Source organism: Rutidosis leptorrhynchoides, chromosome 11, assembly GCF_046630445.1.
Source record: "Rutidosis leptorrhynchoides isolate AG116_Rl617_1_P2 chromosome 11, CSIRO_AGI_Rlap_v1, whole genome shotgun sequence".
Taxonomy (NCBI): Eukaryota; Viridiplantae; Streptophyta; class Magnoliopsida; order Asterales; family Asteraceae; genus Rutidosis; species Rutidosis leptorrhynchoides.
In genome coordinates this window covers 135,842,830-135,914,918 of record NC_092343.1, presented here as the reverse complement: position 1 = coordinate 135,914,918, position 72,089 = coordinate 135,842,830, and the positions used below count along the sequence as shown (strand labels likewise).

Here is a 72,089-nt window from a genome sequence, read left to right as displayed (position 1 = left end):
TGAAAAGTGGGAAACCCCGAAAACTCCGAAACACATACGCCAGTTTTTAGGACTAGCTGGTTACTACAGAAGGTTCATCCAAGACTTTTCCAGAATAGCAAAACCCTTGACTACATTAACGCATAAAGGGAAGAAATTTGAATGGAATGATGAACAAGAGAAAGCGTTTCAGTTATTGAAGAAAAAGCTAACTACGGCACCTATATTGTCATTGCCTGAAGGGAATGATGATTTTGTGATTTATTGTGACGCATCAAAGCAAGGTCTCGGTTGTGTATTAATGCAACGAACGAAGGTGATTGCTTATGCGTCTAGACAATTGAAGATTCACGAACAAAATTATACGACGCATGATTTGGAATTAGGCGCAGTTGTTTTTGCATTAAAGACTTGGAGGCACTACTTATATGGGGCCAAAAGTATTATATATACCGACCACAAAAGTCTTCAACACATATTTAATCAGAAACAACTGAATATGAGGCAGCGTAGGTGGATTGAATTGTTGAATGATTATGACTTTGAGATTCGTTACCACCCGGGGAAGGCAAATGTGGTAGCCGATGCCTTGAGCAGGAAGGACAGAGAACCCATTCGAGTAAAATCTATGAATATAATGATTCATAATAACCTTACTACTCAAATAAAGGAGGCGCAACAAGGAGTTTTAAAAGAGGGAAATTTAAAGGATGAAATACCCAAAGGATCAGAGAAGCATCTTAATATTCGGGAAGACGGAACCCGGTATAGGGCTGAAAGGATTTGGGTACCAAAATTTGGAGATATGAGAGAAATGGTACTTAGAGAAGCTCATAAAACCAGATACTCAATACATCCTGGAACGGGGAAGATGTACAAGGATCTCAAGAAACATTTTTGGTGGCCGGGTATGAAAGCCGATGTTGCTAAATACGTAGGAGAATGTTTGACGTGTTCTAAGGTCAAAGCTGAGCATCAGAAACCATCAGGTCTACTTCAACAACCCGAAATCCCGGAATGGAAATGGGAAAACATTACCATGGATTTCATCACTAAATTGCCATGGACTGCAAGTGGTTTTGATACTATTTGGGTAATAGTTGATCGTCTCACCAAATCAGCACACTTCCTACCAATAAGAGAAGATGACAAGATGGAGAAGTTAGCACGACTGTATTTGAAGGAAGTCGTCTCCAGACATGGAATACCAATCTCTATTATCTCTGATAGGGATGGCAGATTTATTTCAAGATTCTGGCAGACATTACAGCAAGCATTAGGAACTCGTCTAGACATGAGTACTGCCTATCATCCACAAACTGATGGGCAGAGCGAAAGGACGATACAAACGCTTGAAGACATGCTACGAGCATGTGTTATTGATTTCGGAAACAGTTGGGATCGACATCTACCGTTAGCAGAATTTTCCTACAACAATAGCTACCATTCAAGCATTGAGATGGCGCCGATTGAAGCACTTTATGGTAGAAAGTGCAGGTCTCCGATTTGTTGGAGTGAAGTGGGGGATAGACAGATTACGGGTCCGGAGATTATACAAGAAACTACCGAGAAGATCATCCAAATTCAACAACGGTTGAAAACCGCCCAAAGTCGACAAAAGAGCTACGCTGACATTAAAAGAAAAGATATAGAATTTGAAATTGGAGAGATGGTCATGCTTAAAGTTGCACCTTGGAAAGGCGTTGTTCGATTTGGTAAACGAGGGAAATTAAATCCAAGGTATATTGGGCCATTCAAGATTATTGATCGTGTCGGACCAGTAGCTTACCGACTAGAGTTACCTCAACAACTCGTGACTGTACATAACACTTTCCACGTCTCGAATTTGAAGAAATGTTTTGCTAAAGAAGATCTCACTATTCCGTTAGATGAAATCCAAATCAATGAAAAACTTCAATTCATCGAAGAACCCGTCGAAATAATGGATCGTGAGGTTAAAAGACTTAAGCAAAACAAGATACCAATTGTTAAGGTTTGATGGAATGCTCGTAGAGGACCCGAGTTCACCTGGGAGCGTGAAGATCAGATGAAGAAGAAATACCCGCATCTATTTCCAGAAGATTCGTCAACACCTTCAACAGCTTAAAATTTCGGGACGAAATTTATTTAACGGGTAGGTACTGTAGTGACCCGAACTTTTCCATGTTTATATATATTAATTGAGATTGATATTTACATGATTAAATGTTTCCAACATGTTAAGCAATCAAACTTGTTAAGACTTGATTAATTGAAATATGTTTCATATAGACAATTGACCACCCAAGTTGACCGGTGATTCACGAACGTTAAAACTTGTAAAAACTATATGATGAGATATATATGGATATATATATATAGTTAACATGATACTATGATAAGTAAACATATCATTAAGTATATTTACAATGAACTACATATGTAAAAACAAGACTACTAACTTAATGATTTTTAAACGAGACATATATGTAACGATTATCGTTGTAAAGACATTTAATGTATATATATCATACTAAGAGATATTCATACATGATAATATCATGATAATATAATAATTTAAAATCTCATTTGATATTATAAACATTGGGTTAACAACATTTAACAAGATCGTTAACCTAAAGGTTTCAAAACAACACTTACATATAACGACTAACGATGACTTAACGACTCAGTTAAAATGTATATACATGTAGTGTTTTAATATGTATTTATACACTTTTGAAAGACTTCAATACACTTATCAAAATACTTCTACTTAACAAAAATGCTTACAATTACATCCTCGTTCAGTTTCATCAACAATTCTACTCGTATGCACCCGTATTCGTACTCGTACAATACACAGCTTTTAGATGTATGTACTATTGGTATATACACTCCAATGATCAGCTCTTAGCAGCCCATGTGAGTCACCTAACACATGTGGGAACCATCATTTGGCAACTAGCAAGAAATATCTCATAAAATTACAAAAATATGAGTAATCATTCATGACTTATTTACATGAAAACAAAATTACATATCCTTTATATCTAATCCATACACCAACGACCAAAAACACCTACAAACACTTTCATTCTTCAATTTTCTTCATCTAATTGATCTCTCTCAAGTTCTATCTTCAAGTTCTAAGTGTTCTTCATATATTCTACAAGTTCTAGTTACATAAAATCAAGAATACTTTCAAGTTTGCTAGCTCACTTCCAATCTTGTAAGGTGATCATCCAACCTCAAGAAATCTTTGTTTCTTACAGTAGGTTATCATTCTAATACAAGGTAATAATCATATTCAAACTTTGGTTCAATTTCTATAACTATAACAATCTTATTTCAAGTGATGATCTTACTTGAACTTGTTTTCGTGTCATGATTCTGCTTCAAGAACTTCGAGCCATCCAAGGATCCGTTGAAGCTAGATCCATTTTTCTCTTTTCTAGTAGGTTTATCCAAGGAACTTAAGGTAGTAATGATGTTCATAACATCATTCGATTCATACATATAAAGCTATCTTATTCGAAGGTTTAAACTTGTAATCACTAGAACATAGTTTAGTTAATTCTAAACTTGTTCGCAAATAAAAGTTAATCCTTCTAACTTGACTTTTAAAATCAACTAAACGCATGTTATATATCTATATGATATGCTAACTTAATGATTTAAAACCTGGAAACACGAAAAACACCGTAAAACCGGATTTACGCCGTCGTAGTAACACCGCGGGCTGTTTTGGGTTAGTTAATTAAAAACTATGATAAACTTTGATTTAAAAGTTGTTATTCTGAGAAAATGATTTTTATTATGAACATGAAACTATATCCAAAAATTATGGTTAAACTCAAAGTGGAAGTATGTTTTCTAAAATGGTCATCTAGACGTCGTTCTTTCGACTGAAATGACTACCTTTACAAAAACGACTTGTAACTTATTTTTCCGACTATAAACCTATACTTTTTCTGTTTAGATTCATAAAATAGAGTTCAATATGAAACCATAGCAATTTGATTCACTCAAAACGGATTTAAAATGAAGAAGTTATGGGTAAAACAAGATTGGATAATTTTTCTCATTTTAGCTACGTGAAAATTGGTAACAAATCTATTCCAACCATAACTTAATCAACTTGTATTGTATATTATGTAATCTTGAGATACCATGGACACGTATACAATGTTTCGACCTATCATGTCGACACATCTATATATATTTCGGAACAACCATAGACACTCTATATGTGAATGTTGGAGTTAGCTATACAGGGTTGAGGTTGATTCCAAAATATATATAGTTTGAGTTGTGATCAATACTGAGATACGTATACACTGGGTTGTGGATTGATTCAAGATAATATTTATCGATTTATTTCTGTACATCTAACTGTGGACAACTAGTTGTAGGTTACTAACAAGGACATCTGACTTAATAAACTTAAAACATCAAAATATATTAAAAGTGTTGTAAATATATTTTGAACATACTTTGATATATATGTATATATTGTTATAGGTTCGTGAATCAGCCAGTGGCCAAGTCTTACTTCCCGACGAAGTAAAAATCTGTGAAAGTGAGTTATAGTCCCACTTTTAAAATCTAATATTTTTGGGATGAGAATACATGCAGGTTTTATAAATGATTTACAAAATAGACACAAGTACGTGAAACTACATTCTATGGTTGAATTATCAAAATCTAATATGCCCCTTTTTATTAAGTCTGGTAATCTAAGAATTAGGGAACAGACACCCTAATTGACGCGAATCCTAAAAGATAGATCTATTGGGCCTAACAAACCCCATCCAAAGTACCGGATGCTTTAGTACTTCGAAATTTATATCATATCCGAAGGGTGTCCCGGAATGATGGGGATATTCTTATATATGCATCTTGTTAATGTCGGTTACCAGGTGTTCACCATATGAATGATTTTTATCTCTATGTATGGGATGTGTATTGAAATATGAAATCTTGTGGTCTATTATTATGATTTGATATATATAGGTTAAACCTATAACTCACCAACATTTTTGTTGACGTTTTAAGCATGTTTATTCTCAGGTGATTATTAAGAGCTTCCGCAGTCGCATACTTAAATAAGGACGAGATTTGGAGTCCATGCTTGTATGATATTGTGGAAAAACTGCATTTAAGAAACTTATTTTGTTGTAACATATTTGTATTGTAAACCATTATGTAATGGTCGCGTGTAAACAGGATATTTTAGATTATCATTATTTGATAATCTACGTAAAGCTTTTTAAAACCTTTATCTATGAAATAAAGGTTATGGTTTGTTTTAAAAATGAATGCAGTCTTTGAAAAATGTCTCATATAGAGGTCAAAACCTCACAACGAAATCAATTAATATGGAACGTTTTTAATCAATAAGAACGGGACATTTCACATACCCTATATTCAAAGAATCCAGATAATTCTGGATCCGTTGAAATCTTTAGAGAATATCTTGCTCCGAAGTCATGTTAAAATCTTGCGAAAAATCTTTCTCCATCAACCATCGAACTTAGAAATTCCAAAATATCATCATCAATATCTTCGATATTTCTGAGGATATTTTCATAAATATTCTCGTCCGAAATTATATACCTCTTCGTGCTTCCTGTGTATCATTATATTGGAAACATTCAAGAGAAAATTTAGTATCGAAAAGCAGATTATGCGAAACTATGAAGAAAGTCGTGGACAAATCACAAAGAATAAGTTTGACTTTAAAGAACCCAAATGATTCAATGTCTGCTAAAGTCTTTAGTGAATATCTTGCTCCTTACTCTAAACCCTTGCAGACAATAGTTTCTATCATCCGCTGATCTTAGATATTCCGAGATATTATCGTATCTTTCATTATAAATATCCTCCATATTTCTGGAGATATTTTTATAACTATTCTTATCTGAAATCATTAATCTCTTCGTGCTATCAGTATTACATCATATAGAAACTGTTAGTTTCTATATTCTGTAAAATTTTGAGCTTAAAATATGAATGTTATTGAAGTAATGTTGGGAACTGATGCATGGGTTAGTATAATATAATGACACTTGATCAACGTGATTATATTACAGTAAGTTATGCTGAGTTTCTAATGGGACGTGATGATTCACAGATACTAACGTCATCACGTGCCATGTTACATAACTCTTTCATTATGCTTAACTTCTGAACATATCAAGAAAGTATATTCTTGATAGTTCTATTCTCAGTGATTCTGGTAATTTGATAAATCAAATCGTGCTAATACATTAGTTCTTATTTAGAACACGATGTTTATTCGAAATTCCATACTTATGAATTCTGAACCGTTACTCGCTTTACTAGAGGACGGGAGGATAATAAAAAGGCAAAGAGCTTTAAAATATAAGAGAAAATATAAAGCCCAATAACAACACGGAGGTTACAAACCATGGATATCAATACGAATAGCAATATAAAGACACGGGAGAATTAAAAACATTATAATCCCAAGGGCGAAGTAGAAGAAGGCAGATTCTTCTGGTGGAAGTTGGAAAAGGAGAATGATTGTTGCGATAGTAAGAATGAGGAAAAGGATCAGAACTTGATTAAGCATTTTCATAATCTTTTGGATGTATGAAACAAGAAGGAAAGTATAGGAATGGTGAGAATAATGGAACGAAAAAAAAAGTTTATTTTATAATGGGAATATCAGACAGAGTAATCGAGGCAGATCACCGTATTTAATTATAAGAGCTCTTAATTTCCTTATTCGCCGAAGAAATCAAATCTTTTAGATTTCTAAGACTTTCTATAAATCTCTTGAATTCCGAAATTCAACCGAGATAACGTCAAAATTTAAGACGCACCTTATTTTCTAAATTCAACCCTGACTCTGTCAAAAAGTTAATACGAATCTTTAATTTGCCTATTTCAATCTTTTGCGATAGCTTCACTCATACGCTTCAAGTAACCGAATCGTTTAATCTATATTACTCAGTAAAGATAAAACTTTATTCTATCAACTCATATTCGCCATGAAAACATTTTTATTGTTAGCCATGACCACCTCGCTCAAATATCGGGACGAAATTTCTTTAACGGGTAGGTACTGTGACGACCCGAAAACTTTCGACCAAATTTAAACTTCATCGTAAGCTATAATCGACACGATAAGAAAAGTCTATTTAATTGAATCTCAAAATTTGGAACTGTGTACATGGATGCATTTGACCTTTTGACTATTTCCGATGATTCACGAACAATTGCTTGAAGATAAATATATAAGTATATATACATATATATAGTTATAAATATAATTATATATATAAATACACTTTAATCAATTGGGATTAAAGTTAAAGAAAAAAATACAGAATAATAGTTTTACAATTAAAATAAATACTATATATATACAAATACATATGATTCTAAACATAAGTAATATTAGATATATTGTAAGTCATAAATATAAATATTTAATATGTTATTATATAATATATAAGTATTAAACATGATACAATTAATAAATTGTAAAAGTAATTAAAAGTTAAAATATAGTTGTTATATTAGACTATTATTACTTTTAACATTAAATATCAATACTAGTGTTATTAATATTTTTATTTTAAAAAATATAACATATAGATGTAAAAAAAAATTGATATATAATATTATCACCAATAATAATATTATTATCAATTTCATTAAAATGTTATTATTGTAACTTATTATAATCATTACCCTTATTATTATTATTATTTTTATATAACAGTATTATTAATATTATTATTAAGATATTTATATTAGTATTATCATTAACAGTATTATTTTAGTTGTCATTAATAATATTAATAGTATTATTATTATATATTATTAATTATTAATTATTAATATTAAAGTAAATATACTGTATAAATAAGATATATATGCACGCCAGTTATCTGATATATATATCATCTGTATTTTTTTTTCCTAGCTGCTCGTGACTTTGTGTCTCCCATCCCCACTAGAAAACAACTCTCATTCAATCAATCGACTTCCATCATTTGTATTGTTTATACAATGCTAATTATCACAGCAAATCGGATTAATACAACCCAAATTTTATTGAATATCACAGCTCCAATTTTCTGTTCCCCTGTACGCGGTAATTTTTTTTTTTTTATAATATTGATTTCGAATCGTTTATCAAAATCTAAAATTGCAGAGTTGTTAGGAATCCTTTTTGCAATCTATCTACAAATTTTCAAAATCTAATTTTCGTTATCGAGTTCCAATTTCGGAGTCAAAGATTTGGGTCTTAAAAGTCAACAATCGTTCTTCAAGCAAATTCGAAATTTCTGCTGGGTTTTAAGTACAATTGTTGGATTTAGAAGTTTATAGTAAGTATTTAACAAGTATTTCATGTTTAAACAAATGTCCAAAACATTTTAGAAATTGAAATCATATTTTTTTTTTTTAACAATGCAGCGACAGTAGCAGCGTTTTTTTTTTGTTTTCTTTAATTTTTTTTGTTGTTGTTTGGTAAACCAATCAATCCTAATTACTTGTTCTGTGTTCAATATCAATCCTAAATATCGATGTAATTTGGGTTTGAATCCCTGGTTCGATTTTTATTGAGAAGAAGAAGAAGAACACGAAAATAATATGGGTTATAAGTAGACTGGTTGTGTTTAATTCAGAAAAACAAAACGGGCTGAATGGTTTGAGTGATGTGTTGGTGAGCGGGAGGTCTCGAGTTCGAGCCTGGGCAAGGGTATTCTTTTTTCTTGCTGTTTTCTTAAAGGTATAAATATAATTATTCTTGTTATTATCATTATCTATAATTATTATCATTTATTATTATTATTGTTCTTAACAGTATTTTTATTAATAATATTATTCAAGGTTATTATTATCCTTATTCTAATTATTATTATTAACCTAGTTATTATTAAGATTAAAACTATTATAACTATAAATATAATAAGTATTATTATTATTATTATTATTATTATTATTATTATTATTATTATTATTATGAATAAGATTTTTGTTATATTACCATTTATATTGATTAGTAATATTATTGTAGTATTAATATTAGTATAATTTCAAGGATATTAAACATATTAATAACATAAAAATATAATAAAACCTAATAAGATAAAGATTATAGAAATTAGATATAATTATACGAATACATGTAAAAGTTAGGATTATTGATACAAATTCATGTCATAAGAAACCATAATTGTTATCATAGAAACTTGACACGATGGTTATGATTTTCATGAATAGGAATATACAGATTTTTAAAAATATTATTACAATTATGAAAATAGAAATCTTGGATATAAAGATTAGTAGAAAAAAATTTGAATTAGAATTTTAGTTAATTTATGATTCATAAGAATTACTAAAATTATTATAATTATTATTATTATAGCATAACTTAGTATTATATTTGCTAATATCAATATTTCCAATAACATTATTATTATTATTATTATTATCACTTTTATCAATATTATTATATTATAAAATACCACTATTTTTATTAACTTTAGTATTATCAGAATTAATAATAATTTCATAAACAAATGATCTGCGTATAAAAGATATATATTTAATATACATAACTTAACTATATTGATATATCTATATATAAAATGAAAATACACATAATGAAACTTATTAATCTACTATATATATAAAACACATCATTAAGAATAATATATAAGTTCGATTACGATTATGTGTATTAATAAATATACAAATGTTATAGGTTCGTGAATCCGAGACCAACCCTGCATTGTTCAATACAGTAATATGTATTTTTACTACAAAATACATTAGGTGAGTTTCATTATTCCCTTTTACTCATTACATTTTTGGGCTGAGAATACATGCACTGTTTTAATAACTGTTTTACAATATTTATATGCGTGAGTTTCATTACTCCCTTTTTAAATGCTTTTGCAATATATATTTTTGGGACTGAGAATACGTGCGCTGTTTTTATAACTGTTTTACGAAATAGACACAAGTAATTGAAACTTCATTATATGATTGAATGATCGAAATCGAATATGCCCCTTTTTATTAAGTCTGGTAATCTAAGAATTAGGGAACAGACACCCTAATTGACGCGAACTCTAAAGATAGATCTATCGGGCCCAACAAGCCCCATCCAAAGTACCGGATGCTTTAGTACTTCGAAATTTATGTCATGTCCGAAGGAGGATCCCGGAATGATGGGGATATTCTTATATGTATATTGTGAATGTCGGTTACCAGGTGTTCAATCCATATGAATGATGTTTTTGTCTCTACGTATGTGACGTTTGTTTATGAGAAATGGAAATATGAAATCTTGTGGTCTATTAAAATTATGAAATGATTATTTATGTTAAACTAATGAACTCACCAACCTTTTGGTTGACACTTTAAAGCATGTTTATTCTCAGGTATGAAAGAAATCTTCCGCTGTGCATTTGCTCATCTTTGAGATATTACTTGGAGTCATTCATGGCATATTTCAAAAGACGTTGCATTCGAGTCGTTGAGTTCATTAAGATTATTATTAAGTCAATTATAATCAGATATATTATGAAATGGTATGCATGCCGTCAACTTTCGATGTAAATGAAAGTTTGTCTTTTCAAAAACGAATGCAATGTTTGTAAAATGTATCATATAGAGGTCAAGTACCTCGCGATGTAATCAACTGTGTGAATCGTTTATAATCGATATGGACTTCGTCCGGATGGATTAGGATGGGTCCTTTCATTATTCGCATTAAAAACTATTTTTCTTTCTTAATGTGTTGAGTTTACTTATGTTTGTCATGGATGTCAACTGTTTTCAGAATTATTTTACATTTAATGACTTTACTTTTGAAACTTAATGCGAATACTTTTCGAAAACGTCTCATATAGAGGGTGTGACCGTCAACTGTGGGACCAGAGTTAATACGTCGTTAGTGGATTCTAACGGGGTATTACACTCTAGCCTTGAACCATCAATTTGATCAAATGCAACCCTTATGAACTCAATAATCTTCCAAAAACGAGTGAAACGAGGGAGATATTGCGAGGTAAAACATGTGTAAATCGAGCAATATCAATTAGTAAGCTTGAAAAACTTGAGAAACTCCCCTCACAAAGTATTTGGGGCACACATTAAACCTTATAGATCGTTGACTCCTTTGAAGTTCCTAACGTCTCAAATACTCCCCCAAGGATTTGGAAGTCTCTTTTCGTTTTCCTTTGCTCACTCGTCAAATAAGTAACGCTTTGAAGTTCGAGTCCAATACCGTACGTGTATTGAATTCATAGTCGAATCATCACTCGCCTTGGTTAGAAAGATGGGACTTACTACTTGTGAATGTCCTTCTTCAAAGCACTCGTGGGCTTTCAATCATGATAGCAAGACTCTCACCTACTTGAACTATGCATGATATCTAAATCTCGATGGATTAAGGAATATATATGATCCTTTAGACTTTTCTCGAAGTCCCGTGAACTGGATTTCCCATGTAAAAGCATTCATCGACAAGTCTCTATTCAACCTCAGTGAAGACGGTGTTTCACTTTCGCTTTTCTTCACTTTCTTTGTCAAACCATATCATAACTCATATACGAACATCAACCATATACATATCTTCCCCACAATGATTCTTGCACAAAGAAAAAGCTTCATTGTTAAAGATGTTTGATGTAATCAGAAATCCCCAAAAGTAATTGAATAACGCATATTAGAAAAACCGAGAGAATCAGACGTGGAGATTCAGACACTTAAAAGTCTTGTGAAGTTGAAAAATGTCAACTTTCATTAGCTAAAGTTAGGTTTCGTTGGACTTTGTCAGCCTGCGTTAGTTGATTCCGACTAGTTCGTCAAAAAAATTAACTGAAAGTTAACTTTCTGTTAACTTTGCACTTCTGAAAATAGTTGCACATGAGGTCCAGATTTGAACAGGTACCACCCTTGAAAATATGAGATCTTGTCAGGGACTAATATCTTAATTAAGTCAGAATCGCACATGGACTGAAACTATGTTGGGCCTTAGTATTCAGTCAGCAAAATAAGTTGTGAGATTCGGACATGGACAGTCCACATCATTCATGTTGGGCCAAATTTGTTCGCACAAGCCCATTAAGAGAATAGTGATTCAGACACTTATTAGGCTTGAGAGAATCAGATGGCCCACTTGTGTCATGTTGGGCCAAGTACTGTTGAATCCAGTAACATTTTGAAAGTGTGCGAATAGTAACTACATCGTGTCATCCGAATTTGATTCAGTATAAGATCTGCATAACCGTTCTTCATCATCCAAATGATTGAGTGTGCAAATATCATTCATCAATTGAGCGAATCTGAGATTGAAGTGCACCATCCGAATATGAGTTTCAACACCTGTAACCGTCATTATCCGTTTATCATCATCATCCTGATAACCGTCAGTTTTAGCTTCACCCCGATGAACACCAGAAATTTTCAAACTTAAATTTCATATAAATTGATGCTAGAAATTGATTGCAATGCAATTCTGAAGCAGAGACTTATGTTTTTGTTGAGGAATCTGATCCAAAACAACTTGTAGTTCCATGAATTGATGATGAACATCGAAGAACTTCTTCATATGAGCTAGAAATTTAAACTTATGATTTAATGTGTTTCAGGTGATGAAATCTAGACGAAATTTTCTCAAAATCATGAACTGAATGCTTAAAGAAAAGAATCATATACAAATTCAACATGCAAATTTCGAATTTGATTGTTGAAGAAGAGTTTGACTTTTTACTCTGAAGTTTGACTTCGAAATTCGAAATTGTTTCTTCGAATTAGGATATGAGATCTAGCAGACAACATCAGGATAAGAATTCGAACCTCTCTGCACTTTTACTTCCCTCGAATTTGTTCTTATACAATCCTGAGGCCAAATCACCATCGTTTTTGAAAAATAAAGAACACTGATCAAATCGATATGATTCTGTTGTTGTTAATGAAATCCGTTGATGAACGAGCTTTAGGTTTTGTATGAGACTCATAATTCTGTAATAAGTTTGTATTAACATGTACTTGATGATGAACTTCAAATGTTAAGTTCATGATGAACTTGAAGATACGTACTGTAGCAGTTCATACAATCAAGAATATGAATGAATATGTAATCTGATTATGAATAATGATAAGGATAATGACCAACAAGTATTTTAGAATTGATTTTGTGTTTTTGGAATGAATTTGGTATGTTTTGGCGATGTCTGAATTAGTTTGAATCTAATTCTGACGGATGAATATTGTTCGGACAATCATCGATGTTCATGCAGATCACCTTTGATTCGTTGAAGCCTTGAAGGTCCCTCTCTGATACCACTTGTTGGATCATATGATTACATGAACATAATGAATGAAATGAATAACCACATAAGATACAAGGAAGTGTGTGAGAAATGAGAGAAGTCTATTCCACGACTTCCTTGCACACTTTACATTGCATTGGCTATTGTTGGTTTCTATGAAGCTCCTAGGTCCTTTATATATCCCTCGTCTAAAGGACCTCTTGGGAGTATGATACTCATTTCTAGCGTTCTAACAAACTCATTTTGGATGATGTTGGTGAAATGAGAGAGTGTTGTTTGATAATGATGGTGTATGAAATGTGTGTATAAACTAATGAGGATATAGATACGTATATATAGTGTAAAATAAATAAAAGAAAGAGCCGTGTTGCAACATGTTTAAAAAGCAAAAGAAAGAGGCGAAAGCAACCTCAAAAGTAGATGGTGTAAAGCCTCACTAAAGATTATAAGTAAATTAGTGACATATGTGAAGTGCCCCTATAAACTATTAATAGGGGCACATAAGTAAAAAGCCATTAAGAATGTATCCCACTAAATGTCATGTTGTTTGTAGTGGGACCAGCGTGCGATGCAGGGTGGACCGGTGCCATCAGTGCCCTGTAGGGCGGCGTGGAGGGCGGGATCCACGACACCACCGTTGGGAGCACTCTAATAAGTGTACACTAAATGTTTTTTGAAAGGCAAGTTATTGAAATCACTCAAAGTGGTATTAATCACCTTCGCGATCATATGCCACGTATGCACGCACTTTTTGCGAGGATACCCGAATCGCCTTGTTGGAACCTAATCTTTAAACCATCCAGAGGGGTAGGCAGCCCGGGTTTGAATCCTAAATAGATGTGGGAGAAAACCCCATCGAGGTTAATTTGAAGCTCCATATTCCATGCAAATTTATTAAGAGGGTGAGCTGAGCGAGCTCAAACTCACGACCTCAACCCTAGCCCCAAACACAAGGAATGTGGATACCACTCGGCTATAAGCGCGGTAATAAGTGTATGCTAATAACTAAGCACTTTCTTTAAATGATATTGTTCGTTGGTAGTGTCCCCATTCCTACCCGGTTGATCTCGAGTCAGTTACGGTGGATGGTAATTGTGGAAAGGTTTCTTCGATTGATGCTAACCTTCTGGTTTTTGACTCTGTTAGGAAATTGTGGACGTGTCTATTGATGTGGAGTCTGGTTTTGTTCTAACTCCATTGTTGAATTGTTCTGTGGCATCTATCATTGAAAATCAACAAGATGGCAGTTTAAATCGTGATAATGGGTCGTGCCCTGTTTTTGCCTCCACTTAGGGCACATCAATGATTGTTAATCCAGTTAACTGTGTTGATTCTGGCTGATATCTCACCAGCCCATGAGCTTAATTTGTTTTGATGTTGTCGCTTTTAAATTCGACAAATCAAATGGTAAAAAGCCTATTATTTCGGAGAAGTGTGAATGCACCAATGTTGATTTCTTTGAGGCCTTTAATAATGTGATTGATAATATGAAAGAGGTGCAAAAAGACAATGTCGTTAACTATAGTGCCCAGGATACCGCTTCAGTGCTTATAAAAAACTAGAAAAATGAAAGAAAAAAATCGGTCCAAGGTGCAGAAATGGAAGCTTTAGGAGTCTTCATCAAAGACGCTTGATTTCTTTACGTCGTGCGCTTTTGGTCATTCAACTTACAGTTTTGTTAATTGGGATGTATATGGGTTTTAATATAACAACCCTCACTTTTCCACTTCCGAATTGACTAATTTACCCCTAGGGTTTTTCTGCATGATTATGTGTATTAAATATCTAGGGGTGTTATACGAACATAATTAATACGATATAATTCAACGTTGACCGAATGTTTACTTTTAGTCAACAACACTTATGTTAATTAAAGTTATATTATTATATGTGACTTTAGTTAATAATATTATATAAATTAATATATATAAATTAATATATATATATATATATATATATATATATATATATATATATATATATATATATATATATATATATATATATATATATATATGCACGATCCGTGGCTAAGCTTAACACGAGTACAAACCGGATAAGCAAATGCGAACCACAAAATATCATAAAACTTCATTTTAGCTTAAAATATATGGAAGAGTAAAAAAGTCATTTTAATAATTATAATTAATACACATGAAATATACAAAAGTTAACATATTATGTACCACCTTCATCACCACGTACCACCACCACCACCCACCACCACCAACCACCACCCACCACCACTAACCACCACCACCACCAACAACCACCACCACAAACCACCACCAACACCAACCATCGCCACCCACCACCACCACCAACCACAACCACCACCACCAACACCACCACCACCGCTACCCACCACCACTGCCAACCACCACCTACCACCACCTACCACCGCCAACCACCACCTACCACCACCATCCACCACCACCACCACCACCAACGCCCACCAACCACCACACACCACCATCACCACCAACCACCACAACTAACCACCACCAACCGCCACTACCAACCACCAATCGCCACCACCACTACCAACCACCACCGCCAACCACCACCACCACCCACCACAACCACCCACCACCATCATCCTTTACCAACCACCACACCCAACCACTACCACCAACGCCCACCAACCACCACCACCCCCCATCACCACCACTACCACCACCAACCACCACCAACAACCACCCACCACCAACAATAACCCACCACCAAACACCACCATCCATCACCACCACCAACCACCACCATCCACCACCAACCACCCCCATCAACACCACCAACGCCCATCAACCACCACCAACCACCACCACCACCAACCACAACCACACACCACCACCAACCACCACCACCACTCACCACCACCACCAACCATCATCCGCCACCGCCACCCACCATCCACCATCCACCACCAATCACTACCACCACCACCACCAACACCTACCAACCACCACCGCCAATAGCCACCAACCACCACCGCTAACCGCCACCACCACCTACCACTACCACCCACCACCACCAACCACTACCACCAACACACACCACCACCAACCACTACCACCAACGCCCATCAACCACCACCAACCACCACCACCACCCATCACCACCACCAACAACGACCACCAACCACCACCAACAACCACCACAACTACCCACCACCAACCACCAAAATCCATCACCACCACCAACCACCACCATCCACCAACCACCACCACCACCAACCACCACCACCACCAACCACCACTACCACCAACGCCCACCAACCACCGCCAACCACCACCACCACCCACCACAACCACCCACCACCACCATCCTCCACCAACCACCACACCCAACCACTACGACCAACGCCCACCAACCACCACTACCACCCATCACCACCACCACCAACCACCACCAACAACCACCACCACCAACAACCACCCACCACCAAACACCACCATCCATCACCACCACCAACCACCACCATCCACCACCAACCACCACCACCAACACCATCAACGCCCATTAACAACCACCAACCACCACCACCACCAACCACAACCACACACCACCACCAACCACCACCACCACCCACCACCACCACCAACCGCCAACCATCATCCGCCACCGCCACCCACCATCCACCATCCACCACCGATCACTACCACCATCACCACCACCAACACCCACCAACCACTACCGCCAACAGCCACCAACCACCACCGCCAACCGCCACCACCACCTACCACCACCACCTACCACCACCACTAACCACTACCACCAACACCCACCACCACCAACCACTACCACCAACGCTCATCAACCACCACCAACCACCACCACCACCCATCACCACCACCAACAACCACCACCAACCACCACCAACAACCACCACAACTACCGACCACCAACCACCAAAATCCATCACCACCACCAACCACCACCATCCACCACCAACCACCAACACCACCAACCACCACCACCACCACCAACCACCACTACCACCAACTCCCACCAACCACCACCAACCACCACCACCACCAACCCTAACCACACACCACAACCAACCACCACCACTACCCACCACCAACCACCAACTGCCACCGCCAACCACCAACCGCCACCACTAACCGCCACTACCACCCTCCATCCACCACCAATCACCATCACCACCAGTAACCACCACCACCACCAACACCCACCAATCACCACCACCACCACTCATCACCACCACCAACCACCAACCACCACCACCACCACCATCAACCATCACCAACAACCACCACCACCACCACCAACCACCACAACCAACCACCACCAACCACCCACCACCAATCACGACCGCCAACCACCACCACACACCATTATCACCAACCAACACCAACCACCACCACCAACCATCTCCAACACCCACCACCACCACACACACCACACCACCAACCACTCCTAACCACCACCATCAACCACCACTACCACAACCAATCACCAAAACCAACCACCACCACCAACCACCACCACCACTAACCACCACCACCAACGACTACCACCAAACACCATCAACCATCACCAACCACCACCACCACCAACCACCACCACAACCACCACCACCACACACCACCACCAACCACCACACACCAACCACCACCACCAACCAACCACCACCGCCACCGCCACCACCACCACTAACCAACACTGCCACCACCACCACTAACCACCACCGCCCACCACTACCAACCACTACCAACCACCACCACCCATCACCAAACACCACCAACCACCACCAACAACCACAACCTACCCCCACCTACCACCGCCTACCACCATCAACCACCACCAACCACAACCACCATCCACCACCACCCGTCACCACCACCACCCACCACCACCCGCCATCAACCACCACCATCAACCAACACCACCAACCATCACCACCACCACCAACACCAACCACCACCACCATATACCACCACATACCACCACCAACCACCACCACCCACTACCACCATATATCACCACCAACCACCACCAACCACCACCATAACCACCCACCACCACCACCTGCCTCTCGCCACCTCCACCACCCACCTCCACCCGCCACCAACCACCACTACTAACCACATACCAACCACCACCACCAACCAACCACCACCGCCACCACCACCACTAACCACCACCGCTAACCACCGCCAACCACCACCAACCACCACCACCCATCACCAAACACCACCAACCACCACCAACAACCACAACCTACCCCCACCTACCACCGCCTACCACCATCAACCACCACCAATGTGACGCCCCGTACTAAATCAACATGTACGGACCATCAACAACAGGATCATTACAAGGTAAGTACTACATGCATTTTCAAAAAGAGTTTGCATTCAATAATAAAGTGATGTCTAAACCAACATCGAATGTTTTACAATCCAAAAGCATGCTTCACTAAGTAGAAGCAAATAATAAGTGTATGTGACCACAACGGTCGTTACAAGTCATAGTTCAAAGGTACGAATGTTTGAATGCAAAATAAAGTAGTTCATGCGACGACAACTCTAAGCAGCGGGTGTCTACAGCACGACTAGTACACGGCAGAAGCTAACCTCAAGCACCTGATAAAAACATGCTTTAAAACATCAACACAAAGGTTGGTGAGCTATAGTTTAAGTATAACAGTATGTAAGGTAGGCCACGAGATTTCAGTGCTACAAAGAGCGTTTCAAAACAGTATGATAAAGGGAATGTTTATGCCGTTGTATAACCCACACATATATAAGTTTAAGTACTCGTGCCTAGTATGTAAAACATAAAATCCGCATGTATTCTCAGTTCCCAAAATAAGTTAAAGTAAAAAGGGAATGCTATAACTCACAATGATAATGTAGTCGTAAAGTCGGTACGGAAAAGGTGTGCAAGTAATCGGTCCGAAGGTCCTCAACCTAAGGCAAATAGTACTAAGTCAGTAAATCATCTTAATAGGTTTAAAAGTATGTAAATAAGGTCTTAAGGGTCATCATCATTCATCATCAAACAAAAGGCGTAAAGTAAGTTTCGTTTATGAAAGTAGTTTACAACAAAGGCTGACTTCAGTCAGTCACCACGGCCTCTACCCTTACTGAATTAAGGTGAGACCAGTGGCCATGGCTCCGTATATGAGTCTTTTAAGTGTGGTAAAATTTACAGAAGCAAAATTGTCTTCGTTTGACCGTGGTGACGGTTTAAGTGCGAGTAGGTCTGAAATTTCTGCACAATGTTAAAAGGACATAGTGACGATCGGAGGGCCATAAATCCTAAACCGTAACTCGGATTAAGACGAGTCCTATATGAAAAGTTATCTACACGAACTGAGCTATCTGAAAATAATGGTTACAGTAGCCCAGGTGTATTGGTGTGTTACAGAAACCAGAAGAACAGAAACTATAAACAGAAAGCAGAAAAATAAATGGACATAGTGACGCTCGGAGGGCCATAGATTCTAAACCGTAACTCGGATTAAGACGAGTCTTATATGAAAAGTTATCTACTCGAAAATATCTATTTGAAATCATAATCAAAACAGCCCAGGTCTACTGGTCTGATACAGAGACAGTAGGTCAGTAGGGTTTGGACAGAAACAGTAAGATAATGGGTTCCGGTGCTCGATGCTTATCACGGTTCTCATCCTTGATGCATATAGCTTCAAGTGTACAACTCATTGATGTGTTTGCATCATCTTGACCAAGATTTGACCATCATAACCCAAGTGCAAGTCTAAGACATGAAGCACAACTCACTTAAGAGTTGTATGAAGTTTGATGAACCAAAGTTACATCAAAGTCTTAGATCTAACACATACATGAACTTTAAAAGAAATATTGAACTATAAACTTGAAATTTAACTAATTAATCAAGATCTTAAGATGTAGAACATAGTTCCTAGTTAGATCTTGAAGATCCAAGACTCAAAAGTCTAGATCAAGCATAAGTATACAAAGTTATATTTAAAGAAAACTTATTTACATGTTCTTGAACTTTTAAGTTAACTTTTAGTTCCAAGAGATATGAGATCAAGACTAACTTGTAGTACTTGACCATATAATCTAACTACATGAAATTAAAGTGCATAAAATGAAGAAGTAACTAAGTAAACATGTAATTTGTTCATGGTTGTTCATACTTTAAAGATTCAAACCAAAGTTTGATCTTTAGAAAGTAAACTTTAAAGTTTACTTCATGAACTTCAAGTATGTCTTTCAACCATGAACTTTATAATCTTTTGAAACAAGTAAGGTAGAACATAACTAGATAGATTATGTTCTTGTTGTTCTTGTTATAACAAGATAAAAATGAAGAATCAAACTAGTGAGTTAGATTCTTGAAAGCTAGTAAGTAAATAACAAACAACAAAGTAAGTAAGTAATAATAACAAACAAGTATTCAAGTAACAAAAGATGATGATGATTAATGGGATGTTTGAAATCGGTTTTCAAGTGAAGAAAAGAAGAACAAGTTGTTCAAAACACTTACAAGATAGAGAGAAAAATGAGAGAGAAAAGAGAGAAAAATGTATGCAAGTAAGTGTGTGTAGTGAATGAGAGAATGTGAGTGAAGTAGTAAGTAAAAAAAAAGATTTGAATCCCCTTTACTCTCATCAAAGATCACGGCTGCAGCAGCCCATCAAGGGGAAGGAAAGAGTTTGTTGGTTATTAACATGAAAAGCTTACAAAAGGTGGTTAATGCATGGGGTTTCATGGGGATCAAGGCATAACTAGATTCCAATCCTTACAACTAACTAGTTACCATTTAATTGATACTTACACTTGAAAGAGTGGGCTAAAGGGTCCATTAATAATGTAGGGTGGGCTTGTAAGCCCAAAGTCAAGTGTCCATTAACCATAAACAAGCTCAAGTCCAAAAATTCACAAGTTAAACCAAATAAAGCCCAAGTAACTAAATAATAGTCTTAGTTAATTAAAATGATTAATAAAATTAATCATGAATGTAAATAATACTTGAAAATATTATTCGTGCAAGTTCCGGGTGTCACAAAGACGTTTCGGGCATTTAAAGTCAAGTTCGGGCAATCATGGCAACATGTAAATGTAATAACGTACATTCGTTTTATCACACGTATTAATAATAATAATTATTAATAAATAAACGTTGGAAAATCCAGGGTCATTACATTACCCACCTGTTAAAGAAAATTTCGTCCCGAAATTTAAGCTGAGGTAGATGGAGGAGTCGGGAAAAGGTGAGGATACTTCCGCATCATTTGATCCTCTCGCTCCCAAATAAACTCAGGTCCTCATTTGGCATTCCATCGTACTCGTACAATCGGAATCTTGTTGCGTTTCAAAGTTTTGATCTCACGATCCATGATCTCAACTGGTTCTTCCACAAAGTGGAGTTTGTCATCAATTGTAAGTTCCTCCAGTGGTATGATAAGTTCAGGTGCAGCAAGACACTTCTTTAAGTTTGACACGTGGAAGGTAGGATGAACTGAGCTCAATTGCGCTGGTAGATCCAAACGGTAAGCAACGGGTCCAACCCGTTCCAAGATTTCAAAAGGACCAATGTATCGTGGGTTCAACTTTCCACGTTTTCCAAAACGGATCACACCTTTCCAAGGTGTAACCTTTAACATTACACGATCAGCAATGTTGAATTCAAAGTCTTTACGTTTAAGATCGGCATAACTCTTTTGACGATCACGGGCAGTCTTATGTCTAGCTTGGATCTGAGCAATCTTCTCCGTGGTTTCGTGAACTACCTCGGGTCCGGTGATTTGCTTTTCACCTACTTCGGCCCAACAAATAGGAGATCGGCACTTACGGCCATACAATGCTTCAAAAGGTGCAGCATTAATGCTTGAGTGATAACTGTTGTTGTACGAAAATTCAGCGAGTGGCAAATGCCTTTCCCAGGCCTTTCCAAAATCAATGACACATGCACGCAACATGTCTTCCAACGTCTGAATTGTTCGTTCACTTTGCCCGTCAGTCTGAGGATGATAAGCAGTACTCATGTCAAGACGAGTTCCCATGGCTTCTTGCAAAGAACGCCAAAATCTAGAGGCAAAACGGGGATCGCGATCGGAGATGATCGATAAAGGTACACCATGACGAGATACAACCTCTTTGATGTACAGCTGAGCAAGTCTTTCCATTGTATCAGTTTCCTTCATCGCTAGAAAGTGTGCAGATTTGGTAAGGCGGTCAACAATAACCCAAATAGTATCGTATCCGCCCACCGTCTTTGGTAGCTTGGTGATGAAATCCATTGTTATCCGTTCCCACTTCCATTGTGGGATTTCTAGTTGTTGAAGTAAACCAGAAGGTCTCTGATGCTCGGCTTTAACCTTCGAGCAAGTCAAACACTTACCAACATAATTCGCAACGTCCTTCTTAAGATTCGGCCACTAATACTGTTCTTTAAGGTCGTGGTACATTTTGCCCACTCCATGATGAATCGAATATCTCGATTTGTGTGCTTCATCAAGTATAAGGTTCCGTAGATCTCCATAAAGAGGTACCCAAATTCTTCCGGCATAACATCGGAGTCCAGACTCCCTAACCTCGAATCGAGAGACAAGTATGTTCAAATGTTTGTGAGATATATTCTCCTCCTTGAGAGCCTCAACTTGGGCTACTCTGATCTGGTTGTTGAGGTTCGAATGGATGGTGATGTTCAGAGCCCTAACACGAAGAGGTGCCGTCCTCTCCTTTCAGCTTAAAGCGTCAGCTACAACATTGGCCTTCCCAGGGTGATAGCGAAGTTCACAGTCGTAGTCGTTGAGCGTCTTGATCCATCAACGCTGTCTCATATTCAGTTGCTTCTGATCAAAGATGTGCTGGAGGCTCTTGTGGTCGGTGAAGATAGTGCTCTTAGTTCCATACAAATAGTGTCTCCACAATTTGAGCGTAAAGACAACGGCTCCAAGTTCAAGATCGTGTGTAGTGTAGTTCCGCTCGTGAATCTTCAATTGGCGGGAGGCATAGGCAATAACCTTTGATCGTTGCATTAGTACACAACCAAAACCACTCTTCGATGCATCACAATAAACAATAAAGTCGTCACTGCCTTCAGGAAGTGATAGGATAGGTGCGGTAGTTAACTTCTTCTTCAAAGTTTGAAAGGCTGATTCATGAGCGGGTTCCCAAATGAACTTCTTGCCCTTGTGAGTCAGTGCAGTCAAAGGACGTGCAATCAGAGAAAATCCTTCGATGAATCTTTGGTAATAACCAGCGAGACCTAGGAATTGGCGAATATGCGTCGGAGTAGTGGGGGTCTCCCACTTGCTGATGGCTTCAATCTTGGTGGGATCAACTTTGATACCCTGGTCGCTTACAACATGACCCAAAAATTGTACTTCCTTCAACCAAAATTCACACTTGGAGAATTTGGCGTAAAGTTGCTCTTGTCTTAAGAGTTCAAGCACTAATCGAAGGTGTTGCTCATGTTCTTCTTCGCTCTTAGAGTAGATGAGGATATCATCTATGAAGACGATAACCAAATTGTCCAAGTAAGGCTTGCAGACACGATTCATGAGGTCCATGAACACGGCAGGTACATTTGTCAAACCGAATGGCATCACGAGAAACTCATAATGACCATAACGGGTCCTGAATGCAGTTTTCATCATGTCACTTTTCTTCACCCTCAGTTGGTGGTACCCGGATCGTAAATCGATCTTTGAATAAACGCTCGATCCTTGTAGTTGATCAAAAAGATCATCAATTCGTGGAAGAGGATACCGATTCTTGATAGTCAATTTATTGAGTTCACGGTAGTCGATACACATACAGAAGGATCCATCCTTCTTCTTCACAAACAACCAGGTGCACCCCAAGGCGAGAAACTTGGTTGGATAAACCCACGGTCTAACAGCTCTTGTAGTTGACTCTGTAATTCTTGCATCTCGGAAGGTGCGAGTCTATAAGGTACAGGTGCAGCTCCTGGCACTAAATTAATCTGAAACTCTACTGCTCTCTGCAGCGGTAATCCAGGTAATTCCTCTGGGAAGACATCGGAAAATTCGTTCACAATTCGAACGTCATTCACGCTCTTCACCTCAATTTCTACCGCTTTCACATGTGCTAGGACAGCAAAACGTCCCGTCTTCATAATCTTTTGCGCTTTCACGCAACTAATGAGGTTCAACTTCGAGGTACATCTCTCTCCATAGATAACCAGTGGTTCTCCATCTCCTTGTGGTATGCGAAGTGCTTTATCTCCACAGATAATATCGGCCTTTATCTTGCTCAACCAATCCATACCGACGATCACGTCAAAACTTCCCAGTTTGATAGGTATCAAATCAATTTCGAATTCTGTACCAGCTATGTTGATAATAGCTCCACGACTAATATGGTCAACCTTTTCAAGTTTTCCATTGGGGACCTCGACAAGCATACTCTCTTTTAACGGGACTAATGACCAATTAATCTTATCGCAAAAATGTCTACATACATAACTTCTATCTGCACCAGTATCAAACAAGACAGAAGCTAAAAGATTGTTGATTGTGAATATACCTGTCACCAAGTCGGGGTTATCGCGTGCATCCCTTGCATTAACATTAAAAGCTCGTCCACGGGGTGGTCCGCCATCTTTTCACTTGTTGGGGCATGCGTTTCTGAAATGGCCCGTCTGCCCGCATTCGTAGCACTTCTTCGGCCCGTTGGTGTTTGGCTTCCCATTTAAAGTAGTGACCTTGCAGTCCTTCCTGATGTGCCCAGCCCGTTGGCACTTCTCACAGACAATATTGCAATACCCAGTGTGGTGTTTGTAACATCGCTTGTATTGAGGTAAGGTTCCTTTGTAGTTCGAGTTAGTGTTGGTGTTGTTGTTGGGATTAGGGTTTCCACCATTGTTGTGCCTCTTGGCGGGGGTTTGTGAAAGGACCCGTTCATATACATTATAAACGATTCACAATAGTTGATTACATCGCGAGGTATTTGACCTCTATATGATACGTTTTACAAACATTGCATTCCTTTTTAAAAGACAAGCTTTCTTTACATCAAAAATTGACGGCATGCATACCATTTCATATTACATCCAACTATAATCGACTTAATATTAATCTTGATGAACTCAACGACTCGAATGCAACGTCTTTCAAAGTATGTCTTGAATGACTCCAAGTAATATCCTTAATATGAGCTAATGCACAGCGGAAGAATTCTTTAATACCTGAGAATAAACATGCTTTAAAGTGTCGACCAAAAGGTTGGTGAGTTCATTAGTTTATCATAATCCATCATTTTCGTAATAGTAATAGACCACAAGATTTCAGTTTCTATAAATATCCGTACACTAGCAAGTGTATAAAAGTATTCTATAAGTTGTAGGCACTCGGTAACAAGCTTTAACGTTAATGTTTTACCCTCTAAAGTACACCAAATCAGGTGTGTTTAAAATAACCTCGAAGTACTAAAGCATCCCATAGTCAGGATGGGGTTTGTCAGACCCAATAGATCTATCTTTAGGATTCGCGCCTACCGTACATAGACAAGTAGTTTAATGTTGCCAAGCTAAGGGTATATTTCTGGTTTAAACCCACATAGAATTAGTTTTAGTACTTGTGCCTATTTCGTAAAACATTTATAAATCAGCGCATGTATTCTCAGCCCAAAAATATATATAAAAAGGGAGCAAATGAAACTCACAATACTATATTTTGTAGCAATTATGTATATGACGGCACTGAACAAGTGCAATGTTTGTCTCGGATTCACGAACCTATATTAAGTATATATATTTATATATTGGTCAATATCTGTCTAACAATTTAGGTCAAGTCGTAGTGTATCACAATCCTAATGCTCGAGACCGACATGCAAAAGTCAACAAAAGTCAACTTGACCCAAAATGACTTCCAAAATCTATACATGTTTATTATATAACTTATATATAGTAGTTTTATACATTTAAATATATTTATCAGATCTTATTATACTAAATAATACAAGTCATTTATTAATAAATAAAAATTTATATTAAAATTCATATATGATAAAAATATACTTTTATATATCTCAAATAATAAAATTTATAAAATTCACTTAATATCATAAAAATATAGTGGTATGTATTATTAATGTAATTACATTACGTGTGGTAAAAATATCTTTGTACGCATATTTATTTGATAAAATAATATTGATAATAATAATAATGATAAAAATAATAAAATGATAGTTTCAATAAAAATATTAATTTTTAGTAATAAAGATAATTTTAGTAATAACATCAACTGATAACAGTTATAATAATCGTTTTAATAATAATATTAAAATTAATGATAATTCAGTTGACCATATCTTTTAATCCGTTCATCGAAACCACACGATTTCTAAATGAAAAGTTATTAATTTTTTTCTTCAGATTTACAACGACATGCATATCATATAACTTATCTCAGTAGCATATGTATCAAATTCGTGATTTATCATAAACTATTTAACGACGAAACTAAGCATACAAACATGCATAATCATATATACTCGAGCACTAGTCAGGGATACACTATTAATATATAAAAGATAAGATATGAATGCTCACGTATCAATATTGTGATTCAATATTGCAGGAAAGTACGTAGACGCAACGAAAATGATAAACGTTAGGTTGATCTCACGAGCAATACCCTCGATCAACACCCATAACCTTCATAGCTATAACCCATAATTTCCTTAGCTCTATCCCATTTGAAAACTTATTTTGAAATCGTCTGAATATAACTTCGTCGTAGTATTTTATGTATACTAATAATATCTTGAAATAATACTAAGTAATATATATATATATATATATATATATATATATATATATATATATATATATATATATATATATATGTAATTCGATTGAGAGAGTTTAGAGAAATATATTTTCAAGTTTCTATGAAATAATGAAACCTATTGAATTCTATTTATAATAGATTTTTGAATTATTAAAGTGAATTATTAAAGTATGAATTATTAAAGTGAATTATTAAAGTATGAATTATTAAAGTGAATTATTAAAGCATGAATTATTAAAGTGAATTATTAAAGTATGAATTATTAAAGTGAATTATTAAAGTATGAATTATTAAAGTGAATTTTTAAAGTATGAATTATTAAAGTGAAAGTAAAGTAAAAGTAAAGTAAAGGTAAAGTTAAAGTATAGTAAAAGTATAAAATTATGTACGTATAATACGCGTATAAAAATATATATAATATTAATTTAAATCGTTATATATATATTTAATAAAATAAAATATAAATATCGTTATCTTTATCATACTGGTTAAGTAATGAGTTGTCAAAAAAAATAGATTTCTTAAATCACAGTGGACCTCATAACATAGGCCCGTAATCATATCATAATGTATCTGATAATTCAATCATTTGATATTATCTCTTAATTCTGTCGATAAATATATCGAAACAAATATGTTTATGTAAAGTATCATATATCTAATACTTTGTTAATGTTTTCAGTTAATATTATATATACATATCTATATACACATAATTGTTCGTGAATCGTCAAACACGGTCAAAGGGTAATTGATTACATGAATGTAGTTCCAAACTTTTTGAGATTCAACATTACAAATTCTGCTTATCGTGTCAGAAACATATAAAGGTTAAGTTTAAATTTGGTCGGAAATTTCCGAGTCGTCACAGTACCTACCCGTTAAAGAAATTTCGTCCCGAAATTTGATCGAGGTCGTCATGGCTAACTATAAAAATGTTTTCATGATGAATATGAGTTGATAAATAGAGTTTTATCATCATTGAGTAATATAGATAAAACAATTTGATTACGCGAAGAGTATAAGTGAAGCTATCGCAAGAGAGTGAAATGAGTAAATGTATATTCGTTTTAACCGATGACGTAGTTATGATTGATTTCCAGAATTCATGGGATTTAAAGAAAATCTTTGCAATAAGATTTGGTTCTTCGGCGATTAAGGAAATCAGGATCTTCTTTGATTAAATGCGATAATCTGTCTCGATTTCTCTGTCTGATATTTTACTATAATTCCACCCCCTTCATTTCTTTATTTTCACAGCTCACACCTTCTAGTCTTTCTCCCCAATTCATACTTTAAAGCATTCGTTAATATGCTTCATCCAGTATTGATTCTTGATATACTTTTAACTTTCATATCTGTCATTCTTCTTTTTCATCTACCACCGGAGGAAGTTATTTTCTTCTACCATTACCTTGGGGTTATTGTGTTTTTCATTCTCCCGTGTCTTTATAATGCTATACGCATTTATATACATGGTTTGTAATTTCGGGGTTGTTATCGGGCTTTATATTCTCCATTATATTTCGGAGCTTCATGCTTTCGTTTTCTCTTCCCGATCTTAAGTCAAGAGGATAATAGTCCAGAATTCGTAGATATGAATTTTTGGATGAACATAGTTAATGTTCCAAGAAGAAAATCGTAATGGCACGATCTTGATTTGGCAAATTACCAGAATATCTGAAAATATAGAGCTATCAAGATGATATGTTCTTAATATGTTTGAAAATTGGGTAGAATGTAAGAGTCGTGTAAACAGTACATGATGACGGTATGTTCTGTGAATCATCACGTTCCATTAGAAACTCAGCATGACTTACTGTAATATAATCACGTTGATCAAGTGTCATTATATTATACTAACTCATGCTTCAGTTCCCAACACTACTTCAAAAACATTCCTATTTTAAATTCAATTTTTTTTTTTAAATTTAGAAACTAACACAGTTTCTTTTTATGTTGTAACGCAGATATTGCGAATAGATAAAAGATATCGGATAAGAATAGTTGTGAAAATATCTTTAGGAATATCGAAGATATTATAATAAAAGATACGATAATATGGATGATGAAGAAGATTTATCTGTGAAGGTTTAGAATAAGAAGTAAGGTGTTTGCTAATGATTTCAGTAGACACTGAATCATTTGGATCCTTTAAAGGCAGGTTTAGTCTTTATGATTTATCCACAGCCTCCTTCATGGTCTGCTCAATCCGTTTTCCAGTTTCAAACCTTCTCTTTTTCTCAGCTTTACCACCATACTATTCTTTATCATCAAACTTTTGACTGTTAAAGTCATTTACAGTTTTTGCTGCTTCATCAGCATTTTTCCAATTTCGGAGAACTAGTTCATAGTTTGGGATGTTTTTCAGAAAATTCACATTCGAAGTATGTAAGTCTAGGAGATAGATGTTATATGTATAACTTTTGACGTAAAATTGTCGCGAAATTCAAAATACCGATTGCTAATTCCCAGTAGTTGGTGTGACAATTATTGTTACAGGATGTAGGTGAGTACATGATGGGGTTTTAATGAATAAGTATAGTGGCTTTTCGGAGAGGCTTAAGTCGAAGGTTAATGAAGTTGTTGATAAGTTTACTGCTAATGTGGCGAGATATGAAAGGTTCCCCGGTAATAATGATGAAGGGGTAATTGTTATAATAAGGTTTATTCGTATAAACAAATGAAGGTGATTTGCTGGAGCTGTGACAAAACTGTCTATTTTGGAAAGAGATTGAAAAATTATATTTGGTAATAAATATCAAAGGATCTGACACGGATACGTGTTAAACTATAACTTTGGTTTCGAGAGCTTTTCAGATGCATGACAGTGGGTAATATGTGGTTGGATCATCATCTCGCATGTCTTTAGGAATTTCGAAGTGTTTGAACATATATTGTAATTGTTAATATACATATGATGTTCTAAGATTTTGAATGATACAAATATTTTTGTGAGTTCCATGAATAGAAATGAGGTTCTAGGACAGTTTTGAAGTCAAAGTATAGTTTTGAAAGATGTAGGAATCTAAGAGTGATGATTTCGGTTATATCTTGAATCGAATTCTGAGATTTCAAAATCAGAATATGTAATTAGATTTTGAATGAGTATGGTTGTTTTGATTTCTATAAAAGAATGTATATTGTTGTGAAAGTAGGGAGTATAATGGATGATTTGCTGAATCAGATTCGAAGAATGTAACATATTAATTGTGAATTTATATATCTCTCGGGTATTACCTACCCGTTAAAAAAAATTTCACAATTAATATTTTGTACAAAAGAATTTTATTACAGTCTTTATGGAAATATATATGTGTATATTTCTTCAGATGTAATATTGATTTAATGAGTTAATATTAAATTAAACTCATTTGATTTATGGTTAAGGCTAGGATAGATAATTTCTAAACTTTAGAAATTACATAATCGCCGTAGAATGTTTCCCCAATGAAGTTATGAATCAATACTTCATCGTTGTGGTATTCCTTGGTATCTACATGGCGTATGACGTCGATGCTCGTGGGACAGATTGTGAAGTTGAGGTTTGCGATGCGGTTGTTGTTGGTGGTGGTAATAGTACTGTTGATGTTGTTGATGGTGGTACTGGTTATGCTGCTGGTGCTACTGCTCGTGTTTGTAACCTTTGCACCATATTCTCCAAAGCCACTACCCGAGCGCGAAGCTCGTTGACTTCTTCTATTACACCGGGGTGATTGTCGGTTCGGACGAGTGGATAAATAAGATCTAGAATTTGGTGTAGTATATAATCATGACGAGATACTCTAGAAATGAGAGAGAAAATGGTGTTTCGGACAGGTTCGCCGGTAAGTGCTTCAGGTTCATTGCCAAGAGGGAAATGTGGTGGATGAAAGGGATCGCCTTCTTCTTGTCTCCAATGGTTAAGTAGATTACGAACCCATCCCCAATTTATCCAGAATAGATGATGGCTAATTGGTTGATCCATTCCGGTCACGCTGCTTTCGGAGCTCATGTGGAAATCCATATCGGCATAGCTGTCGGAATCCGAGGAACTCGAACTGGTTGAGGGATCCATCTTGTATGATCAGGGAAAGAATTTTTTTGGTATGAAATAGATTGTAGAATTTAGATTTGGTATTCTTCAATATATAATTTACATATGTATATATAATACCAAAATCCCATAAATTACGGAGGAATCTTTGAAAGATGTCAGTCAAAGTTCACAGTAACAGATATGCTAAGATAAGAATTCGTCTATACACTATTATGCAATAAATGTAGGAAAACGCGTCTAGACTTAAGAATGATAAGCAGGTAATTTCCTAAGGATGGTAAGTAGATGATTTCCGACTAAAAATGATAAGCAAAACTTTTGACATGCAGACACGGTCGAAGTCCAGACTCACTAATGCATCTTAACAACTATCAGTTAGACACACTAATGCAAGACCTGGTTCGCTAAGACCACCGCTCTGATACCAACTGAAAGGACCCGTTCATATACATTATAAACGATTCACAATAGTTGATTACATCGCGAGGTATTTGACCTCTATATGATACGTTTTACAAACATTGCATTCGTTTTTAAAAGACAAACTTTCTTTACATCAAAAATTGACGGCATGCATACCATTTCATATTACATCCAACTATAATTGACTTAATATTAATCTTGATGAACTCAACGACTCGAATGCAACGTCTTTCAAAGTATGTCTTGAATGACTCCAAGTAATATCCTTAAAATGAGCTAATGCACAGCGGAAGAATTCTTTAATACCTGAGAATAAACATGCTTTAAAGTGTCAACCAAAAGGTTGGTGAGTTCATTAGTTTATCATAATCCATCATTTCCGTAATAGTAATAGACCACAAGATTTCAGTTTCTATAAATATTCGTACACTAGCAAGTGTATAAAAGTATTCTATAAGTTGTAGGCACCCGGTAACAAGCTTTAACGTTAATGTTTTACCCTCTGAAGTACACCAAATCAGGTGTGTTTAAAATAACCTCGAAGTACTAAAGCATCCCATAGTCAGGATGGGGTTTGTCAGACCCAATAGATCTATCTTTAGTATTCGCGCCTACCGTATATAGACAAGTAGTTTAATGTTACCAAGCTAAGGGTATATTTCTAGTTTAAACCCACATAGAATTAGTTTTAGTACTTGTGCCTATTTCGTAAAACATTTATAAATCAGCGCATGTATTCTCAGCCCAAAAATATATATAAAAAGGGAGCAAATGAAACTCACAATACTGTATTTCGTAGCAATTATGTATATGACGGCACTGAACAAGTGCAGTGTTTGTCTCGGATTCACGAACCTATATTAAGTATATATATTTATATATTGGTCAATATCTGTCTAACAATTTAGGTCAAGTCGTAGTGTATCACAATCCTAATGCTCGAGACCGACATGCAAAAATCAACAAAAGTCAACTTGACCCAAAATGACTTCCAAAATCTATACATGTTTATTATATAACTTATATATAGTAGTTTTATACATTTAAATATATTTATCAGATCTTATTATACTAAATAATACAAGTCATTTATTAATAAATAAAAATTTATATTAAAATTCATATATGATAAAAATATACTTTTATATATCTCAAATAATAAAATTTATAAAATTCACTTAATATCATAAAAATATAGTGGTATGTATTATTAATGTAATTACATTACGTGTGGTAAAAATATCTTTGTACGCATATTTATTTGATAAAATAATATTGATAATAATAATAATGATAAAAATAATAAAATGATAGTTTCAATAAAAATATTAATTTTTAGTAATAAAGATAATTTTAGTAATAACATCAACTGATAACAGTTATAATAATCGTTTTAATAATAATATTAAAATTAATGATAATTCAGTTGACCATATCTTTTAATCCGTTCATCGAAACCACACAATTTCTAAATGAAAAGTTATTAATTTTTTTCTTCAGATTTACAACGACATGCATATCATATAACTTATCTCAGTAGCATATGTATCAAATTCGTGATTTATCATAAACTATTTAACGACGAAACTAAGCATACAAACATGCATAATCATATATACTCGAGCACTAGTCAGGGATACACTATTTATATATAAAAGATAAGATATGAATGCTCACGTATCAATATTGTGATTCAATATTGCAGGAAAGTACGTAGACGCAACGAAAATGATAAACGTTAGGTTGATCTCACGAGCAATACCCTCGATCAACACCCATAACCTTCATAGCTATAACCCATAATTTCCTTAGCTCTATCCCATTTGAAAACTTATTTTGAAATCGTCTGAATATAACTCCGTCGTAGTATTTTATGTATACTAATAATATCTTGAAATAATACTAAGTAAATATATATATATATATATATATATATATATATATATATATATATATATATATATATATATATATATATATATATATATATGTAATTCGATTGAGAGAGTTTAGAGAAATATATTTTCAAGTTTCTATGAAATAATGAAACCTATTGAATTCTATTTATAATAGATTTTTGAATTATTAAAGTGAATTATTAAAGTATGAATTATTAAAGTGAATTATTAAAGTATGAATTATTAAAGTGAATTATTAAAGTATGAATTATTAAAGTAAATTATTAAAGTATGAATTATTAAAGTGAAAGTAAAGTAAAAGTAAAGTAAAGGTAAAGTTAAAGTATAGTAAAAGTATAAAACTATGTACGTATAATACGCGTATAAAAATATATATAATATTAATTTAAATCGTTATATATATATATATATATATATATATATATATATATATATATATATATATATATATATATATATAATAAAATAAAATATAAATATCGTTATCTTTATCATACTGGTTAAGTAATGAGTTGTCAAAAAAAATAGATTTCTTAAATCACAGTGGACCTCATAACATAGGCCCGTAATCATATCATAATGTATCTGATAATTCAATCATTTGATATTATCTCTTAATTCTGTCGATAAATATATCGAAACAAATATGTTTATGTAAAGTATCATATATCTAATACTTTGTTAATGTTTTCAGTTAATATTATATATTATATATACATATCTATATACACATAATTGTTCGTGAATCGTCGAACACGGTCAAAGGGTAATTGATTACATGAATGTAGTTCCAAACTTTTTGAGATTCAACATTACAAATTCTGCTTATCGTGTCAGAAACATATAAAGGTTAAGTTTAAATTTGGTCGGAAATTTCCGGGTCGTCACAGTTTGATCGTAGTTTCTCCCCCTGTTGTTGTTGTTGTTGTTGTTGTGGTTGTTGTGGTTGTTGTGGTTGTTGTGGTTGTTGTCCCATTTCCTCTTTTCGCTACTACCAGCCTCAAACTTAGCCTTCTCTGGCTCATCAATAAGAATCTGATTCATGAGAGTATGCGCCATGCGCATTGCTTCGGGAACAGTCGGTGGTTTGGATGAGGTGACATTCCCCTTGATGGACTTAGGAAGTCCCCAAAAGTATCGCTCCATTCATTTGAATTCAGGGGTGACCATAGTTGGACACATCAGCGCTAACTCCAAAAACCTACGGTTGTAGCTGTCAAGATCGTTTCCTACGGCCTTATGTTGCATGAATTCAATCTCCATCTTTTGAACCTCGGTTCTCGGACAGTATTCCTCAATCATAGCACATTTAAACTCTTCCCAAGGCGTAGCATACGCCTCATCGATTCCTTGCGCTTGGGCCATGGTATTCCACCATGTAAGCGCGCCATCAGAAAGCGTGCAAGAAGCAAACTTGGTTTTATTATCCTCCGAACAGTTGCTAACTCGGAATACTGATTCAAGTTTCTCGAACCATCTGGTGAGACCAACCGGTCCCTCGATGCCGCTGAAGTTATGCGGTTTGCAGCTCTGGAATTCCTTGTAAGTACACCCATTTCGAACGGGTGGGATAACTGGTGGTGGTGGCGGTGGAACTTGAAGATTTCTTTCTGCTAGGGCTGCAGCGACCCGTTCGTTGATCATGTCCTCAATCTGGGCGGCGGTAGGTGTGGATCTTCCGTTAGCCATGGTATTATAAACAAAAATTTTGACTCAAGTCAAAATCCAGTATGCAAGTAGTAATAATACAGTATATAGTGACCAACATGGAATCAAAACATCACATGTTATTAAATAATGCATCTAGGTACAAATACCACAGAATCATCGTACAGCAATGTAAATAGAACATCGTGCAAGAATTTAAATAACGCAAAGTTCCATTCATTAATAATAATAAGTTTCATACATCTGAATAAGTTCGTACAATACATATGAAATACATGAAACTATAACTAGATTAGATCATGAAATCTAAATACAAAGTCCTACGGTGAAGGCAGGTGAACTGCTCCTCGAGCCAACTGCTCCTCGAGCTCAGTGACTCGAGCTCGGAGAGTCTCAATCTCCCTCATCAGTTCCTCGTTAGAGGGAGCTGGTGGAGCAGGTGGGGCGGGTGGTGCGGGTGGTGCCGGTGGTGCTGATGTAGATGGTCCGGCTCCGGATGTAGACGGTACGTCCCTAGATGTAAGTGGTCCGTATCTAAATCTAGGTGGTATGGTTCCAGGAATAGTCAATACGTAATGGGGAACCTTACGTATCTGTGGGTCGGCAGGGTATGGCACAACTCGTTTATGAGCAGTAACCCTACGACGATGGCTAAATGCATCAGTAAAAGCACGACCTCCATTCACCCCTGGAATGACGGTGCCGTCAAAACGGTACCGCTTCTTTGGCGGGGTGGAGGGTGCCTGAATAGGTCTATCAGCAGGATCCTCATCATCGCTGGAGTTGTCTGATGATGAAGAATCAGTGGATGATGAGTCATCCGAATCGTGTGGTGGTGACACTGGTGGCTGAGCTGGTAATCCGAAGCATCCGAAGGTGGCCAACATCTGTCTGTGTTTGCCTGGCAGAATCACGACTAAACGTCCGTCGGGAGTGCGTCGGTAAGGCGTGCGCATGTGGTTACGAACCGGCCCTTCCCCGAACTCCGCGGGGATCTCAATACCACCAATGCAGGGCTGTGACCTCGAGGGTCCGGGAGCAGACACTGGGGCAGGTGCACTAGTACCGGCTCCGGAAGTAGAAGCGCCGGGATCACTAGTGGGTGTCGGGGCCGGTGTATCGGCAGTAGCAGCAGCAGGTGTAGCAGTAGGTAGGGCGACGGGGTCTGAGTCTGTACTGCTCGAAATGCCAGTAGGTGGAACATCCGACATCTGAACAAGGAAAAATAAATTTTCCATGTCAGTATGTCATAAAGCAAGCAATTAATAGGCCAACAGTTTAAATCATGTATAACAGTAACTAGCATGGCAATAACAGCAATTCGTATGAATGTAGCATGCAATCAAAAGCAAGTAGCATCATGCAGTAGTGATATCATGTAGTAGCATACGGCATATAGCAGAAAAAGTAAGCATTAGCATGTAGTAAGCTCAGTAGAAACAAGTAAACTAGCAAGTTGTAGATTAGTCCTATTAGTGAATCCTACTCGGGTCGGTCTTAGATTCACTAATGCAACCTAATTCCCTACAACCAATGCTCTGATACCAAATGTGACGCCCCGTACTAAATCAACATGTACGGACCATCAACAACAGGATCATTACAAGGTAAGTACTACATGCATTTTCAAAAAGAGTGTGCATTCAATAATAAAGTGATGTCTAAACCAACATCGAATGTTTTACAATCCAAAAGCATGCTTCACTAAGTAGAAGCAAATAATAAGTGTATGTGACCATAACGGTCATTACAAGTCATAGTTTAAAGGTACGAATGTTTGAATGCAAAATAAAGTAGTTCATGCGACGACAACTCTAAGCAGCGGGTGTCTACAGCACGAGTAGTACACGGCAGAAGCTAACCTCAAGCACCTGAGAAAAACATGATTTAAAACGTCAACACAAAGGTTGGTGAGCTATAGTTTAAGTATAACAGTATGTAAGGTAGGCCACGAGATTTCATTGCTACAAAGAGCGTTTCAAAACAGTATGATAAAGTATATGTTAACCGTGGGCACTTGGTAACTAACTTAACGTTTATACCCCCTGAAAGTACACTTGGCAAGTGCTTACGTGTAAGAAGTATTAAACACTCGTTAAATGCTAGCGCGACTAGCCCGAGTGGGGATGTCAAACCCTATGGATCCATATCTAAGATTCGCGTTCACGGTTCAAAAACCAATGATTAAACGTTACCGAGCTAAAGGGAATGTTTATGCCGTTGTATAACCCACACATATATAAGTTTAAGTACTCGTGCCTAGTATGTAAAACATAAAATCTGCATGTATTCTCAGTTCCCAAAATAAGTTAAAGTAAAAAGGGAATGCTATAACTCACAATGATAATGTAGTCGTAAAGTCGGTACGGAAAAGGTGTGCAAGTAATCGGTCCGAAGGTCCTCAACCTAAGGCAAATAGTACTAAGTTAGTAAATCGTCTTAATAGGTTTAAAAGTATGTAAATAAGGTCTTAAGGGTCATCATCATTCATCATCAAACAAAAGGCGTAAAGTAAGTTTTGTTTATGAAAGTAGTTTACAACAAAGGCTGACTTCAGTCAGTCACCACGGCCTCTACCCTTACTGAATTAAGGTGAGACCAGTGTCCATGGCTCCGTATATGAGTCTTTTAAGTGTGGTAAAATTTACAGAAGCAAACTCGTCTTCGTTTGACCATGGTGACGGTTTAAGTGCGAGTAGGTCTGAAATTTCTGCACAATGTTAAAAGGACATAGTGACGATCGGAGGGCCATAAATCCTAAACCGTAACTCGGATTAAGACGACTCCTATATGAAAAGTTATCTACACGAACTAAGCTATCTGAAAATAATGGTTACAGTAGCCCAGGTGTACTGGTGTGTTACAGAAACCAGAAGAACAGAAACTATAAACAGAAAGCAGAAAAATAAATGGACATAGTGACGCTCGGAGGGCCATAGATTCTAAACCGTAACTCGGATTAAGACGAGTCTTATATGAAAAGTTATTTACTTGAAAAGATCTATTTGAAATCATAATAAAAACAGCCCAGGTCTACTGGTCTGATACAGAGACAGTAGGTCAGTAGGGTTTGGACAGAAACAGTAAGATAATGGGTTCCGGTGCTCGATGCTTATCACGGTTCTCATCCTTGATGCATATAGCTTCAAGTGTACAACTCATTGATGTGTTTGCATCATCTTGACTAAGATTTGACCATCATAACCCAAGTGCAAGTCTAAGACATGAAGCACAACTCACTTAAGAGTTGTATGAAGTTTGATGAACCAAAGTTACATCAAAGTCTTAGATCTAACACATACATGAACTTTAAAAGAAATATTGAACTATAAACTTGAAAGTTAACTAATTAATCAAGATCTTAAGATGTAGAACATAGTTCTTAGTTAGATCTTGAAGATCCAAGACTCAAAAGTCTAGATCAAGCATAAGTATACAAAGTTATATTTAAAGAAAACTTATTTACATGTTCTTGAACTTTTAAGTTAACTTTTAGTTCCAAGAGATATGAGATCAAGACTAACTTGTAGTACTTGACCATATAATCTAACTACATGAAATTAAAGTGCATAAAATGAAGAAGTAACTAAGTAAACATGTAATTTGTTCATGGTTGTTCATACTTTAAAGATTCAAACCAAAGTTTGATCTTTAGAAAGTAAACTTTAAAGTTTACTTCATGAACTTCAAGTATGTCTTTCAACCATGAACTTTATAATCTTTTGAAACAAGTAAGGTAGAACATAACTAGATAGATTATGTTCTTGTTGTTCTTGTTATAACAAGATAAAAATGAAGAATCAAACTAGTGAGTTAGATTCTTGAAAGCTAGTAAGTAAATAACAAACAACAAAGTAAGTAAGTAATAATAACAAACAAGTATTCAAGTAACAAAAGATGATGATGATTAATGGGATGTTTGAAATCGGTTTTCAAGTGAAGAAAAGAAGAACAAGTTGTTCAAAACACTTACAAGATAGAGAGAAAAATGAGAGAGAAAAGAGAGAAAAATGTATGCAAGTAAGTGTGTGTAGTGAATGAGAGAATGTGAGTGAAGTAGTAAGTAAAAAAAAAGATTTGAATCCCCTTTACTCTCATCAAAGATCACGGCTGCAGCAGCCCATCAAGGGGAAGGAAAGAGTTTGTTGGTTATTAACATGAAAAGCTTACAAAAGGTGGTTAATGCATGGGGTTTCATGGGGATCAAGGCATAACTAGATTCCAATCCTTACAACTAACTAGTTACCATTTAATTGATACTTACACTTGAAAGAGTGGGCTAAAGGGTCCATTAATAATGTAGGGTGGGCTTGTAAGCCCAAAGTCAAGTGTCCATTAACCATAAACAAGCCCAAGTCCAAAAATTCACAAGTTAAACCAAATAAAGCCCAAGTAACTAACTAATAGTCTTAGTTAATTAAAATGATTAATAAAATTAATCATGAATGTAAATAATACTTGAAAATATTATTCGTGCAAGTTCCGGGTGTCACAAAGACGTTTCGGGCAATTAAAGTCAAGTTCGGGCAATCATGGCAACATGTAAATGTAATAACGTACATTCGTTTTATCACACGTATTAATAATAATAATTATTAATAAATAAACGTTGGAAAATCCAGGGTCGTTACAACCAACCACAACCACCATCCACCACCACCCGCCACCACCACCACCCACCACCACCCGCCATCAACCACCACCATCAACCAACACCACCAACACCAACCACCACCACCACATACCACCACATACCACCACCTAACACCACCACCCACCACCAACCACCCCCACCCACCACCACCATATATCACCACCAACCACCACCAACCACCACCAACCACCACCATAACCACCCACCACCACCACCTGCCTCTCGCCACCTCCACCCGCCACCAACCATCACTACTAACTAACACCACCAACCATCATCACCACCTCCACCACTACCAACCAACACGAACCACCATCACATACCACCACCACCACCCACCACCACTGCTACTGCCACCACCACCACCACCCACCATCACCAACCATCACCACCCACCACCACCACCCACCACCAATCACCGCCACCTACCACCATGACCACCACCCACCACCACGACCACCACCCACCACCAACAACCACGACCACCAACCACCACCAACCATTACAACCACCACCAACCATCACAACCACCACCACCCACCACAACCAACACTACCACCAACCACCCTAACCACCACCAACCATCAGAAATTTTTTTATCATTCATCGAAAAACATTTATCATTCATCAAAAAACAATTATCATCAGACAATTATCATTTATCGATAAATATTTACCATTCATCAAACATTTATCATTCATCGAAAAATGTTTATCAGTCATCGAAAAACATTCATCGAAAAATAATTATCATTCATCGAAAAATACTTTTAACTTTCATCGAAAAAAATTTATATTTCATCGAAAAACATTTAATATTCATCGAAAAACAATTATCATTCATCAAATAGTTATCATTTCATTAGACAATTATCATTCATCAGACATGTATCATTCATTAGAAAAAAGAATTCATCTAAATTATTTTTCATCAAATAGTCACTCCTTCTGTCTCATTCCAATAGTCCTCATTTAACTTTCAAAGTCATTTTTGCTCATCTTTAACTCAAAATATCTTTATTTGTGTTATATATAATTTGATGAAAATTATACCAATCAAAACACATTTAAACATCGATACCAATCATAAAATAATATATCACAAACAAAAATATTTTGAGTCATAGTTGAGCAAAAAAGACTTTGAAAGTCAAATGAGGACTATTGGAATGAGACGGAGGGAGTATCATTTTTTAAAAATCGGTTATCATTCATAAGAAAACAATAACCATTCGTCACAAAATGATTATCTTCCATTAAAATATTTTATATCATCAAACATTTTAATAGAGTTACAAAAGTTGTGAAATTTCAAATAGTTGATGTAATATGATTAGTTTTATAAAAAAGAATAGGGCATTCCGAGAATCGAACTCGGGACCTCCCGCACCGAAAGCGGGAATCATACCACTAGACCAAATGCCCAATTATCAAACAATTATCATTCATCTAATTGTTGTCATTCATATAAAAACACTTATCTTTTATCAGAATAAGATTATCATTCATCATAATGCTATCATTCATCAAACACTTCTCATTTATCAAAAAATAATATCATTCATTAAGCATTTATCATTCATCAAAAATCCGATAATTGATAAAAAAAAATACCAAATGAATGATAAAAATAGCTAATGAATGATAAACAGTGAATGATAAAAGAACGTGATGAATGATAAAAAGTACCCGATGAATGATAAAAATATTCGATGAATGATAAAGATAGCTGATGAATGATAAGCGAAGAATGACAAAATAACGTGATGAATGAATAAAAAAAGATGAACGATAAAAAGGAGGTGATGAATGATAAAAATGAGGCAATGAATGATAAAAAAAGAAGGTGATAGAATGATAAAAATTAGGTGATCAATGATAAAAAGGAGGTAAATAATAAAAAAAGATTTAATGAATGATAAAAAAAGATATAATTAATGATAAAAGATTTGAAAAAAATGAGGTGAAGAATGATAAAAACAAGATGAATGACAAAAAAGAAGGTGATGAATGAAAAAAAAAAGATGAATAATAAAAAGTAGGTGATGAATGATTAAACACAAGATGAATGATAAAAAAAATATAATGAATGATAAAAAAGGAGGTGATGAATGATAAAAATGAGGTGATGAATAATGAAAAACAAGATGAATGATAAAAAAAAAGGAGGTGGTTAATGATAAAAATGAGGTAGTGAATGAAAAATAAGGCGATGAATGATACAAAATTTTTTAGTAATCCATAATTTGAACCTAGTAACGTCTGAATCATATAAAGGGAAAACAGTAATAACTCCAACATATAATGCAAAATTTGACGGTAACAGGTAGAAAATCTCACACCAAAACAATATCTGATTTGCTATCCAGACTTGAATGATCTTGACCCAGCTGAGCTTCCGAAAGATTATCTAACTTTGAATAAAATCTTGTACCGTTCAGACTTGCAGGGATTCGAAAAGCCACAAAATGCTTTGTTGAGCTCCCTAATTTAAGTAATGTGTAACAATCTATTAGTAGAAATCAACAGTAATGAATAAAATAAAATTAATATAAGAAAAATGATAGTGGCATAACAGATTGGAATAAACTCGCACACTAAATCACAAGTTCCATAAACAATGAACCTAGAGAAGTCGAAGATAACATTTATGAATTAAAGTTATATTAAAATTTAGTATACCTTAAAAGAAATTCATGTCGATATTGTCTTTTTCCAGGATTGACAAAAGCGTATATTGCAACTATTCTAGTTTTACGTCTTTCCAATACATCTATATGTTTTGTATCCCGGAAGTCACCACATAATCAGAAAGAAGAAGCATAACTATAACAAAACATAACACGAAGCAGAGGTATTAATATAAAATACTCGAAAACATACTCATGCAGACAAGAAACAAGTTAAATATCAAGAAATAGTACCCATTACAAATAGTTATGAATCCAAAAACCAACCAGATCATGCTTACCCAGTATAATTAGAAAATCTTTCAGTGCCAATAACTTCAATAGCCTCATTGTCTGCCATACATGGCATAAAAAGCATTCCAGCTATTAATTCTGGGTTGATCATGAAACGAATCTCTTCCTAAGAAATATAATCACAAAATACAAGGTTATAACATATTTTATTTTTTATTTTTTTAGTAGTTGAATTTCATAAAGGACTAACTAATCACATATATTATGATTTTGTAAAAATGAAGCCACCAATACATTTTACTATATGATACAATGTATTTAACCTCCACTAGAGTAAACAGCCTTCAAATAATCATATCAAGGATAAGAAACTTGCGAACCTGAACACATCCTCTAGTTAGAGTACTACCACCAAAGTACATGTTTGCAAAATCTACTTCAAGAGATTCATTAAGATGATCTTCTATTAATCCCGAACAGCAAATCTATAAGAACGAAAGAATGCTATTATTTATATATCGTTCATTTAATACATATAGAACCATAGTTTAATCATTGCAAGGGTATAATAACAAAACTCAAAATATAGGTTGTGTCATTAACTTCAAGAGAAGAACATGAAAGTTCATTTAGATAAATAGAAAAAGTAGTGAATGCATGTACATCAAGCATCACACACATGCTACATAAAGGGTCTACATTGATAAGTATCATTTTAAATCATGTAACTGATGAGTTTCATTTACAGCCTACCTTCAAGATATTTTGGAATAATATTGGGCTTCATATAGGCTGACACAGTAGAGACAATACCTCAAACAGACATAGGGACACCATGTATTTACTCCATGATTCAGCCACAGGGTAGGGAATGTAGTCACGAGTATGATCAACTGCAAGAACTTTCCTCTCAAATGAGACATTGCCAGCTGGCATACTCGAGCAAATTCTCTCAAAATAATGAATGATACATTTTATCTTGTTCTCCTGTTGCTCAGTGTAGTTGTCATGAAGGCTCCTAGTGACAAGCAAATCAGATGTATAACAAAAAGGGTTATCATACAATCAAAACTAGCACCAACTACATCATATACTGACACGTTAAAAGTGGTATAAAATAAAAAAGGTTGAAGATAATTTATAAATAAGAAAACATACGCAAATAAATGATCAAAGTTGATCACTTGCAGATGGTTGGCACCTCTACTACCGGTTGGAAGCAGACAAAAGAAAGAGCATGAAAGAAGAGCACTGATCAGTTCATGGTTCATAAATTGTAAACTTTAATTAAAAACTCGTGTAACCAGCTTAATAACATTTTGCAAAGGTATTGATGCACAAAATGAAAAACCAAACAAATGAAAGCAAGTGAATCTTGAAGAAGACAATGAGAATGTTTACTATTGTCCATAAATGTGAGACAGGATTCGTATTCAACTAAACTGAATGTTAAAATAATACGTACATCACATAAACAGAACCTAATATCACACAACCCAACAAACCTAACAAAACAGGACATACAACCATGTGTCATTTCTCAAAACTACTGACAGATTTGCTTCATGAACTTGCATATAAAGAGGCAAGAGAAAAATGTAACAGATATTTCATTTGTTATTGTGCTTTTATACATGACTAAGTAAAACCATGCCAGCCTCTTGTGACTTCAACAAGCGAAGACTAGTTTTAAGTCCATTCCTATGGCCCACACAACCAATGGAGTCTGAACTCTTATAATGAGCTTCTAGCATTGATGGAAGCTGCAACAGCAAATCTGACAAGGCTGGAAGTATCTCTCCAAACCACTTATTAGCTTCAGCACGTGATATCAGCTGGTCAGATATAAAATTTACACACTATTAAATATAAAGCAATAAAACCATAACTTCAATATAATTCAAGAATTACTTTTTTGAACACAATTCAACAGTTTAGCTACAGAATTGGGATCAACTATTGCATGCAGGAACTCAGGATATACCAGATTTCATTTAATATTTCTAACATCCAAATAAGAGCAACAAGTATACCAAACCTACAATTTTCATATCTAACTAATTAATTAGAGTACTCCCTACAAAAAGAAATTATAAATACTTCTCCTCCATCAGGACACTGTTGTATTGCACATGGGGATGGGAAAGCTCAGACATCCATAGGTCCTTGGTTTGATCTCATAATGAGAAATTGAGTCAGGATGTATGGTTTCATATCGTATTAAACACATTATTTCTTCAATCTTTTAACCATAACTATTCATTACGAAGCAGTTTTACATAAATTCTATCAGTGAATATAATCACTTCACTAACAAATTTGTCCAAATTTAACAGCAAAATTAATATCAATTTATGAGTTCATGTAAGCATGAACTTCTGACATGTCAGGTTTTTAATTATGATCACATAGATGTAACTAATTTCAAAACATATATCTTAATCAGCCACAACAGGTGTATCAATTTTCATAAGTAAAGCCTAATGTACACATAATAATTATTAATGTTGCATTCATCATTTAAAGACATAGAGAAACTGTCAATATTAGCGTTACTTTAGTAACACATTTATCCATATTATCAAAAAAATTCAGAAATTCCTATCGATTCATGTTCCAGGAACTCATCAATTATCAGATTTAATTTATATATCGCATGTAAAATTTAGCATCAAATATTCAATTTTCTATAGCTTCCTATCAAAACACATTTCATAAAAATTAGCAACAAAATGTGTATCATTTTATGTAAGCAGGTACCATTAGGTTTACCAGTTACGTATAATAATATAGTTAAATAGTTATAATAATTATAATTACTAGAACTAATATTGCTTACATCATTGAAGAATAGAGAGAAACCGTCAGCGGTGGAAAAGGCTAGCGCATCATCGGAAAGATTAAGCGATTGACGGAGGTCGGAAATTGCGAGGAAGAGGACTTCGCCGGAGTCAACTTTGCTGTGTTCGGGACCTTTGGAAAGTGCTGATAAAAAAAGATTGATTGATCATTTCTTAAATTCGGAACTTAAATTCAACTTTTTATACCAAACTGATTGATCTAAGATTCAATCGATCGATTGATTGATTCATCAATCGGTTGTAAGGATATTAGGACCCAAAACAACGCAAGTGATTCAACAAAACCACTCACCGATAGTAATTCTACAAGATTACTAACCCACTTAATGAACGAAAGATTATAAATACAAGAAATGTAAATCGACACAAGAGATAACGTGGTTATATGCAATCGTTGTGATTGCTTTAGTCCACGGACCGACTAGAGAATGTATTTACTGAATATTTGTGGTGTGTTTACAATGAGTTACAAGAGGGTCTATTTATAGAATGGTTTAAGGAGTAAGCTAAAAACAATTCCTTGAAGCTTCATGTGAGTGTCCTGACAGCTTCATGGAGGCTACATGTGAGTTTCCTGACAGCTTCGTGGAAGCTACATGTGAATTTCCTCACAACTTCGTGGAAGCTACATGTGAGTTTCCTAACAACTTCGTGGAAGCTACTTGTGAGTTTCCTAACAACTTCGTGGAAGCTTCGTGTGAGTTTCCCGGAATCTTCCCTCTAATTGTTTAAAGTTCTCCATATCTCCAATAATCTCCCACTTGGAGACTTTGAACAAACCCAACCTTCGTCAACCCAAAATATCAACGATCTAACCAAGAACGTTAAACCACCATTATACCGCCAAACTACATTTGGGACACGCACACTCAACACATACTTCGGATGAGCAGACTTTCGATACAAGGTCTTCAACACTACTTGTTAGAATTGAAACATTAACTCTCTAATTCTCTAGTTGGGGTCTTCTCTTATCAATTCATTAGAAGACCAATTGAGGAAATGCAAAACCTCAATTTCTCTGTCGTAACAACCTTAGTAAACATATCAGCAGGATTCTTCGTACCAAGGATTTTCTCCAATAATAAAGTACCATCATTTATATGTTATCGAATAAAATGATACCTTATCTTGATGTGTTTCGTACGACTATGAAACACCGGATTCTTCCCAAGATGAACCGCACTTTGATTATCACAATTCAAGACGCAATAGTCTTGTCTTTTACCTAACTCACCTAAGAAGTTTTTCAACCAAACAAGCTCTTTAGAAGCTTCTGCAATAGCCATATATTCGGCCTCGGTGGTTGACAAAGCAACACCCTTCTGTAGTCGAGACATCCAACTAACCGCCGTCTTCCCTATTGTGAAAACATAACTCGTAGTGCTTTTCCCCGAATCATCACATCCACCCAAATCGGCATCCGCATAACCCCTAAGTATGACATTGCTTTTAGAGAAGCACAATCCCATATTAGAAGTACCTTTCAAATAACGAAGCAACCATTTGACCGCTTCCCAATGCTCTTTCCCCGGATTAGACATATAACGACTTACAACTCCCACTGCGTGAACAATATCGGGTCTTGTACAAACCATGGCATACATAACACTACCCACGGCCGATGCATATGGAACCTTTTCCATATCCATTTTTTCTTTTACCGTCTTTGGTGATTGACTTTTCGATAACTTAATCGTGTTACCCAAAGGCATAGAACGAGCCTTTGAATTCTCCATATTAAACCTCTCTACTACTTTTTCAATATATTTGGATTGAGACAAGTATAGAGTACCTTTCACACGATCACGCACAATACTCATGCCAAGTATTTGCCTAGCACCACCAAGATCTTTCATCTCGAATTCACGGGAAAGTAATCCCTTCAACTTGTTAATTTCGAACATGTTGGAACCTGTAAGTAACATGTCATCAACATACAACAATAAGATTATATAAGAAGACTTGAGTTTCTTCAAGTAGCAACAGTGATCCGCTTCACATCTTAAGAAACCAATCTTCTTCATAAAATCATCAAACTTCAAGTACCATTGCCGAGGTGCTTGCTTCAATCCATACAAACTTTTCTTTAGCTTACAAACCCACTTCTCTTTACCCTTTACCTCAAAGCCCTCAGGTTGCCTCATGTAGATCTCTTCAACAAGATCACCATGCAAGAATGCGGTCTTCACATCTAGTTGCTCTAGATGTAAGTCTTCGGATGCACCATAGAAAGTACCAAACAAATAGTAGTCATCTTCACCACCAGTGAAAATATCTCTTGGTAGTCAACTCCTTTCTTTTGTTGAAAGCCTTTAACCACCAAACGAGCCTTGTACCTTTTCTTGCCATCCAACTCATTCTTGATTCGATACACCCATTTACTTTGCAATGCCCTTTTATCATGAGGTAACTTCACTAGTGACCAAGTTTTATTCTTCTCAAGTGACCCTATCTCTTCTTTCATGGCAAGCTCCCATTATATGGATTCTTTTGTCTTCCTTACCTCAAAATAACTTTCGGGTTCACCATTCTCGATATAGAGCAAGTAGTTTGCTGATGGAGAATACCTAGGATTAGGTTTGGGCACTCTAGTCGAGCGTCTTAGTCTAGGAGTAACCGAAATGGTTGGACCGGTTTCATTTGTATCCTCCTCATCACTAGAACTAGCACTATGTTCGAAATCATCACCGCTTTCCGAACCATCCCCATCATTAGCATTTTCCGATGCCTCACCGTTCATTGGCAATTCATTGTTTCCCGTACTCCTACTAGAACCTGTAAGATCATCAATAGAAACATCGTCAAAAGTAACATGACCCGGTTTAGGACTCCCCGTTTCCGGTTTGCCATAGACCGAATCTTCATCAAAAGTAACATCGCGAAAACGAATTACTTTTCTAGCCTCATTATCCCAACAACGATAACCCATTTCATCCGACCCGTAGCCTATGAAAATACACTTCTTTAACTTAGCTTCAAGCTTGTCTCTATCCACATCTTTGGTTTTCACATAAGCATTACACCCAAAGATCCTAAGGTGATTATAACTCACCTTCTTACCTTGCCATTCTTCCTCAGGAATTCGGAAACCCAACGGTGTTGAGGGTCCCCTATTTATCAAATAAGCCGCCGTGTTAACCGCATCAGCCCAAAACAATTTAGGCAAACCGGCATGTAGTCTCATACTCTTAGCCCTTTCATTTAACGTACGATTCATACGTTCGGCGACCCCATTGTGTTGCGGTGTCTCTGGTACCGTTTTCAACATTCTAATACCGAGCTTTGCACAATGGTCTTTAAACTCAAGACTACCATATTCCCCTCCATTATCCGACTTCAAGCACTTGACTTTCAAATTAGTCTCGTTTTCTACCATAGCTTTCCACTTCACAAATGTATTAAATACATCAGATTTAGCTTTAAGAAAATAAACCCATACCTTTCGAGTGGAGTCGTCAATGAAGGTGACATAATAGCGAGAACCTCCATGTGATTCTACATTCGTTGGACCAAATACATCCGTACGAACAAGCTCCAATTTCTCCAACTTAGGAGCATTTCCCGATTTCCTCAAAGTCACCTTCTTTTGCTTCCCATATACACATGGTTCGCAAAACTCAAGTTCTACCTTTTTCAAATTCGGAATTCTCCCACTCGAAACAAGCATCTTCATACCCTTCTCACTCATATGCCCGAGTCTTCGGTGCCATAGAGTTGATTCATACTCAACATTAACTGTAGCAACCACCGTGTCTTCATCAAACACTTCAACCATATAAAGAGTTCCCCTTTTATGTCCACGAGCCACTACACAACTACCCTTAACCACCTTCCATTGGCGGTTTTCAAAAGTAACCGCGTTACCTTCATAATCTAATTGACTAACCGAAATAAGTTTCCTTTTTAATTTAGGAATGTACCTTACATTTTTTAAGGTCCAATTAGAGCCAAGAGTAGTCTTCAATAAAACATCTCCAATGCCCTCTATATTGAGTTGTTTGTCGTCCGCCAATCTCACCTTGCCTTGATATGAACGAAAATTCTTCATCATGCTTTTGACATGAGTAGCATGAAATGAAGCTCCCGAATCCAAAATCCAAGACTCCATAGAATTTTCAACACTACATAAAAGTGCATCATCACTTTCTTCCTCGGTCAAGTTCACACCTTTCGCCGAACCATTTTTACAATTCCTTTGAAAGTGCTCTTTTTGATTGCAACCCTAACAAACAGCTTAACTTTTATCTTTCGATGGATACCTCTTCTTAGACTTCTTTCTACCCTTCTTCTCACCGCTATCAAATTTCCTACCACGGTTGTCAGTACTTAACAAAGAACCGGATGTCGATTCCTCCGAGTTTCTCCTACGAGTATCTTCACCAAGAATCAAATCCCTTATTGCTTCAAACGCTAGCTTAGTAGTTCCCGTAGAGCTACTAACCGCGGTAACCGTACCCAACCAACTTTCCGGTAATGATGAAAGCAAGATTAGTGCTTTTAGTTCATCATCAAACTTAATCTCTACCGATTCAAGCCTTGAAATGATATTATTAAATTCATTGATATGATCCGTTGCACTCGTACTTCCTTCATATTTGTATTGAACAATTGACGAATGAGAAATACCTTATTAGAAGCGGTAGGTTTCTCATACATGTTAGAGAGTGCTTTCAAGCAAGCAAACGTCGTCTTCTCATTCACAACGTTGTATGCAACGTTCTTAGCAAGTGAAAGACGAATAGCGCCCAAAGCTTAACGATCCAAAAGCGTCCAATCAGCATCGTTCATGCTTTCAGGCTTGGTCTCCAACAAGGGTTGGTGTAGCTTCTTTTGATACAAGTAATCTTCAATTTGCATCTTTCAAAAGCCAAAGTCTCTCCCATCGAATCGGTCGATTCTAAACTTCCCGTCTTCCGCCATCGTTCCCTTAATGAAACCTTTTGCTCTGATACCAGTTGTAAGGATATTAGGACCCAAAACAACGCACCGATAGTAATTCTACAAGATTACTAACCCACTTAATGAACGAAAGATTATAAATGCAAGAAATGTAAATCAACACAAGAGATAATGTGGTTATATGCAATCGTTGTGATTGCTTTAGTCCACGGACCAACTAGAGAATGTATTTACTGAATATTTGTGGTGTGTTTACAATGAGTTACAAGAGGGTCTATTTATAGAATGGTTTAAGGAGTAAGCTAAAAACAATTCCTTGAAGCTTCATGTGAGTTTCCTGACAGCTTTATGGAGGCTACATGTGAGTTTCCTGACAGCTTCGTGGAAGCAACATGTGAATTTCCTCACAACTTCGTGGAAGCTACATGTGAGTTTCCTAACAACTTCATGGAAGCTACTTGTGAGTTTCCTAACAACTTCGTGGAAGCTTCGTGTGAGTTTCCTGGAATCTTCCCTCTAATTGTTTAAAGTTCTCCATATCTCCAACATCGGTTAATTTGAATCGTTTTATACGTCGTAGTTCTGAAGTTGAAAGAAGTTAACAGTTCTAGCACAATCAACTCATAAAATGGAGAACCGCGAAGATCTGAATTCCATATTAGAGTTTTTACCAGTGGTTCTCCGATCATCAACACTATTCTGGCCATCACAAGTTATTGAATTTAAGAACTGATTCAAAACAATTTAAGGTTTATGAAAATTAGGGACGAATGGATTTTCAAATTTCAAATGCTGATAAAAAAAGATACGAAAATTAAATTGTGAAAATGATCAAAATACCCCTCCGCGTTTTTAATATAAAATTGAAATTTCTAAAATGTGAGGCTCATATTCACTTATCCAGTTTGTACCCCATTTAGTGCTTAGCTATGGATTGGTCCACTATATATATATATATATATATATATATATATATATATATATATATATATATATATATATATATATATATATATATATATATATATATATATATATAACATTATCTGATATAATTTAATTAAAGTATATATTATTATGATAATGTACTTTAGTTAATATAAATACTATAAGTATTTAAATAAATCTGATACTTTTATAGAATAAAGAAGTATAGTGTAACTAATTACATAGATTTAATTATAAGATGTAATAATTAATTAAATTATTTATATTAAAAAGAAAAATGAAAAAATTATATATATATATATATATATATATATATATATATATATATATATATATATATATATATATATATATATATATATATATATATATATATATATATATATATTTAAAATCAATTAATTAAAATAAAAAGAAGATAAATACAAATAAAGTTATAGAATATTCCTTAAAGTAAAAAAAACGGGGATACAAGGGCTTAAACTGAAATTATTTAAAAAAGAAAAAGAAATTAAATTGTAATTATCTTAGTTAACTAGTTCTCAAATCTTTTTAATACTCCACCTCCTCAATTTTTATCTATAAATATAGCCCATCTCATTCACAAAAATTTTGTCAAATTCTCTCATTCTCTTTAGCTTGAAGAAAAATAATTTTTGTAAGTCTCCTTTTTTTTTCTTTTTCTTTCATTCATTTTCTTTCTTTTTTATATTAGCCGAACACTTTTCTTATTTTTATAAATTAACACAACCAAATTAAATAATTATAATATGTTATAACTAGTATGGAGTATTGTTAGATATTATAAAAATACTTTTATAATTTTTAAGTCGAATTTATATTTAAAATAATAAAAAAATGGATTTAATATATATATATATATATATATATATATATATATATATATATATATATATATATATATATATATATATATATATACTGATCGCATGTATATATAATTATAAATAATAAAAATAATGTGAATTAAATTAACTAAAAATTTTATCAGTAAAGTAAAATATTTATATTAATTATTCTGACCAAAATAAATTTTATAAATATTAAATATGAATTTATATTTATTTATTGATATTATTGTTAACCGAAAAATATTAAATACAAAACTAATTGATTAAAAACAATATAAATTCATGGGATCTAATCAAAATTTATATTATTATTATTCTGAGATGATAACATAATTTATTTATTTTCATAACCATTAAAATTTCTATTATCTATTTATTTAGTATTCAGTTTATATAAATAACATATAAATTGAGTATTAAATTTTTTAAAATATTAAAAACATTGAAAATAACATGAAAACTATTTAGATCTGTAGTAGAAAATATTTAATTAGTTATATAAATTTTTGTAATGTTTATTGTATTTAATTATCAATTTATACGATTAATACATATACTTGGGTATTAAATCCCAAATAAATAATAAATACAGTATAAAAATAATATATAAATATTTTTATAAGTTTCTAACAGTTGTTTATATTTATTAAAATTGGAAATATAATTATTGTGGTTGTATTAGTATTTTATCTACAATTAAACTTGTTTTATGATTAAACCGAGAATAAAACAAAGAAAAATTCCTAAATAAATATAAAAACGAGATAAATTATTTTTTATAAAATTTTCTACAGATTAAGATACTGTTATAAATTTAATAAAGTTATATTTATAATTATTTGGTGTTTATTTTTATTAAAAACGAATTTATATATATATATATATATATATATATATATATATATATATATATATATATATATATTAATTAAAATTTTATTTTATTTGTTTATCTAAAAATCAGTAACAAATTTAATATTATTAATTATGATTTATTATATACTTATTAAAATTAATTGGAACATTTAATAGATTATAAACTAGTTTATATGTGATATTCTAAATCAAATAATATAAATATAAATAAATATATATAATTATAAAAATAAGTAAATAATGATTATGTTTATTATTTGGTCATTAATATAATATACATATACTTATCTTATAAACAAATAACAATTAAACAAATATTATTATTATATAATAATTATTATCTATTAATATTATTTAAGTAACTAATAAGATAATGTTATAGGTTAATATGATTATAATTATAATCAAAATTTAATATATTATACTAACATAATATTAGTAAACTTAAAACTTATATAAATACATTATTAATATATATTATAAAGCAACATTAATTAAATTATTAATACATTATACTTATAAGTATATAAATTATATATTTATACAAGTAGCTTATTAACGTGTTGTATTCCAATACACACGTAACAAGTGAAAGCTCTAATCATTACGATAACGTATGACTTATACAAGCTTCACCGCTACTTATGGTCATGTGGATGATGTCTCAGCTGCAAATGGGAATAAGGTTTTGTATTAAACGAAAGGTTGTAGACTTATAGTCCAACTGAAAGTTCCTCCGCATCTGGTCATCTCTTGACTTACTTGATAGCACCGAGGTTTTGGCAAAGTTGTACAACATCTAAACATGAATATGGTGAACACACAAACATGTTAAACAACACAACAACTCATAAGTTTACTTATGAACTTTCTACTTGTCGGATGAACAAACTAATGACCTAAGTTATATCTCTAAGTTGAGATCCCGGTCATTTACTTGTGTTCATTACTTTCGTGGAATAACTTCATTTGCTATTAAGGTGAACTCCATAGCCCCACTTTTTACAATTTCATAATTGTTTTACAACTTTGGGGTGAGACACATGCTTGTTTTAAACTGCTTTATGCTTTAGACACAAGTAGTCACACTTAACTATGTTGCCATGCTATGTTTCATGCTAAATCCCTGCCATGATATCGTTAGTTGCTACGTATAAATGCAAACTTAATTATAGTGAGTAGGCCTATTGAGAGTAACACCTCTATCCATTTAATTGCTGGTCTTTGAGTACATAATAATGATTTAACGACACGAACGGATAAACTATGTTTAGTCTTGATATCATACACCACAACATTACTTTTGAATTAATATGTCTATATCAATTTGCTTTTAAACTAAATCTTGTGGTCTAAAAACTTGGTTACTATTGATAAAGCTATGAACTTCACCAACGTTTTGGTTGACACTTGTAACAACCCTAATTTTTCCGTTACTATCGTTACTTGTCCGTTAAATATTTAACGGTGATTACTTAGAACTTTATGTGTTTAATGGATTTAAATGCATACTTGATCCTATTGGATTACTTGAATTAATATAGTTATATTAATTGACGAACTTGTTTAGGATAATGAAATACCTAGAAAACGACACGATTAAGTTAATCGCGTAGAAAGCTTTTCCGTTTACAGGACTCAGAAAATGATAAAATAATTACTTTTAATAATTATTGACTTTATGAAAAATGTATTTAATTTATTATTTATTTAGTAAATTAAACCCGGTGATTTCGTTTCAACGACTAGTTAACGTTCCGGAGACCAGGTTCGGTTAACGGCACTCGAAACGGACCACGCGCGTACCAGTAAATAATTAAAACTGAGCCCGAGACCCCTTAGTGGGCCCATTCGGCCGAACTCCCCTCCCCTCTCCCTTTGTTGGACCTAGTTTGGCTTATTGGGTCATTAGTGTCGAGTTTAGGGCCTAATGTGACTATAAAAGGAAAAATAAAGCTAGAAGCCCTCATTCCCAATCCCTGCTAGTAGACTTTTTTGCTCTCTTCTCCTCCATTGAGACCGTCAACCATCACCACCACCATACCACCTTCATCAATCAAAATTAGATCAAGTATCGAAGATAAAAGTTGTTGCTTTGATCGTTCTACACGCGATTATACTTGCAATTTGTGTTTTTAAGTTATAACTCATAAAACAAATTTCTCTAGATAAGTTTTGTTCAATTTCATAGTGTAAAGATGTCTAGTGCTCAATTGATTGCGTTTAGAATTGTCGTTAGTCGTTAATTTGCTCGATTGTTGTTGTTGCTATGAATCACGTATTTGATTGTTATAAATCTGATCAAATTAGTTTATTTACGGATCTTGTATTGTATCTAGATGGATATATCTCTAAAAACTAATAAGTTTGGACTTTGATTTCGCATGATTTAGTTATCGTATGCTTAAGTTATGATCGATTGAAGTTTTGATTAGGTTTTGAATGGAATACGAATTTTTTGGTTTATGTGCTTTGTGAATTGATCATTTTAATGAAAATCATTGTAATCCTTGTTAAAAATCATGCAATTTGGACTTTATAATTGCATCAAAAGCTTTTGTAATGCTCTCGGTGTGTCAAAACGAAGATTGGCATTTTATAGTGAGCTGAAATTATTTTCGAATGCAAAAGAAGTGACCTTGTGTGAAGTAGGAATTTATTGAGACCTTGGCTTTCTGTAATATGATTTTTTATATGTTCCTAAGTATATCTCTTTTGTATTCTAGCTTCTGAAAATGTAATTTGCCATGAGTTATATGCTTGAACAAACGATATGTCTGAACATTGTCTAAATCTGAATGATCTGTGAAGTTATACAAAACTATACAAATTGGCTTAAGTAAAGTTTTTGATTATTTTATCATTGAAACTTTGGAGTGTCTGGAGTCATCTCCAATTGGCCGTTCGTCAAAATCTATTTTCAATATCAAATGAGAAATTTTCTTAAACTGATGCGCGAGCAGAAACTGATTTGGTAAACCTTAACTAGACCCTTTCCGAAACCCAACTTAAAGACATCGTATGAGGCCTGAGTTAGACTTTTTGGAATTGATATTGAGTCCAGTTATGATATGGAGTTTTCCATGTCTTCATGATTTATGTGCTAAGATGTGTGTATTTTCAAGGACATGCGATAAAATGCGTACGTGCAAATTGTTGAAATATGAGCTGTAACATGTTAGTTGACTTAGGATTGACATGTTGACCAAGATTGCATCACCTACTGAGATAATTGACTTTAGTTGACCACTTTGACCAAGTTGACTTTTGGTTTGACTTTGGTTGACTTGCTTGGACTAGTTGACTTTTACTTGCTTATTGAGTCAGTCTGAGCACTAGGACTATGCGTACACTATGAGTTGACATAGTGTGATCTATGTATTTACTTAAGATGACCTATTTGATTAGGTTTCATTTATCGTTCGTGATTGTCCGACTACGGTACGATTGTTACTATGAGATTTTTCAGTGCTTTTGCTAAGGTGAGTCTACAGTCCCTATTACTTTTTATAGGGATAAGATAACATGCTTTTTCAACTATTTTACATATTAAGCACGAGTAAATTAAATGACTATACATATGAGTTCAGATAAAAAATAGCTTAGGTTGATTATATTAATTAGTTTTAGTAAGCTCGACTTATAGGGACGGTACCGTTAGGTATGACAAACCTCGCCTCAACGTACGGGGTGCTTATTCTGTTGTAACTTGCACACTTGATCGGTGTATGATTAGAAAGGGTAAAAGGAAGACGCGTAGCGACTTAGCTATCCGCAGGGTTAAAGTCTTATAATCAAGTGCTCATGCTAATGTATAAATTTTACGATGCTTTTATTTCAGAAATCTCGTGGCCTAACTTACGAAATGCTTTACTAAACCTGTAGATTCACTCAACATTTTCGTTGACGTTTCACATGTTTTTATCTCAGGTCCATAGAGGTATTGCTTCCGCATTGCTGAAGTTGTCTTGCTTGTTTGCTGCTAGTACTGGAGTGATGTCCAGCATACTTTGTCATTTTTATTTCAAGAACTACTATTTGCATTGAAAACCATTTTCTTTCGTAATGTTTTGAGTTACTTATGTTGGTCAATCATGTCAACTGCTTTTCAGAATTATTTTACAATTAATGACTTTACCGTTTGAAACTTAATGCGAATACTTTTTGGAAACGTCTCGTATAGAGGGCTTGACCGTTAACTGTGGGACCAGAGTTAATACACCGTTAGTGAATTCTGACGGGGTATTACATATGGTATCAGAGCCCAGTTGGTTACCTAGGACTAGGCTACATTAGAGTGTCAAACTTTAGGACACCTTTTGAGTCTGGACTATAACCATAGACTAGTTAAGTTACATATGCTATAGTTACACTACTTGTTACCTTATTTGATTTCTTTATCTGAATGATATAATTGCTAAGTATACTAACTTTTTTTTCTTGAGTGCTAGATGACTTCTTCTAATCCTATCATTCTTACCGACTCCGACAGGAAATCTGAAGAAACCGTGCAGGCACAGGGAAACACTATACTTGAGTTTGTGGATGAGATTATGTCTGAACCTGAGATGGAATTTGAACCGAAAGAAGAGCTGGAAGAGGAACCAGAAGAAGAACCGAAAGAAGAACCGGAAGAAGAACCGGAAGAGGAACCTGGGGAGAATCATGAGGAGGACCCGAAACCCGAATCCGAATCTGAACCCGATTTACCCGATTCACCTACTAGCTCCAAATCACCTTTCGTCGACCCAGATTTTGTTAACCCTTACGGACCGAGAGGCCACCGTAGGATACCTATAGGACTCGCCCGAGCCAATAAACCATTTTGGTAGAGCTTTCATTATGACAGCCAATCACTTCAGATGTGCCGTCGTTTCCATCCCTATGACTCTTCTACTTCTAAACCTAACACCTCCACTGCTGCTACTAATGAAAACAATACCGATGACCTTAAGTCGAGAGTTGAGAACATGGAAAAGATCGTCAAGTACCTATTGAAGGAACTTCAGAAATCGAAATAGAGATGCTTTATTTGAACTTGTTTCCATTTACTAGATACTATTTATGCTTATTACTTGATATTCGCACATACATTGTTAGACATGGTTTTGCTTTTATGGTTTATACATTATGACGTTTGGGGATATTTTACTTCTTTGATAATGCATGAGTAATAAATGAATGATTTTGCTACGTAAAGTGTTTGGTTTACTATTAACTTATAATGCATGATAGGTTATTAATAAGTGTTGTGAAGTGTTTAATGTCACTAATGTTATTGTTACTTAGTGTTAATACTATTGCTGTACACTGTCATCGTTACTGTTACTACTAAGCACTATGTACCACTACTACTTACTACTAGCACTACTAGAATCTTTATGATTTAATATTACTTACTATGCATCACTACCCGTTGCTAGTATATTTTTACGTACAGATTTCATTAACGCTAACCGGGTATGTTATCTTGACCAGAAAGATAATGCCTCCAAAGAATATTACCCAAGATGATGTACGTCGGTGGATCACCGAAGGTCTAACCAAACTGTGGATGAACTCTGTAACAGAACCAACAACAACAACACTACTAACACTGGTAACTAGCAGAACCAGAACAACCAGGACACCACCAATGCTCAGAATACCAACAACCAGGATACTACCAACACTGCTAATGATACCAGCAACCAGTAAACCAACACTATCAACACCAACAATGTCAACACCAATACTAACCAAGGAGGATGCATTTATAAGACCTTCTTGAGCTGCGAACCACATTCACCCAATGGTACTGAAGGCCCGGTCGGCCTGACTCGTTGGTTTGAGAAGCTTGAGTCTGTTTTCTGTATTAGCGACTGTAGAGATGCTGATAGGACGAAGTTTGTGTCCTGTAAACTGTCGGATAGTGCTTTAACTTGGTCAAATACGTATGCAAAGTATGTAGGTATGGATCAGGCTTTTGAGACTACTTGGGAGGATTTGAAACAGAGGATGATAGAGGAGTATTGTCCTTATAATGAGACTGTTAAGATGGAGCAGGAGCTCCAGAACTTGAAAATAGTTGGTACTGATTTAGCCAGTTATAATAAGAGATTCTTTGAGCTTGCTCTTATGTGTCTGAACATGGTTATTCCCGAATGCCATAAAATCACCTTGTATGTGAAAGGGTTAACTGAGAATATCCAGAGCGGTGTGACTACTTCAAAGCCAAGGACTGTTCAAGAGGCCGTTGAAATGGCTCATGAGTTAATGGATCAAGTTGAACAGCGAGGAAAGGCTCCTGCATCGAATGAGACTAAGACATATGACAACAAGAGGAAATGGAATAATAATAACAATAATAACTCTGGAAAGAACTACAACCAGCATCCTTATAAGAAACAGGATACAACCAAGGGCAACACTACTACTCCAAATACCAATTCTGGCTATAAGGGAAGATTTCCGTTGTGTACCAAATGCAATAGGCATCATCCGGGAGATTGAATAAAGAAGTGCGATAAGTGTAAGAAGAATGGGCACTTGGCAGCGGAGTGAAAAGTTGGTTCAAATGTGTGCTATGGATGCGGGAAAGCTGGTCACTTTAGAAAGGATTGTCCGACTGCAAGTAAGAGTGTTGAACCTGCTAGAGGAAGAGCTTTCAACATTAACTCCAGTGAAGTTCGTGATGATCCCAAGCTAGTCACGGGTACGTTTCTACTCGATAATCATCATGCTTGTGTACTTTTTGATTCTGGAGCTGATAGGAGCTTCGTATCCAGAGATATTTTCCATAATCTTAAGAATCTTGTATCATCATTAGAAAACTTATACTCTATAGTACTAGGGAATGGTAATCTAATGAGAGCTAATAAGGTCTATCGTGATTGTACTTTGATTTTGGCTGGAACATCTTTTAGAATAGATGTGATACCGATTAAGCTGGGAAGTTTCGACCTTGTGGTTGGAATGTACTGGTTAGCTGAGAATAGAGCCGACATCGTTTGTTACCAGAAAGCGATTCGCATACCTATTACCGAAGATGAGCCATTAATGGTGTATGGAGAGAGAAGCAATACACCGCTACACTTCATTAATTGTTTGAAGGCACAGAAACACATAAGAAAGGGTTATCTTGCTATGCTGGATCATATAACAACCCTCATTTTTCCAGTCTGAAATGACTATAATACCCCTAGGGTTTCATTGCTGTTTTGTATTATTATTAGGGTTGTTATCCGGACGAATTAAATGAAGTAATTAATACTCGTCATTAATGAACTAAACCCTAAACTTAATCATTTAACGTAAATCCTAATTATTTATTATAACCCTAACCCTAATATTATTATTATTATTATTATTATTATTATTATTATTATTATTATTATTAAATGTATATATTACGTATTAAAACGTATATACTATATTAGAGTAAATAAAATGTAAATAAATATATTTATGAGTGTCTATATATATAGTAAATAAGTAATGGGTTATAAATGTTAAAATTTGTAAAATAAATATTTATGTATTTATATGTGTCGAAGTATATATATATATATATATATATATATATATATATATATATATATATATATATATATATATATATATATACATCGGATAAATAAAATAAAAATAAATAAATAAATAATATATAACAATTCTAGAATGTTTCTTTTATTAAAAAAAGAAAAAGGGAAGTCGGCCGAAAATATTAAAAAAAATTAATTAAATTGTAAAATTAGTTTCTTGGAGCCCAAATATTTTTCACCTATAAAAACCCCCCACAATCCCTCATAATTTTCATTCACAAATTGGGAGCACACACAAAATCCTAATTTTATTGCAAGCCTTTTTCTCTTTTTATTTTATTTTTTTCGGTTTTCTTTTTCTTGTTTTTGTTCGGCCGAAAACAATAACAACAACAACAACAACAACAACAACAACAACAAATTTTTTAAATTGTTACAAGCTTTATTAAATCCAAATTTTTAAATGATATTTATCAACAATTAAGTTTATGATTTATAAAAATTCATTTTTCAGATTTATGAGTTGATTTAACAATTTTAATTAATTTGTTTGTATTTCAATTGGCCAAAATACATACATACATATATATATATATATATATATATATATATATATATATATATATATATATATATATATATATATATATATATATATATATATATATATATATATAATAATTATGTATTAAGTTTATAAAATTATGTATTATGCATCATAAATATTAATAAGTATTATGAGATCTAGGAAAAATAATTTTCCTGATTTTTATCACATTTTTATATTTTATTTAATTAAATTTAATCTATTTATATATACGCGTATGCATTTATTTATAAATAATAGGAAAAAGGCTATTTAAGATATATAAATATTTTTCCAATAAAGTATGATATTTAACTTAATTATTTAGGTCAGAATATAATTTATAAAAAATTAATTTCAAATTATGTATTATTTAATTATTTAAAGTAGGTGAAATTCGTAATAAAATTTTTTACATAAATAAAACTAAATAAATAATTTTTATGGGTTCATACACTTTGTCTAGATCTGGAAAAATTATAAAAATTAATTTATGGGTCGAATTATTAATTATTACATAATTAAAAACTATTATAATGTAAATAGGAAGAACATAAGGAAATAATTATAAAAATAAAGAAATATTTTATTTAATATTTTTCTACAGATTTATTTACTGTAAGAAACATATAAAAATTTTAAAAATAATTATTTATGTTTATTTATTATTTTATGTAGAATTAAACTTGTTTTGTGATTAAATTAAGAATAAAAACGAGTTAAATTACAAATTTGTAATAAAATTATTTTCTTAAATTTTTATACTAATTTTTATAATTAACTAAGACTATAAAAATTATTTATATTATTATTAGGTATTTAATTAATTACTTAAGTATTTATGAAATATATTGAATTAATTATGTAGTATATTATTAAGTATCTTGTAATTAAGTAATAAATAATATAATTAATTATATTATATATATATATATATATATTGTATAAGATAATGATTAGTATATTATAAATATTAATTAATCTAAGATAATAATTATGATATAAGTGATAATGCATGTATAATTATAAAACTATAAGTAGTTATATAATACTAATAGTAACTATATATATATTTAACTTAACTATATAATAAAAGATTATACACCTATAATATGTGAAGGTTATAATCAAGATAACATGCACTATATACAAAACTCACCGCTACAAATGGCCTAGGGTGGTCCTTGTTGCCTTATGGGAACCGCTTATGGATTTCAAATTCCATGACATAGATTCTGGTCAAGAATCCTGGGAGTCCGGTAACAACTGATCATTTAAGTGACTTGTATGATAGCAACGAGATTTGGGAAGTTATACAACGTCTTGTTATAGATTATAACCCGAAATTCTATAATTGAAAAGTTACTAAAAGTGAAAACTTTCCATAAATAGTAACTTTTACGAAAATGGAATTTCTTTAGAAAATCATTACCTTTAGTATAGTTGCTATACTCATAGACAACATCTGATTGTACGTATTATCTCTAGGTTGAGATCTTGATCACAATCTTCCGTTCAATTCATTTCTCTCGTGGAATATCTCATATGTGCTACTAAGGTGAACTCATAGAACCGCTTTTTACATATTTTAATGTATTTTATAAATCTTGGGGTGAGACACATGCTTGCTTTAAATGATTTACAATTTAGACACAAGTACCTAAACTTTTTGATATGCAACTTCATGAGACTTTTATTAACTTGTATTCTTACATGCAAATCCACGCTATAATATCGTTAATTGCTGGAATTGAATATTACAAGCTTAATTATTGTGAGTAGGCCTATTGAGAGCGATGTCTCTACCCATTGGTGTGATCGTCAAGGGGGTACATAATAATGATTACCGACACCCTACAGTGTCAGGGGTTAATGTTTAGTTTGATATTATAACTCATGGCATATTGAATATTTTTGATGTTTTGAACTAAATCTTGTGGTCTAAAACTTATTAATTATTAAACCTATGATGTTCACTCAACCATTGTGTTGACATTTTAAGCATGTTTGTCTCAGGTGAAGAATAACTTATGTGATGCCCTATGTTGCGTGCCTGCTGTTGCATTGAAGTCCGCATTTATTATTATCTGATCATTTGTTAAACATTAATTACTTTTGGGTTTACCATGTAAAACATTTCATTTTTCCGCTGCAATTGAATCATTTATTTATTTCAACGTCTCATTTAGAGTCGTTCTCGTGTATATAGCCATGTGATGATATTGGAAAAGTCATATTTACCCTCGGCCCTATTTGGGGGGTATGACAGTTTGGTATCAGAGCAAGGTTTGTTATAGAGAACCAGGATTGCATTTATGTGTGCCTTATGTGTTAGTTAGGGTGCCTTAACAATCTACAGGACTATAACCTTTCATGACTTAAGATTTTAGTGCCTTTCCTTACTATTACTTCTTGTTCTTTTACAATTTCCTTAGAAACATTCTGATTTCTTTCTTACCTTTCTTTTAGGATGTCGAACCACAACCCGATCGTTATTTCTGACTCCGAAGAGTCCGATATGGAGAGATTTGTTCACACTCCAGCTGATGGACCCGTTTCTCCACCAACATCTCCAGTCTACCGACCGGTTACTCCACCCGCATCTTTGGTCTACACGCCTGCCACTCCACCACACTCATCGATGAAGGAAGAGCCACGTGATGACTATGATGGGGATGATGAGGGTGATGATGAAGAAATTAAAGAACACATTGAATGTGAAGATGATTCCGAGGGGAACCCGAGGAAGAGTTCGAACCCGAAGATGAAAACATAGTTTGGGAACCAGCTACTGAGGAGATTGATCCGGCTTATAATGGACTTGGAGTAATCTGCAGTTTAGAAGATGATTCCGAAGAGGAAGTTGAACCTCCAGTTACTAAGACTCCCTCACCTAAGTGGAAGGAGCCGGAGACTCCCGCTACTGATGGTGCTAGTTCATCCAAGAAGCTGAAAGCTTCTGAGTTTGCTTACTCCGAGTATGACCATGCCTTGGTGCGGTGTGATATCATGAACCTACATAATCGCACTGTAACCCTGAGAGATACGTTCCGCGAACGCTTGGCTAAAATGGAGAAGCGCATGGACTATACAGACAGCGATGTGAAGATAGTTTATGACAAATTCTCTGTGATGTTTGCTAGGAAAGAGAGAGAGCTCGACCGCCAGCGTTATGCACTGGTGGAATTAGAGAAGTTTGTAATGTACTTAAAGGGGTACATTAAGGATCATTTCAAGCCTCCGTCACCTAAGAAAGATTAGTTATTAAGATTTCTCATTTATTTCATTTCCAATTCTATGTAAAGGCATATGCCTAAGTACCTTGGTTTTCTTTGATTCATGTAAAACTAGTGGTTTTTATGGTTTAATTCAAGTATTTTGATTCCATCTCGTTGCTTCTATCATCTATCATACCTTATTCATATCTGTTTGGATATATCTATTTGGTTGTATTGTTGCGTGAACCTTGCGCATTTATAAAATTATTCATTTATTAGCACCACGAACTCTTCAACTAATACTATATTTATGTATTGAAGAACGATGGCTCAATCAACACGAGGTGCTACCCATATTCCGAATGTCTCTTTGACTCCTGCACAATTCCAACAGCTGTTGGCTGCCGCTCAGGGCAACTATAACAATCAGCAAGGGAACAACCAAGGAAATCCTCCAACTGCATGTAGTTACAAGGAGTTTATGATTTGCAAGCCTCCGTCTTTTAAGGGGAGTGAAGAAGCTGTCGAGCTGACTCGTTGGTTCGAAAAGCTCGAATCCATTTTTCATATCTGTAACTGTGTGGATGCCTACCGAGTGAAGTATGCCACTTACACATTAAGTGGTCTTGCTTTGAATTGGTGGAACGCCTATTCTCAAACCGTGGGATTTGATGCTGCTAATGCTATTCCATGGGCCGTTGTGAAGCGGATGATGACTGAAAAGTTCTGCTCGAGAAATCAAATCCAAAAGCTTGAGGTTGTGTTTTGGGAGTTGAAGGTCAAGGGTACCGACATTGAAGCTTATACCAATAGGTTTATTGAGTTGGTTTCATTGTGCCCGGACATGGTACCAAACGAACTAAAGAAGATAGAGCGATACATGGAAGGTATTCCTGACGAGATTCAGGGAAATGTCATTGCTGCTAGTAAGGAGACTTTAGATGCAGTGATATTGATGGCTCAAAAACTCATGATGGCTAAGAGGAGGAAAGCCGCGGCAAAAAGCAAGCTGAGGCTAAGACAAATGAAGGCAAAAGGAAGTTTGAATCTGCTCAGGGATTGAGCCAAGGTTCGAATAAAAAAGTTATCGATAATTCAAAAGGAGGTTACTCTGGAAAAAAAACCTTTCTGTAAGCGTTGTGAGAAACACAATTCTTGTTGGTGCAAGGCTGAGTGCACAAAGTGCAAGAAGATTGGCCATATAGCCAAGAATTGTAAAGTTGCAGTTCCTCCAACGGATACTCCTGCAACAAAAGCCAATGCAGTCGTTCCTACTTGTTATGACTGCGGTGAGAAAGGGCATTTCCGCAACCAGTGTCCGAAGAAAAAGGGTAACACGGGAAATGCTAAAAGCCGAGCTTTTGTGATGACTGCTGAAGAAGCCTGTGATGATGATGATGAAGTGATAACGGGTACGTTTCTTGTTAACAACTTCTATGCTACTTTTTTATTCGATTCTGGTGTCGATAGAAGTTATGTGTCTACTGAGTTTTGTGCCTTATTCACTAAAAAACCACAAGCCTTAGAAATTAAGCGTCTTGTAGAAGTAGCAAACAGTAAGGTTATAAAAGTAGACAATGTGTATAAAGACTGTGATCTCATTTTAACCGACAAACACTTTAAGATCGACTTATTGCCAGTCGAATTAGGGAGCTTTGATGTAGTCGTAGGGATGGATTGGTTACGCCCATTACGAGCTGCAATCATGTGTTATGAGAAAACCATTAACATACCTCTTGAAAATGGGGAAACCTAATTGTTCAAGTGGAGATGAGTGGTTCCAAACTCAACATCATCTCTTGCATCAAGACCCGCAAGTATCTAATGAAGGGATACCAAGCCATTTTGGCTCATATTAAGGAAGTCAAATTGGAAGGAAAATGCATTGAAGATGTACCGATAGTTAGAGTCTTTCCTAAAGTATTTCCTGAAGAACTCCATTGTCTCCCTCCCCAACGACAGGTTGAGTTTCAGATCGATTTGACCCCCGGTGCTGCACCTATTGTAAAGGCACCATACCGCTTAGATTCACCTGAGACGAAGGAATTATCCAACCAACTCCAAGAACTTTTGGAGAAAGGTTTCATTCGTCCTAGTTCGTCTCCGTGGGGAGCACCCGTTCTTTTCGTCAAGAAGAAAGATGGCACGTTGAGAATGTGCATTGATTACCGCGAGCTCAACAAGTTAACCATCAAGAATCGCTATCCACTTCCGCGTATTAATGACCTGTTTAACCAGTTGCAAGGATCAAGCATCTACTCGAAGATTGATCTTATGTCTGGTTATCATAAATTGAGAGTCAAAGAAGCTGATATTTCTAAGACTGCTTTCCGAACTCAATACTAACACTATGAGTTTCTTGTCATGCCTTTTGGTTTAACCAATGCTCCTGCGGTATTCATGGATCTTATGAACTGTGTATGCAAGCCTTATCTTGACAAGTTCGTGATCGTATTTATCGATGACATTTTAATCTACTCCAAGAGCGAGAAAGAACATGAGCAACATTTACGATTAATTCTAGAGCTCTTAAAGAAGGAACAATTGTATGCTAAGTTCTTCAAGTGTGAATTTTGGCTACGAACAGTTCAATTTCTCGGACATGTAGTTGATAGTAAAGGAATACATGTCGATCCGGCGAAAATCACCACTATTCAAAACTGGGAAGTTCCTAAGAGTGCGAAACATATTCGCCAATTTTTGGGACTTGCTGGTTATTACCGAAGGTTTATCAAGGATTTTTCTATTCTAGCTAAACCTCTTACCAAGCTAACTCATAAGGGGAAGAAGTTTTAGTGGTCCGAAGAACAGGAATCTGCTTTCAAGATTTTGAAGGATAAATTGACCACAACCCCGATTCTATCATTACCTGAAGGTACTAAAGATTTTGTAGTCTATTGTGATGCCTCGAATCAAGGTTTCGGATGTGTTTTGATATAACGTGAAAAGGTTATTGCCTATGCATCTAGACAGTTGAAGAAACATGAGAAAAACTATACCACACACAACCTAGAATTAGGAGCCGTGGTATTTGCACTAAAAATGTGGAGACATTACCTCTGTGGGGTTAGAATCACAGTGTATACCGATCATAAAAGTCTTCAGCATATCTTTGACCAGAAATAATTAAACATGAGGCAAAGGCATTGGATCGAGTTATTAAATGACTACGATTGGGAACTTCGATATCATCCCGACAAGGCGAATGTAGTTGCCAATGCCCTTAGTAGAAAGGATCGTGCCAAACCAATCCGAGTGCGAGCTTTAAATATACGTATTCGTACGAATCTTACATCTCAAATCCGTGAAGCCCAACTTGAGGCATTGAAGGAAGAGAATGTCCAACTTGAGGGACAGAAAGGTCTCGAAAAGCAACTCGAACTCAGGGGAAACGGAAAAAGGTATTTCAATTACCGAATTTGGGTCCCAATTTTCGGAAATCTTCGAGAACTAGTCGTGGATGAAGCACATAAGACTAGATATTCTATTCACCCAGGCTCCAGTAAAATGTATCACGATGTGAAAGAGTTTTATTGGTGGCCTAATCTAAAGCCTGACATTGCTGATTATGTGAGCAAGTTCCTTACTTATTTGAAAGTTAAGGTCGAGCATCAAAAGCCATATGGTTTACTTCAACTGCCGGATATCTGGAAGTGGCAATGTATCACTATGGATTTCGTTACTAAGTTGCCTAAGACTTCAAATGATAACGATACTATTTGGGTCATAGTTGATCGTCTTACAAAGTCTGCACATTTCTTACCGATCAAAGAAACCGACAAGATGGAGAAATTATCACAACTCTAAATCAAAGAGATTGTCTCACATCATGGAGTTCCTATCTCAATCATTTCTGATCGAGACAGTCGGTTTCTTTCTAGATTCTGGAAAACTTTGTAATCAGCTCTTGGAACTCAACTCGACATGAGTACAGCTTATCATCCGCAAACTGATGGTTAAAGTGAACGAACCATTCAAACAATGGAAGATATGCTACGTGCTTGTGCTATCAATTTCGTAAAGGTTGGGATAGACACTTGCCTTTGGCTGAATTTTCTTATAACATCAGCTATCACTCAAGTATTAAGGCTGCACCTTTTGAAGTCTTATACTGATGAAAATGTAGATCTCCATTGTGCTGGGATGAATTAGAGAACAGACATTTAGCTGGTCCTAAAATTATTCATGAAACTACCGAAAAGATCATTCAGATTAAGAAACAGTTAGAAACTGCCTGCAGCCGACAGAAGAGCTATGCTGATAAACGTCGGAAAGATTTAGAGTTACAAGTTGGTGATAAAGTTATGTTGAAAGTATCCCCTTGGAAGGACGTCGTTCGTTTTGGTAAACGAAGTAAATTAATTCCACGTTATGTAGGACCTTTCAAGATTATTGAAAGAGTTGGTCATGTGGCATATCGATTGGAATTACCCGCCAAGCTTAATAATGTGCATGATGTATTTCATGTCTCAAATCTTAAAAAAGTGTCTTGCTGATGATACACTTATTATTCTATTGGATGATATCCGCATAGATGATAAAATGAATTTTGTTGAAAAACCGATAGAGGTTATGGATCGTGAGGTAAAAGGCTTGAAACAAAGCTCTATTTTTATTGTTAAGATCCGTTAGAATTCACGAAGAGGCCCCGAGTATACCTGGGAATGTGAAGACCAGATGAAGCGGAAATATCCTCATCTTTTTCCAATCGCTGATACATCAGAGAAGTCTTCCTGAAACTCCGGGACGAAGTTTAAATTAACGGGGAGGTACTATAACAACCCTCATTTTCCCACTCTGAAGTGACTATAATACCCCTACGGTTTCATTGATGTTTTGTATTATTATTAGGGTTGTTATCCAGATGAATTAAATGAAGTAATTAATACTCGTCATTAATGAACTAAACCCTAAACTTAATCATTTAATGTAAACCCTAATTATTTATTATAACCCTAACCCTAATATTATTATTATTGTAAACCCTAATTATTAGAGTAGATAAAATGTAAATAAATATAATTATGAATGTCTATATATATAGTAAATAAGTAACAGGTTATAAATGTAAAAATTTGTAAAATAAATATTTATGTATTTATATGTGTCGAAATATAGATATATATATATATATATATATATATATAAATCGGATAATTAAAATAAAAATAAATAAATAAATAATATATAACAATTCTAGAATGTTACTTTCATTAAAAAAAAATAAAAAAGAAAAAGGGAAGTCGGCCAAAAATATTAAAAAAAATAATTAAATTGTAAAATTAGTTTCTTGGAGCCCAAGTATTTTTCTCCTATAAAAACCCCCCACAATCCCTCATAATTTTCATTCACAAATTGGGTGCACACAGAAAACCCTAATTTTATTGTAAGTCTTTTTCACTTTTTATATTTTTTTTCAGTTTTCTTTTTCTTTTTCTTGTTTTTGTTCGGCCAAAAACAACAACAACAATTTTTTTTTTAAATTGTTACAAGCTTGATTAAATCCAAATTTTTGCATGATAATTATCAAAATTAAGTTTATGATTTATAAAAATTCTTTTTTCAGATTTATGAGTTGATTTAACAATTTTAATTAATTTGTTTGTGTTTCAATCGGCCGAAATACATATATATATATATATATATATATATATATATATATATATATATATATATAATAATTATGTATTAAGTTTATCAAATTATGTATTAAGCATTATAAATATTAATAAGTATTATAAGATCTAGGAAAAATAATTTTTCTGATTTTTATCACGTTTTTATATTTTATTTAATTAAAACATTTTATTTAATCTATTTATATATACGCATATTTATTTATTTATAAATAATAGGAAAAAGGCTATTTAAGCTATATAAATATTTTTCCAGTAAAGTATGATATTTAACTTAATTATTTAGTTCAGAATATAATTTATAAAAATTAATTTTGAATTATGTATTATTTAATTATGGAAACTAGTTGAAATTCATAATAAATATTTGTACAGTAAATAAAAATAAATAAATAATTTTTCTGAGTTCATACACTTTGTCTAGATCTGGAAAAATTATAAAAATTAATTTATGGGTGGAATTAATAATTATTACATAATTAAAAACTATTATAATGTAAATAGGAAGTAAATAAGGAAATAATTATAAAAATAAAGAAATCTTTTATTTAATATTTTTCTACAGATTTATTTACTGTAAGAAACATATAAAAATTTTGAAAATAATTATTTATGTTTATTTAGTATTTTATGTAGAATTAAACTTGTTTTGTGATTAAATTAAGAATAAAAACAAATTTAATTACAAATTTGTAATAAAATTATTTTCTTAAATTTTTCTACTGATTTTTATAATTAACTAAGACTATAAAAATTATTTATATTATTATTAGGTATTTAATTAATTATTTAGGTATTTATGGAATATATTGAATTAATTATGAACTATATTATTAAGTATCTTGTAATTAAGTAATAAATAATATAATTAAGTATATTATATTATATATATATATATATATATATATATATATATATATATATATATATATATATATATATATATATATATATATATATATATATATATATATATATATATATATATATATATATATATAATGATTAGTATATTATAAATATTAATTAATCTAAGATAATAATTATGATATAAGTGATAATGCATGTATAATTATAAAACTATAAGTAGTTATATAATACTAATAGTAACTATATATATATTTAACTTAACTATATAATAAAAGATTATACACCTAGAATATGTGAAGGTTATAATCAAGATAACGTGCACTATATACAAAACTCACCGCTACATATGGCCTAGATTCTGGTCAAGATTCATGGGCGCCCGGTAAAAACTGATCATTCAAGTGACTTGTATGATAGAAACGACATTTGGGAAGTTGTACAACGTCTTGTTATAGATTATAACCCGAACTTTCTATAATTGGAAAGTTACTAAAAGTGGAAACTTTTCATAAATAGTAACTTTTCTGAAAATGGAATTTCTTTAGAAAATCATTACCTTTAGTATAGTTTCTATACTCATAGACAACATCTGATCGTACATATTATCTCTAGGTTGAGATCTCGATCAAAATCTTCCGTTCAATTCATTTCTCTCGTGGAATATCTCATCTGTGCTACTAAGGTGAACTCATAGCCCCGCTTTTTACATATTTTAATGTATTTTATAAATCTTGGGGTGAGACACATGCTTGCTTTAAATGATTTATAATTTAGACACAAGTGTCTAAACTTTTTGATATGCAACTTTATGAGACTTTTATTAACTTGTATTCTTACATGCAAATCCCCGCTATAATATCGTTAATTGCTGGAATTGAATATTGCAAGCTTAATTATTGTGAGTAGGCCTATTGAGAGCGACGTCTCTACCCATTGGCATGGTCGTCAAGGAGGTACATAATAATGATTACCGACACCCGTACAGTGTCAGGGGTTAATGTTTAGTTCGATATTATAACTCATGGCATATTGAATATTTTGATGTTTTGAACTAAATCTTGTGGTCTAAAACTTATTAATTATTAAACCTATGAT

The 72,089-nt window shown here is 34.4% G+C and overlaps 1 non-coding gene and 1 pseudogene across 1 annotated transcript; both read right to left on the bottom strand.

Moving 5' to 3' along the window:
• Positions 1–41,131: 41,131 nt before the first annotated feature.
• Positions 41,132–41,203, bottom strand: TRNAR-UCG (transfer RNA arginine (anticodon UCG)). Its single transcript has one exon. It is a non-coding gene; the product is annotated as a tRNA-Arg (tRNA).
• A 911-nt stretch (positions 41,204–42,114) lies between these two features.
• Positions 42,115–58,945, bottom strand: LOC139874981 (poly(ADP-ribose) glycohydrolase 1-like; annotated as a pseudogene).
• Between the last annotated feature and the right edge of the window lie 13,144 nt (positions 58,946–72,089).